The sequence below is a fragment of the Pogonomyrmex barbatus genome, unplaced genomic scaffold (genome assembly GCF_055798465.1).
Source record: "Pogonomyrmex barbatus isolate J1 unplaced genomic scaffold, ASM5579846v1 scaffold3, whole genome shotgun sequence".
NCBI lineage: Eukaryota > Metazoa > Arthropoda > Insecta > Hymenoptera > Formicidae > Pogonomyrmex > Pogonomyrmex barbatus.
In genome coordinates this window covers 8,389,950-8,460,743 of record NW_028297127.1, presented here as the reverse complement: position 1 = coordinate 8,460,743, position 70,794 = coordinate 8,389,950, and the positions used below count along the sequence as shown (strand labels likewise).

At 31.6% G+C, this 70,794-nt stretch overlaps 8 protein-coding genes across 17 annotated transcripts in view; 6 read left to right on the top strand and 2 right to left on the bottom strand.

The window, feature by feature from the left end:
* Positions 1 to 1,686: 1,686 nt before the first annotated feature.
* Positions 1,687 to 6,089, top strand: eco (Establishment of cohesion). The gene is made up of 6 exons (XM_011638711.2): positions 1,687 to 1,906; positions 2,459 to 4,248; positions 4,563 to 4,788; positions 4,877 to 5,050; positions 5,155 to 5,360; positions 5,435 to 6,089. Exons 1-6 carry the CDS (start codon positions 1,901 to 1,903, stop codon positions 5,556 to 5,558), a joined length of 2,526 nt encoding a protein of 841 aa, XP_011637013.2. The 5' UTR covers positions 1,687 to 1,900; the 3' UTR covers positions 5,559 to 6,089.
* A 52-nt stretch (positions 6,090 to 6,141) lies between these two features.
* LOC105427141 (putative ATP-dependent RNA helicase DDX43) lies at positions 6,142 to 11,840 on the bottom strand. 2 transcript variants are annotated; one of them, XM_089079388.1, is made up of 12 exons: positions 11,062 to 11,840; positions 10,872 to 10,955; positions 9,623 to 9,975; positions 9,314 to 9,520; positions 9,001 to 9,219; positions 8,796 to 8,922; positions 8,389 to 8,554; positions 8,059 to 8,301; positions 7,641 to 7,788; positions 7,096 to 7,337; positions 6,866 to 7,028; positions 6,142 to 6,791 (listed from the first exon to the last, which is right to left on the bottom strand). In XM_089079388.1, the coding sequence occupies exons 3-12, from the start codon at positions 9,929 to 9,931 to the stop codon at positions 6,660 to 6,662; spliced, it is 1,956 nt and encodes a 651-aa protein (XP_088935514.1). In that variant the 5' UTR covers positions 9,932 to 9,975; positions 10,872 to 10,955; positions 11,062 to 11,840; the 3' UTR covers positions 6,142 to 6,659. The 2 variants fall into 2 exon arrangements, with proteins under 2 accessions (XP_088935514.1, XP_088935513.1); XM_089079387.1 differs by having other exon boundaries at positions 10,872 to 11,840.
* A 2,038-nt stretch (positions 11,841 to 13,878) lies between these two features.
* LOC105427111 (uncharacterized) lies at positions 13,879 to 18,543 on the top strand. Of its 2 annotated transcripts, none has more exons than XR_967852.3 (5): positions 13,879 to 14,036; positions 14,614 to 14,778; positions 17,330 to 17,515; positions 17,613 to 17,983; positions 18,302 to 18,543. XR_967852.3 is itself a non-coding variant. In XM_011638700.3 (5 exons), exons 1-5 carry the CDS (start codon positions 13,970 to 13,972, stop codon positions 18,403 to 18,405), a joined length of 819 nt encoding a protein of 272 aa, XP_011637002.2. In that variant the 5' UTR covers positions 13,879 to 13,969; the 3' UTR covers positions 18,406 to 18,543. The 2 variants fall into 2 exon arrangements, 1 of the variants encoding a protein (XP_011637002.2); XM_011638700.3 differs by having other exon boundaries at positions 17,613 to 17,909.
* Positions 18,544 to 18,660: 117 nt separating this feature from the next.
* On the top strand, positions 18,661 to 22,788 carry LOC148935981 (U-scoloptoxin(20)-Cw1a-like). Its single transcript, XM_089079394.1, has 3 exons — positions 18,661 to 18,803; positions 19,389 to 19,500; positions 22,392 to 22,788. The coding sequence occupies exons 2-3, from the start codon at positions 19,467 to 19,469 to the stop codon at positions 22,589 to 22,591; spliced, it is 234 nt and encodes a 77-aa protein (XP_088935520.1). The 5' UTR covers positions 18,661 to 18,803; positions 19,389 to 19,466; the 3' UTR covers positions 22,592 to 22,788.
* Positions 22,789 to 22,921: 133 nt separating this feature from the next.
* LOC105427140 (uncharacterized) lies at positions 22,922 to 27,086 on the bottom strand. The gene is made up of 5 exons (XM_011638757.3): positions 26,820 to 27,086; positions 25,015 to 25,444; positions 24,773 to 24,937; positions 24,152 to 24,354; positions 22,922 to 23,441 (listed from the first exon to the last, which is right to left on the bottom strand). Exons 1-5 carry the CDS (start codon positions 26,902 to 26,904, stop codon positions 23,305 to 23,307), a joined length of 1,020 nt encoding a protein of 339 aa, XP_011637059.2. The 5' UTR covers positions 26,905 to 27,086; the 3' UTR covers positions 22,922 to 23,304.
* A 5,440-nt stretch (positions 27,087 to 32,526) lies between these two features.
* Positions 32,527 to 40,097, top strand: wapl (cohesin release factor wings apart-like). The gene is made up of 11 exons (XM_011638699.3): positions 32,527 to 33,423; positions 34,380 to 36,091; positions 36,389 to 36,637; positions 36,855 to 37,103; positions 37,230 to 37,454; positions 37,553 to 37,775; positions 37,979 to 38,194; positions 38,289 to 38,468; positions 38,845 to 38,933; positions 39,075 to 39,176; positions 39,271 to 40,097. The coding sequence occupies exons 1-11, from the start codon at positions 33,243 to 33,245 to the stop codon at positions 39,418 to 39,420; spliced, it is 3,576 nt and encodes a 1,191-aa protein (XP_011637001.2). The 5' UTR covers positions 32,527 to 33,242; the 3' UTR covers positions 39,421 to 40,097.
* A 13,453-nt stretch (positions 40,098 to 53,550) lies between these two features.
* LOC105427108 (uncharacterized) lies at positions 53,551 to 58,048 on the top strand. 2 transcript variants are annotated; one of them, XM_089080085.1, is made up of 4 exons: positions 53,551 to 57,188; positions 57,358 to 57,559; positions 57,657 to 57,823; positions 57,904 to 58,048. In XM_089080085.1, the coding sequence occupies exons 1-2, from the start codon at positions 56,984 to 56,986 to the stop codon at positions 57,390 to 57,392; spliced, it is 240 nt and encodes a 79-aa protein (XP_088936211.1). In that variant the 5' UTR covers positions 53,551 to 56,983; the 3' UTR covers positions 57,393 to 57,559; positions 57,657 to 57,823; positions 57,904 to 58,048. The 2 variants fall into 2 exon arrangements, with proteins under 2 accessions (XP_088936211.1, XP_088936210.1); XM_089080084.1 differs by having other exon boundaries at positions 57,268 to 57,559.
* Positions 58,049 to 58,864: 816 nt separating this feature from the next.
* The window catches only part of LOC105427138 (ral GTPase-activating protein subunit beta), a 12,148-nt gene continuing 218 nt past the window's right edge, over positions 58,865 to 70,794 (top strand). Inside the window, exons 1-24 of one of the 7 annotated variants that reach the window (XM_025218277.2) lie at positions 58,868 to 59,154; positions 59,653 to 60,073; positions 60,150 to 60,176; positions 60,289 to 60,503; positions 60,577 to 60,760; positions 60,827 to 61,087; positions 61,277 to 61,468; positions 61,748 to 61,852; positions 61,929 to 62,069; positions 62,170 to 62,408; positions 62,478 to 62,708; positions 62,866 to 63,019; positions 63,286 to 63,393; positions 65,885 to 65,986; positions 66,300 to 66,440; positions 66,589 to 66,603; positions 66,688 to 66,848; positions 66,938 to 67,111; positions 67,314 to 67,723; positions 68,013 to 68,424; positions 68,539 to 68,854; positions 69,005 to 69,262; positions 69,386 to 69,635; positions 69,780 to 70,794. The exon at positions 69,780 to 70,794 is cut by the window's right edge and continues 218 nt beyond it. In XM_025218277.2, coding sequence (XP_025074062.2) covers positions 59,119 to 59,154; positions 59,653 to 60,073; positions 60,150 to 60,176; positions 60,289 to 60,503; positions 60,577 to 60,760; positions 60,827 to 61,087; positions 61,277 to 61,468; positions 61,748 to 61,852; positions 61,929 to 62,069; positions 62,170 to 62,408; positions 62,478 to 62,708; positions 62,866 to 63,019; positions 63,286 to 63,393; positions 65,885 to 65,986; positions 66,300 to 66,440; positions 66,589 to 66,603; positions 66,688 to 66,848; positions 66,938 to 67,111; positions 67,314 to 67,723; positions 68,013 to 68,424; positions 68,539 to 68,854; positions 69,005 to 69,262; positions 69,386 to 69,635; positions 69,780 to 69,909 — 4,683 coding nt within the window. In that variant the 5' untranslated portion in view covers positions 58,868 to 59,118 and the 3' untranslated portion in view covers positions 69,910 to 70,794. Of the gene's footprint in view, positions 59,155 to 59,652; positions 60,074 to 60,149; positions 60,177 to 60,288; positions 60,504 to 60,576; positions 60,761 to 60,826; positions 61,088 to 61,276; positions 61,469 to 61,747; positions 61,853 to 61,928; positions 62,070 to 62,169; positions 62,409 to 62,477; positions 62,709 to 62,865; positions 63,020 to 63,285; positions 63,394 to 65,884; positions 65,987 to 66,299; positions 66,441 to 66,588; positions 66,849 to 66,937; positions 67,112 to 67,313; positions 67,724 to 68,012; positions 68,425 to 68,538; positions 68,855 to 69,004; positions 69,263 to 69,385; positions 69,636 to 69,779 lie in introns of those variants that run through there. The other 6 variants (XM_089080068.1, XM_089080067.1, XM_089080071.1 and 3 more) reach the window with 6 other exon arrangements.

Here is a 70,794-nt window from a genome sequence, read left to right as displayed (position 1 = left end):
GTTGCATGTAAATTTGTTAAAGTTAGATTGTGAATTTGTAAATCTTTTATATTATTATAAAAAAAATGGAAACAAAATGGAAAAAAATGGAAAAAAATATAAATGGAAAGTATATAGGAATGTATATACTAATGTATATAAAGTATGCGTTTGTGTGTGTGTGTGTGTGTGTGTGTGTGTGTGTGTGTGTGTGTGTGTGTGTGTGTGTGTGTAATGGATTATTATGTATATAATTAATTTTATTTAATTAATTTATTAATTTTATAATATATTTCCTGCCTGATGAAAGTATTATGATTGTGTTTTAGACGCTTTGTTGATAACAAAAGCCAAAGAAATATTGTTCTTGATTTCATTTTACATCTGTTAAACCAATTGCGAATTTTTTCACTTATATTAAACAATGAATATTTAATTAAATATCCATAAGTAAATTTTATTAAATTTTATTAAACATTAATTGTGAATTTAATTAACACTTAATATAAATATTAATTGTTTATATTAAATTCACAATTAATATTTAATTAACTTTAATAAAATTTACTTACACATTATGGATATTTCTTTCATTCTCTTTCTTTCTATGGTCCCACCATGGAATGAATGTATTTCGCATAGGTTTTACAAATAATTAAGTAATTTTAATTATTAATGCTTACGTGATTCTCTTTAGCAAATCTATCAAAAATAAAGAAATGACTGCGCAGAGGTCAGATTTGTTTCTATCACAAACTTTCTGCTGTTTTCGGTACGCGAGAGTTTTGTTCCTTGGTTCCATGAAGCGGAATGAGCGTATGTAATGAGAAAATAAATCAGTGATTTTACCAATTATAAAACTGTTTAGATGAAAGGAAATAAGGAAAATCGTTTGTGATTGGTTATCCGCTTGATTCGCTTACGCGAATTCCGTGTCATGAGACTAGGAAACGAAACTCTCGCATATCGAAAACAGCGGAACGTCCGCGATTAGTCAGATTTTCGATACGTGCGATCCGCGATACGCGCGATATGCTCCATGGAACAACACTAGGGTTCACTTGGTGTTACAAATGCTTCGAAACATTTTTGATTCAATTCATAAAATTAAAATTAAATTCTTTGTATTGATTAGTTAATCAAATGCTTCGAAGCTTTTGTAGCGCTATGGATCATAGCTTTAGGGTGCGTTCCTTTATTTACTCCGGGTACTGTCATATTCTCGTTTATACGTGGAATTAAAACGGTTTAACAACAACCATAGTTAGTGAAATCTTGCGTTCGATTAGTACATTCTTTTAAATCTAAAAATGTGTTCCAAGTGTTCCTTTGTGCGTTCCTTATTTATTCCGAGTACTCATGCTATGACGTAATGGAAGTGTACTGCAGCTATCGTTCTGTTTTAGTTTCGTGCGCTTTCTAACTTCAAGGTTATAAAACGGAACGCAGTTGCAGTACGTTTTCAAACTCCAACTGAAAATGACTGGCATATGTAATATTAAAAAAAAATATAATTTTATTATATATATTAAATATAATATATATAAAATAATTAATAATAATAAAAAAATTAATAATAATATTAATATTAATAATAATAATAATAATAATAAAATAATAATAATAAATAATTTCATAATATTATATAATATCATAATAATTTCATTATATTATATTATTTCATATTATATACTTTATTTTCTTCAGCATCAATCAAGGTTATTTTAGTCTCCATGGAAGCAGCCATTTTTGTGTTCTAACTGCTTTACCTCGCTGGTGCAGTAGCCGCAACAGGAAGTACGTCAAAATCAATGACGTCATAGAATTCAAGGCAGTACTTTTGGAATGCACTACTCTCTATATTGGAACGTTATTCGTAGTACTGACAGTACTCGGAGGGAATAAAGGAACGCACCCTTTGATGCAAGTAATGTGTACAAATCTTTTGATCGCATCCCGCCAATCAGAGATAGCGAAAATCGGCGCATGCGTGTGATCGTAATACGCAAACAACACATTGCGCAGCCGTTGTGATAAAAACATTTAAGCTTCTGATTGTTTCCCGCGCTTCTGCTTACATAATTTGTAAATGTAAACTTATGTGATAGATACGCTGATTTTAAGTATTTCTCGGGGAGTATTAACATTTGCACGTTGAACGTCACTTCATCAATTGTTAGCAGTTTTGACGCATTTGTCTGAGTCACTATAAAATTGTCGGTTCGTTTCAGGTTAGTTTATTACAATCTAGAAACATTTATACAATGTAATTTACACGTTGATTTTCTTTCCAACTATGGCAATTTCGTAAATAGAATATTATATATGTTACAGAATTTTATACAAATTCTCTTTTACGTTTTTCTTTTTTTTTCAAATTGTTAATAATTGTAAGATCTATCAATCTTTGATAGAATGAAATTTTAATTTAGTAGTTTTTAATACTAAAACCTTATATTTATTTGAATATATTTTTCAGATTGCAATTTTAATAATTTACTTAAAAATGTCGATAGATGATGATCAAGGAATGTTACTTTGTACTCCACGACGAGCACAAAAATGTCTTTTTGCAACATCCAATGATAAATCTGACAAAAGAACTATTATTCCAAGTGTAGAGCAAATTGAAGACAACAAAGAATCTTCAGAAGATTCAGATTTGGGACCTATGTCACCTCTAGCTCTCACTGATCAAAGTCCAAGTCTCAGCAATTCGAGTCTTAGCTCTTCAGGCAGAGAATTTATTTCTCCATTTGCAACACCTGAAAAATCGCTCACTTATAGCCCATCTTTATCTTGGGATCGTCTAAGGTTTAACATGCAAGAACATATGTCGCCCTTTACAGCACTTAAGATGGTCACCAAAGCTGCCAGATATTCGCCAAGATGTAAGTTATTCAATGACCGCTCATCAAAATCGCTACCGGCTACTCCAAATAAGAATATGGAACCATTGATGCCACAACATTTGACAAAGATTGTGGAGCAAACAAATGAGATAATACCAGAGACACCTCAACGAAACTTTGCTACAGAAATACAGAACCAAAATATCACAGAAACACCTCGAAAGGGAAGAACTCCCGAGAGACAGATAACGCCATCAATCTCCATAAGTAAAACAGTCCCATTGCCGAAGTTACACAAGCGGAAATTTAGCATTGAAATAAGCAAAGATTTCTCACCGGAACAAAAGGAGAATACATTGAAAAGACATGCGCGTGATCAGTCGGCAGGAAAACCGACAAAATTAGCGAAGCTGTTTAAGGCAGACGATGCCTCTGTTCCTAGAGCGAGAGCATCGTTGTTTCAGGAAAGGAGAAACGAATGTAGCAGCCTGAAGAATTTTTCATTAAGTACGAAAATGTTTTACAGCGGCAACATCAAGTCCGAACGAGCAAGTCCCTTTAGCAACTTTAGAAATAGCGACGTTAAAAGGAGACGAACTTTACCCCCACAAAGCAATATCAAACATTCATCATTAAGAAAACGAAAATATGGTAGAATAAACGCTGGCGTGTGCCACGGAATCAAAAAGCCGAAACCTAAGGTGAATATAGAAACGTTAAAAAAGAAGGAACAACAACAAAATCTTGCATCTTCGACGAATAAGAGCTCGTTTATGGAGGAAGCGCTGTCAATGAAAATGAACACAATTGTAGAGAAACCACCCTCACCAATGATTGACGAGACTAAGCGATTTTTCAAAACTAATAGAACTATCAGATTAAATCACGCTGCTACAGTGACGGTAAATAACAAGATTAAATTAAAGGTCACAGATGGTAAAATTATATTGAAAGAAAATCAAAATCAGAAACGTATTCCCTCTACGAAGAAAGATCATAAGCAAAAGTCAAGTCCCGTGGATGTCCCTTTGGATGCCACTGATTTGACTGTCGATGAACCAGAGGTTGAAACTTTGTTACAGCAAGACAAAGTTGATGATCTTCTGAAAATTCTGGAGGATGATTGGTCGAATGACGATTATGATACTATGGGAACATTGACTGACACAGCGAACGCTGTTTCTCCATTAAAATCAACGACGACGAAGATATTGTCGAAAGATATGATTATGTCTCCAGCTACTGAACTTAGCAACATGACTTCGACGATGAACATCAAAGATGCTCCATTGAAAAGTTTTCAAAATCTTTCACTTGATAACACGAATAACGAAAAGGAAACTGAAAAAGAAAATGCTAAGAAAAAATATTTTCCATTGTTTACAAAAGGATATTCTGTACCTGATAACATTTTCGAGTATGTTTTCGAATTATATATTTCAAATCTTTTTTTATTTATTTATAAAATTTCATTTAATTTATATAAAATTGTATGTTTACTTACACACACACACACACACACACACACACACACACACACAAATATCTTATATTATTCTTGGAAATTATTAATTTTTATATTATTAAGAATTATTTTTATTATTTTTTTATATTAATTTTTTATTTTTACTTCGTATTAATTTTTTTGTCCTTTGGAAAATTTTGCACCAGATATTGTAGATGTATTCTCAATTTATTTTAATAAGATATATATTTTAATTTCAATTTTAGAGAGACAAATAATGCGAATACAACAAAAGCAACAAAAAAAAGTATGCAGTGGCAGTTGTCTGCGAAAGGTGGTGGTGCGGAAGATCAGTATCAGTTAGATGCTGGTCAGAAACATTTCGGCGCTACTCAGTGTCAGGAATGTAACGTTGTCTATCAACTGGGCAATCCTGAGGATGAAAACGCTCACTTGAATTATCACAACAGCATACGAATTTTAAAATTTCAGGTGAGTTTGTATCTGTATCTTTTTGAAATAAATATCGCATTACTATAAAAATATGATATTTAACTCTTTATTATGTACGGTATTTCAGGGATGGAAAAACGAACGTGTTATATCAGAGGATCCTTTCACGTCTAGCAGAATAATCTTAATCGAGCCACATGATCCTAAACAACATTGGAAGAAAGTATTGGAGATTTTAACTGTTGTAGATAGAGACTTGGGATTAACAGATATGAATATTTCAGAATATCAGAACAAAAACGCAAGTATATACTCACATACATACAGAACTTATGTATGTGTATGTATGTATTAAATGTCAAATTCAATTATATAATAATTTGATAACAAAAAGATGTCTTGTAGATCTTTCTGTATATACGTGAAAAAACAATTCTCGGAGTACTGGTGGCAGAACATATTGAAAAAGCATTTCGCATAATTCCCGAGCTAATCGAACTCAACTGTTGCACCGATGAGAGTACACCTACGAAATGCGGCATAAATGTTGTTTGGACTGCGATGAGTCATCGCAAACAGGGTATAGCCACTAAACTTGTTGATACTTTGAGGTAAACATTGTTAATATTATGCACATATTAATTTTTTTTCAAAGATTAAACAACTTCTTGTTCATGCATTTCAGAACTAAATTCTTTTATGGTTACGTGATGTCGATGGATGACATAGCGTTTTCAATACCGACTCCAGGTGGCAAGATCTTTGCCGAGAAGTACACGAAAACGCGAAGCTTCAAGGTTTACAACTGAATTCTCGTTCCATTCAAATTCCAAAATTCATTTTTGTTTCCAAATAGTTTTCGAGTTGTTAATATTTACTTACTACATTTTATTTCTCATTTTTGTTGTATTTTGATTTGCTATATAATTATATTTTTACAAAATCTATTACAGATATCGATAAAAAAAAATTAATTTTTTTTTTATAAATTAACTTTATAAATTAATTTTAACAAATATCTCTTTCGTTTAAATTTGACTGTTGTTTACTATTTTACTGTATAAGCTTAAATTTAATAAGAGAGTTCTTTTATAATAGTAAATTTATCAAAAAGTACGAATATAAGATACATAGTCGATAAAATTTGATACAAATACATGGAATTGTTTTGAGAGATTTACAATTTAGATAAAATAATAATATTGTAAAATTATTAATATTGTTCTCGAAGTGAACACAGTTAGTAATCTCATTCTTAATTAATACATCTTCCCTATTCACTTTTATATTTCTTGTATATGATATATGAATAATATATTTTATAGCTGGCTATTGTGAAATATGTGTTATATATTTGAAATGATCTAATAAATAGGATAAAGGTAAACTTGATTAAATAAAAAAAATATTCATTATATATTCATCATAATCAAATCAAATTCAAATGTCATGAATACTGTACATGTTTTAAACAAATACAAAAAGTATCTAGTATGTAAACTTGGATGGAAAACTTATAAACTATATCTATTTTGTAATTAGTATATTTTGAATAGTGTAACATAAGATAAATTGTAATTGTACTTCGCCATTGATAATTATAACAATGTAAAGTTAAACATCACCAATATATCACTGATGATATACCTTGTCAATATTCTATATTGCATGCAAGCATATTTTAGGATCAATATCTCATGAAGATATTTGAAATCTTAATTTTAAATCCACACATATTAATTAACTTTGGTAACTATATAACAGAAAATGAGAAAAGGAATACTGTATTCCTACGAAATTAATCTCGTTGAGATCATGTAAAAATAGTATTACAACGTGCTAATCAGGTACAAATTGTATCAAACACAATGTAAAACTATTCTAAGCGCCATTAATTAGTCAATTTTAAGTTACCAACGATTATTACCACGTCTATTGCTATTACCATACCTGCTACCTCTAACAAATGATTGTTCTGATTCTTTTTTCTTCTTCCATATTTCATATCTCTCAGCCATTTTATATAGTTCTTCAGGTACTTCCTGAAATAGAAGCACAAGTTGGTTGAACTTATTTATAAAAAAATTATGAAGAATTTTTATATATATTTACTAACTTGATTAGCTTCTTCAAGGATATCAATTAGTGCTTTGGCATTATGCCAATCTTGTCTAGTCATGAAAGTAATACTTTCGCCTGTTCGGCCTGCTCGTCCAGTACGTCCGACTCTGTGAACGTATTCCTCTATATCCCGTGGGAAATCATAATTCAGTACGTGCCTAAAATATACCAGGGAGTAAAAGTCTCATCATATCTTGAATAACATATTTCATATTTGAAACTTACGTAATATCTTCAATATCGATTCCTCGACTAGCCACGTCGGTCGCGAGGAGAATCTGCACAGCTCCTTTCTTCAGATCTTCCAATGCTTGTTCCCTATCCATTTGATCTCTGTCACCATGAATGCTCTGACAATCGATGTTCGACAATGCCAAATCACTGGATATATCATCCACTTTTGATTTTTTACCGAAAAATACTATCGCCTTATCATTTGAACCCATCTCTTGGAAGAACTGATGCATCTACATGTTGTAATATAATATAATAACGCTAATTTTTAAGATATCTTATAGTTCCTATTATCCATTTATTTTATAAATATCCTATAGATTTTATCTTGATATATAAAAAAGACATTTATAAAGAATTAGAAAGGATATTGTTCGAAAATTATTTTTTAAAAGTATATAAGAAAAATTAATGCAAAACTTTATAAAGATTGTTTATCCTATTGTTATTTCATCTAAAGAAAGATAATTTAATTGCTGAAAATATTTATAGAATAAGCTTCTTAAATACTGTTTTCAATTCAAGATACTACTAACCATCTCTATTTTTTCATCTTCATTAATTAAATAGATCCTTTGTGTTACAGAATGGACAGCTGCTAAATCAAGTGATCCGACAAATACTTGAAGCGGATTTTTCATATATGATTGAGCTAAACGTCTTATACCCTGAGGCCATGTAGCGCTGACCAAAAAAGGATAAGTATTATATTAATATTTATTATAAGCAGTATTACACCTGGATTTTTTACAGAGAGATCATCATATTTTGGAAGTATAGGAATAAATAATCTATTATTCTTAAAGAGAGAGAACCAATTTATATAATAAATTTTACATAAAAATTGAAGAAAAAATAAATGCCAAAAAAAAAATTATAACTGTTTTTCTTTCAAAGAATTCTATTTTAATATTTTATAATTTTTAATAGAAACTTCAAATAATAAATATTTACCTTGTCATAACAGTTTGTCTATCTGGTCGCACACCCAAGAGAGTCTTACGAATTTGTGGTTCAAAACCCATGTCCAGCATACGATCTGCTTCGTCAAGTATAAGATACGTTACAGCTGATACATCTAATACACCTGCTTGAACCAAGTCGTTTAATCTTCCAGGAGTTGCAATTACTATCTGCACACCCTTTGTTACAGTATTGATTTGAGCCTTGCGATTTCCACCACCATATACACATACCCTTAAATAATATTGAATTAAGAAATATTAAAGATCACGTTTTATATAATATATATGAAAAAATAAATGCAAGATGCATTATACTTACGCTTTAATGCCGTGATAAGAATACTTTCCTACTTCTTTTTCAATCTGTAGTGCTAATTCTCTTGTCGGTGCCATAACAAGCACATTTGGCCCAGTACGCTCCTCACGTGGAGTTACTTGTCCATCAATATGAATCAAGGCAGGTAGTAGAAAAGCAAGAGTTTTACCTGGAATAATAATAATAATCACAATAATAATGTAGTACTCGTTATAAAATTCAACATAAATTATAGTATTTAAGATCTTTAAAACAAAAATATTAATTTTAAAAATTTATGTGATTATGATTTCAGTATATAATATTAACAAAAATTTTTTAAAGCTAATAGATACAAAATAAATATCTTCTTGAAATCGCACAATTGTTCTTCTATAATTGTATATAAATCACAAAAATAAAAATTGCACCTGTTCCAGTTTGCGCTATTCCAATGAGATCTTGACCATTCAGAAGAATAGGCCATGCTTGACATTGTATAGGACTTGGTTTTTCAAATCCTTGTTTTCGTATTTCTTTAAGGATATCTGGATATTCCTGTAATATAAATATCACGTTTAAACAATTGTGCTAAAATCATAAATAATTTGAATTATTGGTTAATGACTACATTACCTGAAAAGCTTGTTCGAAAGTTTCGATAGGATTTGGTATTTTTATTTCTTCATCGGAGCCTCCTTCATTTTCGAAAACATGCTTAACTTCTATATTATTATTACTTTTTCTAATATAAGCTACTTTTGTCTTCGACATATTAGCAACATCTGAATCTTCCTTATAAAAATTTTTTATAATTGGAGGCAAAGTTGCCCACTTTTGCTTCTGACGTTCCTCCTACCGAAAAAATTATCGTTTTAAAAATTATATTTGTTATTATACTTATATATTATAAAATAATCCATTTTTCATTATTGTATACACAACATACATATTCTTCATTAGCCTTGCCCCAATCGAAATTGCGCCAATCAATTTCTTCCTTTTTCTCCTCAGGTTTCATTCTTTGCGCAATTTCTGCATTTTCTTGCACATTATCAAATAATTCCTCTATTAAACTTTTAGCTCGTTGTCGCGCTTCATCCGTACCGGTTAGCCTTACAGGAGTCTGTCCATTTTCAGCACACTGTTTGTCAATCTAAATGAAAGTAAAAAGAAATCAGTTATGAAATAATATATAATGAATTATATTTAACTCTATAATTTTATTATATTGATTAAGCTTATAATGTTTATTTACATTAATCATAGCATTGCTTTCTTCTTGTAGAGCTTTAATTTTGCTACCTCCTCTTCCAATAAGTCTTCCAATATTGTTGGTATCAATGTACATAACAAGTTCATTTGCATCGTCCAAATTTTCATTATTCTTTCTATATGAATTGTCATGATAGTTTTGTGTATTTGAATCATTATTCCAATTATCTCCAAATGATCTATTAGAACGTCTATAAAATTGACTGTCTCTTTCCTTCCTATTTTCTCTTCTGTGATCATAGCCTCGATCATATCTCCTTACTGACGTTCTATTACTTTCCCATCCACTCATTGTTGAAAATAATGGAGTTTTTTGTATTCAAAGCTAAATATATTCTAAAATGTACAAATAATATTTAGCATATATAATATAGAGAACTTTAAAAAAAATTCTAAGATTGAGAAAAAAAATTGTGATATAGAAGTATTATCATAAAAGAATATTAACTTTCTCTCAATTTTAATAAATCTCTCATTTATTTCTCATTGTGTTTTTTAAAATTGACGTATCAAATAAATTAACTTTTTTATAATTTCTATTAAATAATTTAATAAATATCATAACAAAATTATATCAAATTTATTAGCTCAAATAAATATATTATATATAATTCAAAATTTATAATGTAAATTCAACTTTATAAATGTATAATTATTCAAGATTTATAAGCTGGTAAGAACAGCTTATTCAATTTCTTGCATTATTTAATTTATAATCATAAAAATTATAGCATTTTTGAGTTTGAATCGATTCAAGAGCAATTAAACTGGATATGTACCATAAACTCAAGTTTGATTCAAATTATGTAAAGAAAAAAAATATAAAATATTAAATTATTAATAGACTTACTATACTTAAAATAATTTTTATATTAAATAATTATATTTTCACTGTTTCATGTAATTATATCTTCAATATATCTTTCTAAAATGTTAAGCTAAATATATAATATAGAATATAATTATATGTTTGATCATAAATTCTAGTAGTAACCCAAAGTAGATTATACATATAATTAATTACTCTCAGAGCTCATTGCAATAAAAAATGCCATTACTTTATTTTAATCTCAAGAAAAAAACATAATTTCTTGTTTCATAATTTGACATTGTGGAAACGTAAAGGAAACGGAAGTTCCAATAAGTTTTAAAAACTTATATTATGAATTTATTGATAAATGATGATGACTACGTTTATTAAATCATTTATTTAAATCTTTTGTAAAACTCACTGTTTTATGGTTAGATTCCCGTTAGTGAGATATCGCTGGATATGATGTTATGCCGAGGCAGCAAAATACGCAACTATCCTTCGTCTTGAAAATTGCAAATGTGCAAAAAACAATTCATAAAACAAGAATATAAACAACACAGGGCGATAGGACGCACTTTTTCTACATGTAACCAATTTGCTTGTTTTACCTGAGCGTCGAAAGTACACGAGAAGAATCGGCGCAATAGTATCAGCTTCAACCAATTTCAATGCGCGCAATAATCGCGCGCGCTTTATAATCACGAATGAGTATGAATGAACATACCGATATTCGTTTGTTCTTATTATATATTACATTATGCCGTGCAAGGCAATAAGAAATGTTTGTGCGCACCGCTAATAATTTCTTCCTTCCTTTTTGGTGACACCAAAAAGGTTCGAACTAGTCCGAACGATGGTCAATTAGCCTCCAGAGAGATTATAGAAAAGAATAATCTTTTGGCCACATTTGTTTCTTTTATCCATCCGCCAGGCCAGTTTTCTTATATCGCATGTGTGTATGTGCGTTCATACAACCAGCGCAGCTTACAATGGAGTCCTTTTTGAGTATGGATAAGTGTAGAGACACTACAATCAGAGATTGGTCACGACTCTGATCCACCAAGCAGAGACTCTGATCCGCCATGTTTTGGCTAAATCCTACGAAAAAGAAAGAAATATACACCATCTCACTCTAACCAATAGCGATATTTTTTACTTTGCATGTGCATTGATTTAAGTGTATTGTGCATGTGTATTAAACATGTGGAAAGCATGATAATATATTATTAAATAATAGAGATACTAAAATTGCAAAATATAATCATAAATTAATTAATTGTGATAAATCAATATAAAAAATGGTGGATGTTCATTTTTTTACTTAAATTTTATTTTATATTGTAATAAAGTTTGTTTATAATAATAATAAATATGTATAATAATCCTTTCTAAAAAAGGCATGACATCGATACTTGCATCTCTCGAAATTTCCTCGAAGTTTATTGTTAACAAAAACTTTTCCGCGATTCTCTCGCTGCGCTAACTTTGTGAATAGCTGTCGTATGTATTGATTTCACAGGGGATCGTTTGAAAATTGTATATAAAAAAATTAAAAATATTATAGTGTAACAGTAGTATAAAAGTATTATATTAATTTTTGCTTTTGTGTTAAAAAAGATAAATAGCGAAAAAAAAAAAAATAAATTTAAAATCGTTAAAATTAAAAAAAAAAAAATATATATATATATATATTAATAAATTGGTAATATAATTATGTAAAATAAAGTTTTATAAATATACACATTTTATTACCTTTAAAACGCTTATGTTTTTAAATTATAATATTACAATTTAAGATTAATGTAGTTAATGTATTTGAAAATAAGGGAGAATAGCCAAAAGATGGCGGACCAATCAAAAGATGCTTTTTCGTGGCCAGTCTCTGATTATAGTGTCTTTACATAGAAGTGTAGATGTGCGCGCCATCTCTAGACCTGTTGCATATCTTTTCGGGGAAGCGAGAAAATATATACATATACATTTGATTATTTACACTTTATTGTATTAAAAAAAATTCAATTAGCGTTTTTGAGTGCAATATACTTTTGAGAAAACGTTATTTAGCTTAGAATTTTCAAATATTAAAATAAAAAAAATAAAATTTCAAGTAAACATTTCTTATATTTGTTGGTAATATTAAAACAAATATTAAATAACAACTTTGTAAATTCACAAAATATTTCTTCAAATCAAAGGTATAATATTTTAATTAATTACATTTACTTAATATTAGAAAATTTTTGGATCTAATCCTCTTTTGTATTTAATTAATTGTTTAAATACATTTTTCGTTTATATGCGAATATAAATAATATATTGATTTTTTTTATTTTAATATTAAATTATTGTCAAATTTATTGCCTATTTGTTGACAAATTGTTTAAGAAATTATTTTGTTTTTTTTATTTCTCAATGATTTAGTTTTTGATTTTCCATATAAATTGTAAAATTAATATAATAATTTTGCAATTAAGAACGAAACATAGCTGTAAAATAAAAACGTAATGTAGAGACAAATTTTACGATTCACTTAATTTTATTTTTAACACGTTAATTTTATTTTCTGTATGTTTTGTATCAAATGTTATCATTATTCTATTTTAAAGTCCATTTTATCAAACGATGTATGAATTTATTTTTATTGAATTGTTTATTCTTATATATATTTACATATATTTACATATATTTACATATATTTTTATTCATATATATATATATATATAAATAAAAATTTAACTTTTACCAAGAATCTTTAAACATCTTAAATTTTCTTCTTTGTACTTTAATAGATACAAAAAAAGACAAGACAGTTTTTCATATAGAATTAAGAAGATACTAATTCACCGACAAATTTACGAAACTAATAAACTTCTTGCGAGTTCTTTTTTTGACCACGTAACTATTCTGGCAATAAAAAAGGATCGAGGCAAAGCAAGGGAAAAACGACAGAAGGGAAGAATGACAGAAGTGATGGAACGAAGCTTTTAAGAAATGCAAATTGAAATAATAGAAAATAACGTAAACGAAATGTTAAAAAGCAATTTGTAATTTCATCAATCCTTTTTATTTTTTTGTTTTTTATTTCGCAGAGTCGACTGGTTTGCCTTCTAAAAGGTATCGCGTACAAAATCTCTCAAAGGAAAAACACGTAGAAAAAAAAAGACATTCTCATCTTTTAAAAACATCTTTATTCTTGATATGTACATATGTACATATTGAAATGAAATTACGTGGCGCGTTAAACATATATAAAGTTCGACTAAAATAACTAAATGTAACTTGCTAAAATAAAGAGTCTGTATTCCTTGATTATCAGGGATCTCTTCTTACCGAATTTACCGTTTATTTTTTTGCGAGACAGCAAGAAGCAGCGTATGGAGCGTACGGAGCGTGTGTAGGATGCGAGAGGCAATACATGACACGCTGCGCAGAATCGTATCGGCTATGGCGTGTAACATGAGTTAGGCGAGCCGTATTTAATTGTGCACCAGTGTGAAAAGGGACCTTGAAGAAAGAATGCCGTCGATAGCACGCACGGTCTCGCTCTCGATAATCGTTCTTCAATTATTCGAATGCTATTCGAGTAAGTGCGGTCGCGACGATTCGCGAGATTCACGCGCCTATTCGAACGGAAGGTGTCGGTGATGAAATTTATCTTGAATTTCGTGAGCGTTTAATCGGGATATAATCTGCAACGCGAGGATGAACACGGCGGAGCAGTATTCTCCAAGAAAATACAAGATACGCAAGATATAAGAGCTACTCCTATTTTTTAAAAAAATTTCCGTTGGCTTTCATTCGACGTCTGTGTGTTATCTGCCATTCGTTCTCCCGCGGCTCAGAAGTTTCATCGTTCCTCTCTTCTTGATTCTTAGCAAAAATTTTAAACGCGCTTGACGCCGATTCAGTAGTAATTCAGTAGTAACGCGATACAATCCGAGAAATTGTAGTTGTTTTTAAAACAGTTAATGTAACGAAACTCAAACAAAAATCGCAGCAAGCTGAGAAAATTTTGAAACTTTTAGTTTTTATTTACGAACCATAATTGAATGAGTTATTTCTATAGCTTATTAAAGTAATCTTTGATTATAGGAACGCGCGAACTTAGACACAAGACATATCGTCGATCTGAAATTGTATTGTCGAAAAATGTTTCGCAGGTGCCCATGGTTCCTCAATCAGATCCCTGGATGTGCCGCTCGTCGTGCGTAACGGCACAGGACCGGTGGACCTGATCTGCATTTACGAGATTGACGAGGACGAGAACGGACTCGTAATCAAATGGTTTCACGAAGCGTATCAGATCTATCAGTGGATTCCGCCAAGTAATTTATACTTTTACCGCCCACGCGACCCTATTATAACTTACACGTTGGTCGTGCGGATCTGCGCATTAAATTTACCCATCGGCGGACTTCGTTACATCGGAACTGTCGCGTATTGAAACGTCGCGCGGATATCGTATGATGGGGAGAGAAATGTCGCAGCTCCGTGTTAGCATACTGTGATATTCTAATAAGCAAAAAAAATTAAAATATCAATCGTGGCGTCCCGTTCAGCTCGCTTGCGTCAGATCGGTGCACAGGAAAAAGGAGATACTTTGATTCTTAACTAGATAATTTTATCTATAATTTATAATAACTTTTCGCAACTGCGGATACTCAGAGTCTAAGTTAGCCCTTAAAATTTGTTTATAATTATAAATATTTAAAGATATTACAAGAAATCTCTAAGAATCTATTTTAATATTTTCTGAGAAAAATATAATACGAGGCCAGAGATTTTTAGCTTTAGAGGAAAGTCGCTGATACCGACATATTTTTTTGTTTTAGATTGCATTTCTTATAAACTATAAAAAAGCTAAAAATAAAATTTTGAAAACATAGATATAAATTAATGTCTTTTATCAAACAACAGTTTTTATAATACTGTTTCGAATTTTGGAATAATTAACTTTCCTATAAAATAAACAAAAATAAACATTTGAGAAATTGAGTCCCCAAAATACGTGACAAAATAGTAAACAGTGATGCCAGAATTCAGATGCATGAAATACCTCTGTGATTGTAAATGACATAGGTAACAATATAATAATATAATAATATAATAATATAATAATATAATATAATAATATAATAATATAATAATATAATAATATAATATAATAATATAATAATGTAATAAATTAAAGATATGGAAATATAGTACAAAAAATTAGTTAAATTATGTAGATTGATTAAATATGAAGTAAATTAATTTAATAAACATTTAATAAATAAAGTAGAACATATATTTTTACACATCAAACAAATTTTGCAGAATTAAAATATTGAACATTTTAGAAATAAAAATAATATAAAGTATGTTTAAATTTAAAATTTATAAGAAAAATAAGAAAAAAAAAATATAAATCAAATAGATCTAGAAAAACCACAAATATATAAATGACTCAATTTTGTTAATATAATAATTTATGCTAGTATTGTTTAAATATCTAATTTTTACAAGAAAATAACAAGAATATATTTTGCATTAAAAAAATTTATCTTTAGCTAATTTTGTATAGAAACAACTCACAAATATACGAATTATAATTTTTTATTTTTTTCATTATCTCAATAGTTCATATTTTTATCAGAATTAAAAAAATGCAATATTTAATTTCCAAGAAATAAGGAAATATCTCTTTAAGGGATTATATGCAGTTGTATAAGTCGAAAAAATCGATTTTTGAAAATATTTATTTTCGTAAACTATATCATCTAAAGAATATTTTCTGAAAGTTTAAAGTGATTTGAATTAAAATTATATGAGTTTAAAAGGTACGCTGCACAAAGTACTTAACACGCCGTAACTGCCGAGGCAAGGTTCTTTCTATATAAAACTGGAATTAATATTAATGGATAAATTGATATTTTGAAGACAGCTTCAGTAGTAGAAGGCTTACTTTATGGGCCTGGAATAGATGATTCTGAGTAAGTTGAAAAATAATATCAGGAGACACGGTAGTGTCTCGGTCAAGTTAACCGAGAACACTACCGTGTGACTTTACGCGAGTCGGCGAGATAATAATTTCGGCAAGTATCCGAAATTATCGGATTTCAATAACAGCTAAACCGATCAAATTCTAAATAGGCTTGATCGATAGCAATACAAGAGTTCGACTTGCACAATAAAAGTATTTTTTCACTTATGTGAGAACTTGAAGCTGAAACTTTAATTGCGTTTTTCTCGAAATCAAATTTTTTTCAAACATACGAATCGATGAGCAAAATATCTCGAGAACCGCTGTACCAATCGGGCTAAAATTTTGCAGATTTCTTTTATACATCAAATACTTGTCCTTGAACAATTGATTTTTTTTCTAATGAAATTTTTGTTTTTAATTGACAAAAAACAAAACATTTAGTCATATAAAAATCATACTTTTTTATTTAACGGTTACCATTTTATTCAAAATGAAATTTAAAAAAAAATCGATCATTCAAGGACAAGATTAGAGCATATACTAACGAAATCTTTTTGAATTTCTGAATGATCCAGATGAGCCAGTTTCGAGAAATTGTGCTCATCGCAAAGCACTTTCAAAAAAACATCTTTCGTAAGAGTGCCTATTCGTGTGTTTTTCAATATTATACCTTGAAAAAATTTGTATAAGTTGTAAAATATATATACTTTTAAATACTATATTATTTGCGAAAAAAATCTTTGAGTGTTTCTAAAAAAAAAAAAATTCCCCAAAAATTTCATTTTTTTGGGCTATGCATAATAACTTTTAATAAATCTTTTTAATAAATCCAGTTTGTTTTCCAAGTGTTATTACATATATTTCAATCTAAATTCGATATATTATAATGAGAATATTTTTGCCGCAAGTACCACCGCAAGATATCGGAATCATCGAAGGACTCGCGGAATATCCAGCTGAAATCCTGAAGAACCCGTATTCGCATTCGGTGATACGATTGAAGACTGTTACGATGGACATGACAGGAGAATACACGTGCGCAATCAGTACATTTCAGGACGAAGCGAGCAATTCGTCAAAAATGATTGTTTATAGTAAGTTTATATGAGAGGATTTGATTCGAAATTTTTTTAGTTTGAGTTCGGCAGTTGATTGTTATCATTGAATTCACGATTATGTTTTCTCTTTAAGTACCGGAGAACGACATGATGGTGCGTATTTACCCCTTCAACAGGACTCACATGAATTTAACGTGTGTGGTCACGGGCGCACGACCACGGCCGTTCTTAAAGTTCTATGTCGAAGGGATCGAGAGCAACAGCCGCGGGAGCAACAATCGGAAATCCTCAACGGACTGGTACAAGGGTGATCTCCGAACGTCACTAGACGTTGTCGTCGAGGACACATTAGACCCCGCTGTTGTCGAGTGTGAAATGTCAATCCCCGAAACAGAGTACAAGCGCCGAGAAAGAATCGTCTACTACCCCAGTTCGAATCGTTCCGATTAACAAGAGCATGCTTACCGTTACTCAACTTTCCATCGCATCCAGTTATTTTCTAAAGTAAAGAATGAGAAATAAAATAAAAATTTGTTTTATTGTAAAAGTTTCAATGATAAAACAATAATCTTCTGACAGGATTGTCAAACTGTAAATATTAACAAAATGAAAAATTAGAATAATAAAAATATTAATAAAATTAGAAAAATAAGAAGTGTTTATAAAAAGTGTAAGCTTAGAAAAATTTATAACAACTTGCTGAGAATCAGACGAAATGTTTTAAATACGTTTAAATTCTGTCAGAGTTTTAACAAAATGCTATTTTTGTTCCTCGGATAGATGAGAGGTTTATTAAATATATATTTCTTTCATATGTTTCAGCGCAATTATTGCCCTATCGCACAAATGTTTCACAAGGGAGGCACTACGCGATGTTGCTTGTCGATGTCCTTTACATTATCGTTCTTAGATTAATATTCACGTAGAATTAAAGTAGACTGGTTTAATTGCAAATTATTCTCCAGGGAAATAATATTTAATGTATTTTAATTTTGAAGTTCGCGCATTAATTCTCTTCTAGTGCTAAAAAAACAAATAAAATAAAAGCACTTCATCTTAAATCATTTATCTGACCTACTTTTTCATTTTCCCAAAAATATACACAGATGTGTGTTTGCTTGAATTCGATGGATTCGATCACTCATCAATGTTAATAATTAATATTCGTGATGTAACGTTCTGCAGACGTCGCTATATCGAAACGACAAAGCGTTTGCGTGCGTCGGGGGTGGGAGAGATAATCTTGGATAGTGGGGATGAGATATCTAGAAGTAGCGGTACTTGTCAAGATTATCATTCGCTTCTCGACACTCACCTGTAAAGGGTAAGTAATCACCTGCAGTGAATCTCTCTCTACGTCTTTATTATTTGTTTGTAATATTTGATCCGATTACTCTTGGTTGATCAATTACCAATGTTAAATCCAGATATTTCAAAATCATTTTTCATATTTTTTTACTTGTAGTGCTACTTCCATTTCGATCTTTCAAAACATTCATATATGTAGATCGAAAATTTTTAACGATTTTTATAATTTTTAAGACTGCATAACTGATTGCATTTTATGTATATATTTTTATTTTTATACACGATATAAATTTATATTATTATATGAAGATAAAATATAAACGGGCCGCGTTTTAATAGTATCGCTAATGAAAATATATTTATTAAAAGTTTTAATCTTTTAGTTTTATCTTAAATTGCAATTAAATGTTGCAGTTAAAACATCGTGAAATATTAATCATGAGAAAGAAAGCGATTTATGTAATATAGTGACATTATTCAAGATGCATACTACTTACATTTTATCAAGATTTTCTGATATCTAATGGCAAAATAAACAATTTTTTCATGGATTTCGTTTTAAGATTTTGTCACTAACATATTTTCATCGTTTGAAATACAGCGTTTACGTCCTGAGGTCATCATCGAGCTTATCGTCGACAAAAGCTGTCATTATAACATTAATTGCAAACACTTAAAAATGAATCACCCTTGGATGCTACTTTTTCTCGCAGGTAATAGAATTTTTTCTTATTATGTAAACGTATTTTGATTATCATCTTGACTTACATTATTTATATGTTCTTTCACAGAGACATATACTTCATATATTTCTTATTTCAATATTATTTTATTTGAATTTTATTGGAATTGGTATTCCAAAATTTTTAAAAACTTATCACGATAATTGTATCTCGTTTTACATGGTTTATTGCTTTTTTTTTATATATAGGAGATTCTAATTCTTGGTTAGATAATACCGGTATATTTATGTGACATTTTCGTGCTTATTTTCAATATCGAAGATGCCGATAACGGAATTAATAATATTGATGTCAATATTTGGGTAAATATATTTTTCTTATTATATACATATTTAAATATTTGAAATCTCATATGTATCTCATATATATCTGAAAAATCATATAGAAGAAAAATAGAAAAGTCCTAGAAAAAATTCACATAAAAAAAATTTTTTTCTTTAATTTATAGGAGATAAGAGAGATGAGAAGGAGAATGATTCATATTTTCTGCAATAATAATAATAATTATATATATATATATATATATATATATATATACAGGGTGTCCGGCATCGGTATCGGTCATATCTCCTCTCGTATGCAAGTAGAGCTGGTAAAACTGAATAGAAAAGTCCTCTACCATTTTGTAATTTTTGCAATAATTATCGAGTTATTAATTCTTAAAAATCACCGTCTTAGTCCGGCCCACCGGCAAATGCAAGCGCGTGATAAGATACTCCCGCCCGGTGATCATCGTTGATAGGCGCGTGAAGAATTGTTTACTTCAAGCGGCAATAGTTATAGCTAATATATCGAAGAAAATAATTCTTCGCGCACCTAGCAATGATGATCGCCGGGCGGGAATATCTTATCGCGCGCTTGCATTTGCCGGTGGGCTGGGCTAATATGGTGATTTTTAATAATTAATAACTCGATAATTATCGCGAAAATTGTAAAATGATAGAAGACTTTTCTACTCAGTTTTACCAGCTCTACCTGCACACGAGAGATGATATGACCGATACCGGACACCCTACACACACACACACACACACACACACACACACACACACACACACACACACACACACACACACACACACACACACACACACACACACACACACACACACACACACACACACACACACACACACGTTGCGTCTTACAAATTTTATGTATATTAATCATTTTTAATATATAATATCGCATAATGTTGTGAACAATACTAGTTGCAATAAAGTGCTTTAATTACAAATGGCTGACATTTCAAAGAGAAGCTAAGTGAATAATTACGGTGTCTCTTTTGTGTTTATGAGATAGTCGGATCAACAGTCTTAGCGATAAGACAAAAGTGGTATCGCTGGATTTCACGTTGATCTCATAGGAACAGTGGGTTATTACAGTTTATGCTAAAAATAGCTAATCGTTCAATGCCTCCATAATTTGCGACATTTCGGACATAATGGAGTTATTTTATTAATCTGCTTAATGGCAAAAATTATATCTTATCGATTATTTAAACATTAGAATAAGATATTAAGATACACAAAAACATCACAAAATAAAATTACGGTAAATTAACGTTGTATAATTAACATAAAAAAAAAGTCGAGGCATAAGTATTGTTGCGTTCACCTCGCGTTCCGTGCGACTCCGACAATCGCATTCGCACTCGGGCACTCACGCGCGAAATGATTAGACAGTATAATACAAAAGAATACACAACTTTAATAGACTTTCCGGAATTATACAATAATAGTCTCCATCACTTTTACAATCTCTCCCAATATCAACAACATTGTCAAGGATTGCTCCCCGTTCGATCGACAACACAGGAATACGAAGACGTGGTAGCGCAACAATATATTTCTATTAATATTCTAGAATTATATTAAAAAGAAGTATGACAATTCTAAAATTACAGTAAAATTATAATAAAACTTTTGTTGTGTTAAAAATAAATTATAAATAATATATAAATCATAATTATCCAGCTTATTCACTCTAGTATATTTCATTATATTTCATTATTTCTTATAGTTTATAATTAAACTATTATATTCATAAAAATATGAATATATAAATATATAAAAAAATATTCAATTTTCTTTATTAAATTTTTATTTGTCTAATAGATATATTTTTGCAAATGTACTAAACTTACAAAAAATGATGTGATAGTAAGATAAATAATGAGATTTTTTAATATGTCAACATCAATATTTCTTCTATCTTTATGACGGAATCATTAAATTAAAAAATTGTTTACTAAAGTTACCGACTAATGACAGTCCGGATTGAAAATTCCGAAAGTTGAAGAAAATTACGTAAAGATATGCATTGGTTCACGTAATACGATCGGAATAAGTTGTAATTACTTGATTGACATTCATTACCGAACATCAACGACTTTGCCATCACTTTGCCATCCATAAATGCATCGCGTTGTGGCATACTTACACTTATATTAAACTTCTTTTCGCATTTTACAACTTTCTCTCGTCCATCCGATGCGCAATAAAAATTGTATTCTAATTATTGATCGTTTATCGTTATATTTTTTTAATATTGAGAAAATTTATTGGAAATATTTAAAGTATTTGAAATCATTATTATTCTCGGTAATCAGATTTTTGAAAAATGCGCGCAACGTCAAATTATTTTATGAAGAAAGAAAAAACATAATCATTATATTTAATGCATTTAACGATGTATTACAAAAGTCATACTGAATATTACAAACGATTTTTATTTTAATTAGAAAATAAATATATACTAAATATTATAGTTAATAATAATTAGAAAAACATTAGCGCAATTATCAAACAGATAGATTTACTCATTACGATTCTTGCTCTTTAATAATTTCATTTTTGTAGTATGCGCGCTATGGAGCTTCGGCGAGACCGTTCCTTGTGATCAGTGTGGACGGGAATGTGCCGATATATGCGGCACCCGGCAGTTCCGCGCCTGCTGCTTTAACAATATGCGGAAGAGACATTCCGACTTCTTCGGTCTAAAGTTTTGGATGAGACCGCGAAGATACGCGCTCCATCTTTACCCGGCCTACGACGCTTAATCATCGCGCCTACGCAATTATGGAATATCCCACGATATAAACTAGTTACTGCTCAATGTTATTCTCCATGCACACCGTTCAACTAAAATCGCATAATGCCCCTTCGTTTCTCCTGCAGCTTCTTTCCCTTTTCTCCCTTTCGATAACTCGCTTGTCAATGCCCTTAATTGAAATTAAAGGTATTACCTAGCAGCAGATATTCGGATATAATTCTTTGTACAATACAAAAATCTTTTTTTTTATCCGATTTTGTATGTACATCATTACTTAAGGGTCTTTACTTTTTGATTAGGTAATCTTATTAAGAGAATTAAATGATATACGCACGTATAAAACCAATAACATTTTTATTAACAAAATATAAAACAAATATTTCCTTAAATTTTTATATTTTTTTCTTAGACTACATCAACGTATATTACATATATAAAAATCTTAATCTATATTATAATCAAATATATCATGATCTCGCACAGCCTAATAAGACTATAAAAATTATACTATATGTGTTAAAAATCATTTCAAGTTTTATAATTTATTTAAATTATATTTAAGTTAAATCATATCATTTAAGTTTTTGACGTTCATAATTGTGTAATTAAATTACACTTGAAATGACTTTATATAAGATATACTAATACTGAATCTGCTATTTTATGGTCTTTGGTTTTGTACATAAATTACCACATTGTAATTATATAATTAAGTTTTTTTTATTTCTCAATTTGTTTTCTTTTTTTCATTTTTGGTTCTTTCCTCCTTTCATTAGAATTCTTGCGTTGGCGTTTTATTTGTAAGAAGGGATTGTCTTTTGGTAAATTATTATTAAAAGTTTTTCGGTCTACTACTTCTACAACAAAAAATTTTATGATTTTAATATATAGAAAATTTCTTTTTTATATTCTTTTCATTTTTCTGTTGGTTACTATTAGTTCTATTTATGTTATTAAGAGAGTTTAGGTCTAAGTATATAACTATCTTTAATTATTTATGCAAAAAGTATTATATTAGTGTTTGAAAAAAGTAAAGACTTAAGATGTTAAATCAAGAGATTGTTTTTACATAAAAAATACAATCCACATTATGAAATGACATTGAAAAGAAAATTTATTAAAACTTTATTATTTATGTGTAAAAAATTCTAAAGAAAAGAGAAAAAACATTTCTGAATATAATATATATAGAATCATTAACAATCTTGAGATCATCAAAATATGAAGATTATAACTTTATAATTTTTTGCAAAAAATATTAATTAATTATTATTTATATATGAAAAACTATTTAGATTTTCAGTTTTTCATAAATTCTATATATACTTCAATAAACTATTATAATAATGTTGAGTTACTTTATTAGACATATGTTTTATCTATATGTTGTAAATAAAAATATTTCTTTCTGATGAAAGATGTAATCTTTTCTCTTTTAGCATAATAAAATACTTAAACCTAAACTTGATAAAAATTAATTCATATGAATTTTGATTAGTATGTATAGTACAGATATACATAATACAGAAGAAAAATATTTTACAATATTATTTTAATCGATACATACCTCCAATATCATTTGTATCAGTATTTGATGTAGACATATTGTCTAATATATTATCAACTGAGGCACTCTCAACAGCTTGTGTCAATCTTGAATTATCAGTCTTTTTGTGATGTGTAATAAAATTCATTTTACTAATATCATTACATGCTTCAGTTGGAAGTCCAAATATCTTTTGCCAATCTTGTAACTTACTTTGCGAATCGCTAAAATATTATAAAATATTTTTGCAATTTATTTTATTCATATTTTTAAATTTTCTCTTACAAGTTTTTAAATTTATTTTTTTCTAAATGAAATAAATCCTGAATCATTTTTTGTTTTTAACAAAATAGATATTAGATAATTATTAGATAATTCAGCCAACCAGTTCCATTTGATAGACATATTATCTGTAAGCTGTATTCCATTTTGTCTGTTTTTCCTCCTACACTATGAGATATGAGACTCATAAATATATTTAAAAAATGATAATAATTTAATAAATTTCATTTGATATTTTCTTTGTTAAAAAAAGAAATGATTCAGGATTTTTCCAATTCTATACTGGCTTCTTGATAAATCTAGTATATGTAAACTTGAATATTCTCTATACTACAGTAATTAAGATATCAAATAACATACTCTAAGTCATCTATCCAGCTTAAAGACAACCATAATTTTAAATCACATGGCAAACTTTGATGTTTTGGAAACCAGACTGCACCGATGTATTTAAACTGTTCCGCACATTGATACAACTCATTATACCATTTGCAACACTTCCTGAGTATAGCTCTAGAGCAGAGCCTGCAAAGAAATTTACATTATTTGATTGAAAAAAAAATAATATAAGTTTATATTTATACAATTTATTTATGCAATACCAAATTCTGCTTATGTTGGCATAAGCGACTAGAGTAATGCTCCAAGCATGGCCAGATTTCATTCTGCTTTTCAAGAGATGACCACTGCATTTGGCGCTCTGTTCTATTCGGTCCATGAGCTTTGCGAAACCTTGTGTTCTCACAAGCGTATATTCCAGTCTTTGTCGGGTCGGTAAAATATACAACCCATCCTCTATTCTGAGATCAGACCGCAAAGTTTGATACTCTTTTATCAGGAAGATGTTGTAACAGTTAACTAGCGCCTTATTTAATTTGACCATGTACATGAAACCTTTATCGTTCCGAAATTTTCTTTTCATTCGATAAATTAGACGACTTAGGACTGCAGCATCCAACTTTAAAAAAGTTATTGAACTCAGATCATGGATTGCTGCACCGAGTACTGTCTTATATCGTGTTACATCTACACCTAAAAACAGGAGCAAATATATTATTTTTAAATATATTTACATAACCATAATCACTCTTTTTGTAAGCTGTTAAAATTGCAAACAAATCAATTAGTTTTTTTTAATTAATTCCAAGCAACAAAATATGTCAATGCTCAAATATATTTTGATTGTTTATATATATTTTTTTTATACCTCTTCTATTTCTTAATTTTTTAGATTTTTTTTTATAATGCACAAACGTAATAATCGGATGATATCAAGAGAAGATGAGAATCTGAAGAACAACTCTATTAATTATAAAAATAGAATAATTATTTAAAAAATAGAATTTCAAAAAAAAGAGGATAATTATTTAGAATAGCCTTGTTATCTCCAATTTTGATAAAATTAGACTCAATCGACGCGGTTTCGCTCAAAATAAAAAAAATCTGATAGAAAACCGCGGCGGTCTGCCTTGCAAATCGAGATATTAAGTGTTAAAGTTGATCACTTTTTTGATTAGGAAATCTGTCATAGCGATTCGATACAGCGCTATGTGTACTTTAGCTACATGTGCATGCGCTATGGGCCTTTTATAAAATATATTTTATACGTAATATAAAATCTAAATATTATATATTTATATATAAAAAATAATTTTGTTTAGTTAACTTAAAAATAATCGGTAAATGTTAAGTTTAAGGGCCTTTCGTTCGATTTCGATAAAATTAGGCTCATTCAACGCATTTTTGTACGAAATGAAAGAATCTGGCAAAAAAAAGTTTCGCTTTGCCCCGCGAACCGAGATATTAGTCGTTAAAATTTGCGTTGTTCAGAATTAGGAAACCTGTCATATCGACTGAATATATCGACATGCGCATGCATTTCAGTCGCTCCGTGCAATATTAGAGCGATTTTTTAAATTTTTGTGAAATTGTATAATTATAAATTTTGTTTTAAAACAAGTTCTATAATTGTTCGATTCCACATGAGTTTACGACTTTCCATATAGAATGAATTTCCACAAGGGTTTTGCGAAATCCACTCTCCCTCCCCGCCATGCTATGGGGCAGAACGAGGTTTATTATTGTTCGATTCCGATATAGATTTACTTTCCATAGAATAAATTTCCACAAGGACTTTGCGAAATCCTTTCTATCAGCTAACTAAAAAACTGGTCAACTTTAACGCTCAATATCTCGATTCGCGAGGCAGACCGCCACGTTTTTCTGCTAGATTCTTTTAATTTGAGCGAAACCGCATCGATTGAGCCTAATTTTATCAAAATCGGAAGTGACAAGGCTATTCTAAATAATTACTCCCTTTTGATCGAAGAGAGAAATAGGTGCTTTAAATTCCTTTCTATGATCCGTAGTCTCTTAAATATACACATGCAATGGATTAAAATTTTACCCAGTTTCTTTGCATCTAGCGGGCTGATTTGCCAAGTTATGTACGGTGGTCGTTCCAGGATAGGTAAATTCCACGCCGCGTTCATTTTCCACAAGATCTTATAATTAAATTATGTTATATAAAGAAGATTTCTTCTGCCGCACTCAGATCATCGAAGGATCACGTGGCGCAAGCACAGAAAAATGCTTTTGCTTTGCAGCTCTTAACCTCCAACGTTATTGCAACGGTCACGGATTACGAAAATTCTGATACATGGGGTCTATTCTTTTTAGCTGAACTGGCTGCACTCCAGTGTAAGAAAGAAAAATAAACTGTGAACTAGTACAATTAAGTGTCAGTCCACAATAAGTATTTAATCTTTAAGTCGTAAGAAATTGACCAATCATAGTCGATTATTCTTTTCATATTCGATTATAATTGGTCAATTTCTTCTTAAAGCTTAAATCACCTATTGTGGACCGACACTAAGTGTCGGTCCACAATAGGTGATTTAAGTTTTAAGAAGTAAGAAATTGACCAATTATAATCGAATATGAAAAGAATAATCGACTATAATTGGTCAATTTCTTACGACTTAAAGATTAAATACTTATTGTGGACCGACACTAATTCAGGCAAAAAGAATAGACCTATATGCACAGTTAAACTCCTTAGTCCATTGAGCTATATAGGCTGGGTTCCGTAAAGCGCATATGCGCGCATTTTGTTATAGTATACGTGACATGAACTATAGATAAATGCGCGCATATGCGCGAATCCAGCCATAGTACTGGGTATCTATTATGGAATTTTAACGAGTCCGATCGAAATTGTGAGATTGGCGAGTTTCCGATTGCGATTTCGTTCATACGTTTTTATGGATGCCGAGCGGAATCGGCTTTCCGTTTATTTCTCTAGATGCGGAATGAACGTAAGCAGAACGAAAGGAACGAGCGAAATGAACTGTTACGACCAATTACAGTGCAAAAAAAGCTAGCTAGACTTAAAATATCCGTTTACATGTGTATCTTTTACTAGTTAGTCGATATATGTCCGTAAATTGATTTTCGGGCAGACCAAATGGATCGAACATATCACTTAATCTTCGTCTCATTATTTTATTTGCGTGAATTTCAGCGAAACGCTGCCTTTCTCTCTCACGGCATATTACTGCTAACTATAATATAAAAAAAGAAAGGATGCAATAATATATATAATATTAAAAATATTTAATTTAATGTTAAAAGTATATCATATAATATTAAAGATATACATAATATAATATTAAAAATATTTTTAATACTTACCGTTATCACGATTCTCTAATTATAAACACATTTAGTTAAGTTGGCTTACGCATCTTATCACTGGATTGGATTTCGCTATTTCATTCCGATCGGAATCGACATTTCAGGTGACACCCGTTTGACCACATCTCGATTGACTACTAGCCACTCATGAGGCCAGTGTCTAGAATTTTTCCACTGTTCAAGCACCGTGAGTGGCTAGTGGTCAATCGGGACGTGGTCAAACGGTCACTCGACATTTCGATAGCTCGAGAGAGCTGTGAAAACTTTTCGATCGATTCGGAAACGATCTGACTGTCCATAATAACTTATCTAAGAATATCTGGGGAAAAATGAAATAATTCCGATCGGAATCGATTTCGAACATTTCCATAAGTGTCGGTCCACAATAAGTATTTAATCTTTAAGCCGTAAGAAATTGACTAATCATAGTCGAGTATTCTTTTCATATTCGATTATAATTGGTCAATTTCTTACTTCTTAAAGCTTAAATCACCTATTGTGGACCGATACTAATAGGTGTCCTATAGGCCAATTCTCTAACTTCTTAACGACAATTTCATTAGCTAGGGATCTCGTTATGCAGATTTAACGACACTATAACGAAAAATGGTATTCTGTAATTTAATGTAACGATAAATGTCGTAAAGTATCGATAAAGTACGAATCTTGTCGTTAAGATATCGCGGGGTATCGGATCTCTCGATAAGCCATAACGACAACATAACTAGACATCAATCAATAGCAACGTTCCGAAACAGCTCCAAATAATAATATGGAAGTGTGCAAGTATAGTATAATTTTATAATTTAAATATATAAACATCATAAACTTATTTTAAACATATCAAATGTTAAGAAGAGCATGCAAAAAGTAATATTACAATAAAATAATTTAATTAAAAGCAATGTATTATCAATATTATAATATCTAAAGATATTAAATAAATAAATAGATATAGGTTATATTTACTTATGAGTTATATGCAATGTAAATCAGATGTGTTTTATAAAAAATTTTAGATAAAAAGTTATGATTTTTTCTTATTTTTAAGGTAAAATGGTTGAAGGATATTTGGCATGGAATATGTTACTTTAAAAAAATTTTTTAAATTATGTAAAAAAAAGAAATTTAAATAATTATATTTAAATAATTATATTATTTAATAATTAAATTACATTAAATTACATTAAATATAATTATTAATTATTATTAACAATTTATTATTGTTATTATTATTAATTATATTTAATAATTTAAAAAAATTATGTATTAATTTTCTATGTAACCTGTTGTAATATATAACATTAACAACAGTGTTTTTAACATTCAAAATAAATAATTAATCATTGGCCAATTGAACTGCTAGTAATTAATATCAATTTTACATGTAATTTATCAATATTTTTTCATATATTACTTAAATTATTTATATATTATGACATTGCACAGACTTTATTTATCTCTTCTACAGACTCTGACATTGCACAGACTTTATTTATCTCTTTTACTATTTCCCACTTTACTATAAGTTTATAATCTTATTATCGATAATTTATTTTTAAACTAGTTTATTCCTAAACTCATCAGAAAAAGATGTTAAAAAAGAGATTTCATTGGTTCGATATTACAACGAAAAAGTTATATGAAATCAAATATACTCATTACGATAACGACATCGAAATCACATTTTGTATCGATATTGTTTTGTTAGCTTGTGTTATAGAATAGCTTTTTCGTTATAGTATCGCCAGCGCAAGCAACGATTGTCGCTACGTAGCGACATTGTTGTTACGAAGTTAGGCCGGCTGCACACAGGACGCGGTAGCCAATTACCGTCTTGTTTTTTAATATGTAACGAAGTTATATATCAGAAAATAAGACAGTGATTGGCTATCGCATTGTGAAAGCTACCGCTTTCTGCGTCCTGTGTGCAGCCGGCCATAGAGATATACTGGAGTGAGGGAGAGTCCCATTAACACACAGTGCTATAGCACACATCTACTCACATCAGATGCTTAGAAATTTTTCAATAGACCACCAATCAGAAAATTTTATATTTAATTGGCCAATTAGCGTTGTGTGCTATCGAATCCCTCTTCTGGGAGTAAGGTCCAATCGGACACATTGCCGATTGGTCGATTAATAAATAAATAAAAAAATTTTTGATAGGTGGCTCACTAGAAAATTCCTAGGCATCGGCTGATGTGAATGGTGTATCCGATTGAAAATGTGCGCATCTGGGACGCTCCCCAAAATATTACGAGAAAATATTACTTAAATAAAATATGATAGAATACAGATTTGTATCTGCACCGTACAAATGAGGTGTAAATGAGTTGACTTGTAGCTCCTGCTGACTCTTAAATATTTAATTATAATTATCTGAATAACTCACAAAACTTTTTAATGACATTTCATAACTCTTTATACAAACAATTCCATACAAGAACATTGTCCAATTTATCTTCGATTAATTTCTTGGGCTAAGTATATGGTATAAAAATGATTAATTACAATTAACTGAATGACTCACAAATCTTTTCAATTGCATTTCAAAACTCTTCGAAATACAATTTAAAATAATAATTCTTCGAACCGGCATTCTTCTCGGGTCAAGTACATATGAATTCTCACTTCTACTTTATTTCCGATGGAAACAGCATATTAAATTTAATCCGTACTATAGAGTAGAATCAAATTAAAGATTTCAAAAATTGATTTTTACAGTCTTTCAGGTTCTATTAAATAAATAATAAGAATAAAAAAGATCTATAAAATGAATAGATTAGATAAGAAATTAATACTATTGTTAGTAATATAATTATCATCAGATGTGAAAAAACATAGATATAAAATGTTAATATGTCATATGATACATAATTATCATCGTAAAAGCATATCTTAAATGATTCTACAGAGAATAGCAAAACAAATATGAAGATAATTTGAGATGGAAAAATAATCAGAACGGCCGAAGGAATTTTATACGAATATCTGGATAATGATGAAAACATATTAATTTCATAATATATTTTTAATAAAATATTTATCTAGATATTCGCATAGAATCCTTTCGGCCGTTCTGATTATTTTTCTATTTTCATCTCGAATTATTTTCATATTTGTCTTGCTGTTCTCTGTAAGAATCATTATTTAAGATATACTTTTACAATTACGATTACGATTAATTTATGTATCATACAACATGTTAACATTTTATGTCTGTTCTTTTCGCATCTAACGATAATTATATTACTAACAATAATATTAATTTCTTACCTAATCTATTCATTGTTATGGACCTTATTTATTCTTATTATTTATTTAATAGGACTTGAAAGATTAATTGAAAGATAAAGATCAATTTTTTGATAGAGGTTAGAAAATATAAAGATAGAAGATCTTCCGCCATGTTTGTAGACATCGAGTCTCAAATCGAATTTATGATCTGACTCGACTCGACTTGGTGTCGGGTCAACAAATTGAAAATGCTATAAGACTAAAACCTAGTCTACAATGACATAAGACTATAAGGCTATAAGTGTCGGTCCACAATAAATATTTAATCTTTAAGCCGTAAGAAATTGACCAATCATAGTCGATTATTCTTTTCATATTCGATTATAATTGGTCAATTTCTTACGTCTTAAAGCGTAAATCACCTATTGTGGACCGACACTAAGGCGTGGTAAGGTATAAGAATTACTTAAATGAATTAAGATTGGTTTCTGGAGATCGTAATCTGTTAACTTATGCCGTAACTGTAAAGAATTGACGAAACATAGTCGATTATTTTTTTATAATTCGATCATGATTGTCAATTTTTTACGCTTACGATGAAAAGTTAACAGATTACGGACTCCATAAACCAACCCTTATTTTCATTTCTTATGCTTAATAACCTTATATCATAGTATACAGCACAGTTATACTGTAACGTAAGGTTGTTAAGTATAAGAAATAAAAATAATTTATTTAAGTAGGTTCTTACAACCACGCCTTACAGCCTTATAGCCTTATGTTATATCATTGTAGATTAGGCTTAAGTCTCACGCTGATACATCACGCGCTGGCCAATTAGCCAGCGTCAACATTTTCTTAGTGTCGGTCCACAATAAGTATTTAATCTTTAAGTCGTAAGAAATTGATTAATCATAGTCGATTATTCTTTTCATATTCGATTATAATTGGTCAATTTCTTACTTCTTAAAGCTTAAATCACCTGTTGTGGACCGATACTTAGAGATCCATACTTACACCGTAGCGCTCGCCCACGTCTGTCCGCATCATCATAGAACTTTTGCGAGATAATCGAGACGCGTTTCCGCATATACAGCTCTATCTATTGGCGAAGGCGACAAATACTGCGTAATTCTACACACTATATATGTAACACTGTCTCTCCTTCCTATCTCCTATGTATAATACATGTACATACATATATGCATCTCTGTAGTACGTGTATCTAAATCCCAAAACGAAAAACATCGGCAGATGGCTCGAGATCTATGTGATGATTAATAATCCTCACGAGTTTGAAAAATTGATGGTAACCGAGCGACGGCGGAAAAGCAACGAGGAAACGGGATTGTCAGCAGTAAGTGCCGAGGGAGAAATTAGAGGAGCTTAGCGCTCGAGTAGGATTGTTCCGATCGCTAATCAAATTTGTCATCTCGGCGTCGCACATAAGAGCGAACGAACGAACGAACGAACGAACGAGCGAGCAGTCCATCCATCCATCCATCCATCCATCTATCCATCTGTCCGTCTGTCCGTCTGTGCGTGCGTGCGTCCGTGCGTCTGTCCGTTCGTGCGCGTCGGAGTTCGGAGTTCGGAGTGTGATCTGTCGGAATATGGCGTTTGTTTCGTACGTTATCGCATCGCCGCGGGACACCGCGGCTCGCCGCAGCTGAACGTCCGTTCGCCGCTGCGCTCGACGGTCCCGCTCCGAAGTAGCCTCGCCGTACGCAAACCTCGTCGATGCCCCGTGGCTCGGCCCGGTCGCGGCACCCCCGTCGAGAGCGCGCGCGGCGCTCGGCCACTCACAATCGCGCACGGGCACGAGGATAAGATTGCGTCATTATCGCCTGGATCCCCCTGAGATGCCGAAGAGGCATCACGAGACGAGCGCACAATGACGTCCCGCAGTTACACCAAGTCCTACAGCCGCAAGGTCAGCAGTGTAACGCCCGGTAGCATCCAGTTCGACCTCTTCCGGGAGAACAGCAATCGGCCGTCGGCTGCCAAGTCCGCGGGCACTGTCGGCAAATGGGGTATAACATCCTTCACGTCTATCAGGAGCACGAATATCAACGGTATGCACTTATCGCTAGTGTTTACGTTAGACGTAGTTATGCTCACGCCGCTGCCTTTTACGAACACTTTTCTTTTCCTTTCTCTTTTTTACGGGAGCCCGCGCATTGATCTTGCCGTTATCGCGGAAAGAATTGTTTGCACCACAGTCTTATAAACAGTATGACCTTTGGTTTTTTTTTTACCGTGATTTTATACCGTGCCGATTATCAAATTTTATACCTTAGAATAACGGTACATCTCGAAGAAATAATGTATTTACAATTGAGAAAGAGAGAAGAAAATTTGCAAATTTGTAATTGTGTATAAAGTTCTTATATTTTGGAACAATGGTATTGCACTATCATCATATATAGCTGTGATAATAATAATGAATGTAACAGATTCAGCAGGAGTTGTATAAGATTGTTCTACTTACAGTTCTAAAAAGTTTTTATCACTTATGTATCATCAATTTTTATCACCTATGTATCACTTTTCTAATGTAAAAATTAATATAAATTGACAGAATTTATTTTTAGAAGCTGGCATAATCAATTGATTCTATGCCAATGATATAATTTCTGTTAAACGATGATGGCTCTATTTGACAAAGTTTAATTTGTGTAATAAATTAATTTAGTAGAATGAAATTAGAAATGCAAACTGAAATTATTTTATATTTCATGTTACATTGACTATATCCAAATGTATTTTGCACATGAATATGTAAATGAATGAATATTTATATATAAATTATCTGATACCTTTATTGTTAAAAATTATTAAATATTTTTTTATAGAAGCAATGACTAATATTGAGAATATTGATAATATATTTAAAATACTGTAAAAATGCTATTATATATTTAAAAGGGTCATTTTTAATCTTTATTGAGAAAATCTTTTATATAATATAAAGAAACATATATAACATCTCTCTATTAAATTCAATATTGCAAAATTGTTCCATTTTCAGGAAGAAGAGATGATATACATAATACATTCGGCGCGAAGAAAATGAAACTCGATTATGGCAATCAGAATCGCGTAAATCCTGGAAAGGATCCCTTCTCTTTCGAGACTGATCCGGACAACAAGACGGATGCATCTCCGGCAGTCGTTAAGCCGAAGAAGTTTTTCAAGAGTCGGAATGTACCATCTGTTGTAGAAGAATCTCGCCAGAATGTGGCAATTTACAGACAAGTACCTGATTCACAATATGGACGAACTCGTGTCCCGAAGCAACCCCCGCAACAGCAGCAACAACAACAGCAGCAGCAGGCTGTATCAAAAGCGTCACATGCTTCAGTTAAGAAAGTAGTAGAAAGTTTAGATAGTACACCTGATACTCCCAGTCGGGAGGAGAGCAAACCGCCAATCGTGCTAAGAATATGCAAAGGTACAGCACGATTGGTTTGTGGGGACGTGCATCAGGAACCTCAGGAACCAGAGACGGATACCTACAGAATTTCCACTCTTCTTGCTAGTCCCTCAAAAGTAGACATCGAACGTAAGGTCAATACAGAGACGTCGCTCAAATCCGATCATAGATCCCTACGCGTGCATCAACCTGTTGTTTCCACTGTGTCGATTCCATTGGAGAATTCGGACATGAGAAGGACCACTCGCAGTCGCGCCAAGAATCTGCACTTGGATCCAACGGCAACGACTTCCGTCGTGGCGCCGTCGGCAACCCCAGTCACTCCCAATTCGCAAGGTTCCGGCCTCTCTCTAACGTTGAGAAAATCAATGACAGACTCCAATAACACCCTTATCTCTCATTACGATATTGTTAAGACTGATTGCAGCTCAATGTATTCCTCTAAACCGACGATCGAACCATTGATCGGGCGTGATCAACCACTGCCAACCACCACTCAAGAGCTGATCGATATATTATCGAGTGATTCCGACACAAGACCACCACCGCCACCAACATCACCAATAGCACCATTACCCCAAACACCATCACCGGCACAGGCCGTCAACGCGGATGACAATGACAATATGGAAAATGTGGAAGAGGCGACGCCAGAGAGCATTGCGAATCAAGTAGAACAATATTGTTCCATAGATATCTCGACCAATGAAGCTGTAGTTGAACTTGTTGCGGTCGCACAACAGTCCGAACCGGAACCGGAGGTAGAGCCTGATCCTGAATCAGAGCCGGAACTACCAATAATCCGTGGAACCACTGACTCCACTTCTACCGTCGAGATCGCGGCCAAGACTCTGGTGGATCAGGATTGGTTTTCGGGCAGTGACGACAGTGAAGGTGCTGGGAATGTCGAGAGTGAAATACCATTGCACGTGACGAGTACGGTCTCGGAATCGCAGACTTCCGATCCACCGTCGACGAGTGTTTCGTCGACCAAGCCAGCCGCTAAGAAAGGTAGTATCTTCAAAAGTCGTTCAACGGGTGCGACGAATGGAAATAAGAGACGGGCATTGTACAAGCATAAGTGGTGTGATAGCGACAAAGAATCCACTGCTACGGATACGCCTAACACCGGCAACAGCACGCCAACCACTGCCTCTGGTTCCAGCAGTACTGGACCGGTGGCGTACGAGGAGGAGTTCAATCCCTCGCAGTTGACAAGAGTCGTGACTTATCCCACGGTTGATGCGGACTTCGAGGATGAAACTGATGCGATCACGAGTATTCGCTGTGGTAAAAAAGTTAAAGGGGTAAGTATATTATGAAATAATATACGAAATAAATTATGAAATATGAAATAATACGATATAATCATTTTTATATATTTATGAAATATTTTTTTCTTGGGAAATTTATCATAAAGCTTTATCATAAAGTCATAGATAAAAGATCTTTTTCCTCTTACAAATTGATAAATAGAGATAATTAGTTTTTCCAAAATATTATATAACATTAAATTAAAAATGTAAAAAAGTCATATATAATTATCTTATGTAATTAACTTTTTATTCAATACGTATTTATTTAACATTTATTTTATCTTGCAGTTCTATACGGTAGTAAAAAATGTAAAGAAAGCTCATCAAATACAAGAAAGTGGAGAATTTCAAGAGTTTAATGACGATGTGGAATATATCTTGGACACTCTGAGAGAAAATAATCCGAATGCTACTCGTTGCCTTTCAGCCATACGATTAGCAAGTAAATGTATGGCTCCTGCATTTCGTATGCACGTGCGTGCTCATGGAACTGTTGCCAAGTTTTTTAAAGCTCTTCATGATGCAACTAAAGATCAGGTATAAATGCTCGCACATAACAAAATTCTATTTATCTTTATGTATTCATTCATCAGTTATATATCACGTTAAATGCTTTGCCAATATTATATAAGTTACCAAAACGGGTTATTTCGTATTCCACATTTGCGATTTTCTTGTGTTAAATATTTTTCTTATGAATTTGACTTTCTCACGTGCATATAATAATTGTATATTGATGTCATTATTATTGCAGAGTCTTGGTTTATGCACAGCTACAGTAATGTTTGTATTAAGTCAAGACCGTCTAGCTATGGATCTTGATCGCGATTGTTTGGAATTAATGTTAAGTCTATTAGAATCTGATGCGAGCCATAAAGATGCTCTTGATGATTGTGGTCTCAGTCATGCTGAATTGCTGAAAAATAAAGAAAAAGTGCGTCAGTTATGTGCTGATATACAAGCTCAAGGACATGCCAAGCATTTGAATCTAGATAATATTACTGTAAGTTTTTTTTTTCTGTAGACATGCTCTGCATTCATATTTATTTTCATATATCCGTACATTTTTACATATTTATGTTTTTTTATTTCTATTTTCAAATAATTCATAACATGCTGCTTTTCATAGGTTGGTCAACTCGCGATGGAAACACTTTTGAGTCTTACATCGAAGCGTGCTGGAGAATGGTTCAAAGAAGAGTTACGAGAATTAGGTGGCTTGGAACATATTGTAAAGACGATTCGAGAATGTCACCGTCATATTAACGGCCAGAATGTTTTAATATCTGGCTGGACAGATCCTTTATTAGACAAATTACGTAAAGTTGACAGATGTTTACGCGTCTTAGAAAATGTAAGTGTTACTCTCTTCTTTTCCTTCTCTTTTTTCTGCTTGCGCGCACCGTGTCATGAAGATGAAGAATAGCTAAATGTGCCAATGTTTTTTTTTAGGTAACTCATATGAATGAAGAAAATCAAGTGTATTTATTAAAATATGAGGAAGGGGTATTAGTAAGCACGTTAGCTAGTTTATATCACCTGTGTGGGCGAGAAATTCCCGTTTATCCAACAACAGATCCGAGTGATAAAAGTTCCATTGGTGCTGTTGTTAGAGAATGTCTTTTTGCAATTATTAAAGTTCTTATCAATCTAACCCATCGATTTAACGGACAATGTAAGATATTTTAAAAAATTCAATATTACCAATTCAATATTATCAATGTTAATGAAGGAAAATTAAATATAGCCGTTAGTAGTCTATATTTATTTCATCTATTCATTTATTATTATTTTTTATTGCTAATAAAATATCTCTATATCTCTCTATAATATTATATAAAATTATTCATTTTAAAGTAATATATTTCTTTTACACAGCTTTTGGTAGTAAATCAGTCGGCGCACAAGTTGGCGTTTTGGATTGTAGTTTGTTTCTTTTATTACGTGTGCCTGAATCACTCCCAGAAGAAAAACGATTTGACATGATGATGTTGGCATTAATCTTGTTGATAAATTTAGTAGAGCAGTGTGACGATAATAAGCAACTTCTTATCGAATCGAAAACACCTCCATCGTCGGAGAATATTTTCGATAGTAAATATTTTTACAATTCACACACTTTTTTAATACAGCGTAAGTAAATTGAGAAAATAAGTAATCTTTTCTTTTTCTATCTGCGTAATTTTAGTGGAAGAAAATGGCGTAGCATCGTTAATCGATTTATTTTACAAGCAAGAGGAACTTGCGCGCGCTGAAGAACAAAAAACAGACGCAATTCTAGACGGAAAGAAAGATTCTGAGCAAACAGAAACAGTATCAACCACTACTAAATCTCAGGAAGAATTTATTGAAGAGACCGTCACAAAATGTTCGTATTATGTTTGCAATATTATGTTTGAGATTTTATACATTAATAATAAATTATTATATATTAATAATGATTTGTGTAATTGTAATCATGTCTCATAAAGTCAAATTTTAATGATATATTTTTTAATGAAATTATTGATCTTTTCTTAATTTATTACTGGATTATTTTTAAATATTATAATTCTTATAAAAAAAGTTACTTATATAAAGTATACTTATATACTGAAAATTAAAACTTTAACGTTTCTTATTGAAAAGATAAAACAACAAAAGAGAGAACTTTATGTTTATTTTAAGATATAATCTGCATCTTATTCGGGCTTAGATACATTTATTACTTATGATTATAATAACATGAGATTATTATTCCGTAGTGTTACAAAAAGCTGGACGACATATGGAACATACATTGATTGGAGCATATGTAGTGCTGTTACTTGGATACTTAATAATGGATAACAAAGTGAATATTAAATGTGATCATATAAATATAATTATATAATTTAAAAATATGATTATCTCGGTTACCTGTTTTATCTAATAATACATATAAAATTTGAGTATTTTAAACTTCTTTTCTTAATAATTTCTTTTTATTATCTAGGAGTACGAGTCACTAGTACGAAGTAGACTACCAGACAAGAACTTCGCCACTATGATATCTGTACTTCAAAAATTCTTCAATTTCATGAATCTAACGGCATCGGTGAGTATTTATATGGAAAAATCGCGTATTATATCTCTCTTATTTCAGAAATTATATTATGATAGTGGTCTTTTATCACGTGTATTTATTTCAGAACGAAGTAAGTAGTTGCGGAATCGCTGCTACCGAGAAAGTAATCAAGTTCCTAAAAATGTCAGATGCCAGAATCGAGGAAGAGAAGAATGAGTTACCATTACCAGCATTAGAGGACACAAACACGATGCTTGACTTAACTTCATCTTGATCAATATGTTATGCACGCACCTGACAGCATTTCTTTCATCTGGCATACATGAAGAGCCAAAGTTGTATTTGTCCGACAGAAAAAAAATTCTTTTTATTCAATATGGATGGACTTGTTTCATATTCATGTATTTTGATACATATTTATTCACTTACGTAATTTATTGCTGTAGGTTTCATTATTATTACCGATTCGTCTTATTTCCTTATTTACGAAAGTTAGCGTTATGTCCTAGTTTTATAAATCTAAAATAGGATAGCTTTGAATTATAGGGACACATCTTGTAATTATAATTGCAGGGCACTTATCACAATTATATCGTTACTGTCTACACGGTATCGCTGATGATTCAAAGTAACAATCATCTTTTTTTTTTCAAGTTGAGAGATTGTCAAGAAGAGTTAATAATATGATAAACTTCTTGTCAGCCTACTCAATTTACTTTCTGTATATGAAATCTTAATATTGTACAATCAATTTTTTAAATTATACCCTTATTTTAAAGTTTAATTGATCGATGGCATAGTTACATTAAATGTAACTCGCTGAAATTCAACGTAACATTTTCGTTTTCTTGATTCTTTTTTTTTTTAATGTGTGTAAGATTATTTTAATGTTAAAATGATATGATATAAGCCTTGTAAATGTAAATTTATAAATTATAATTGTATCTTATATCTGCAGTTTCGAATTATTGGATCCCATTATAGTGCTAATTACAAACATTATGAACATCATTACAAACATCAGTGCATTGCACCGCGATGCGAAATATTCTCACGCGTTCTATACAGTATATAAAAATTTAACTCGAGGAGATACGCACGTAATATGTTGTTATATTTGTAGTAAAATCGCCGAAGGCGCAATACGAAGAATCTATATGTAGAATAAAATACTTTTTTTAAACATACGTTGCATATATTATAATTACATTTGCCCCGTTTACATAGGGTCAATTGCGTGTAATCAAGCAATAAACGTGACCTTATCAATTTCCAATACTTTGTTTTCTCAGCATATTTATTACAAACTTTTCTCTTTCAATGAAAATCGTATTTGAATACGTGAGAAAAAAATAGTATAAATACTACAAAATCTTGTAATTAATTACAATGAATGATACTTTCTCTATTCTTCTGTCTTTCCTCCTTATGCTTTGCTTTTCTCCTTTGATGTTTTTATCTTCTTGCTCCTATTATTTATTTCATCTTGTTCATTCTTTCCCATTTCTTTTCCATATCTTTTTCCTTTTCGTTTCTTTCTATTATCCCTCTTAATTCATTTCCTCTTTTCTTTCTTTCTTTCATCCTCTGTTACTCTTTTTTTTTTATTCCCTCTTTCATACATTTTCCCGCTGTTTTTCGAAAATCTCCGGAAACATCACCGCGCATGCGAAAATTGCAGTACCTGTTTTCCTCTTTTTTTTCTCCACGTTACCCAATGTGGAGAGAAAAAAAAGACTAGATAAACAGTAAGCCTGGATCCTCATGCAGCATTGGCGCTTTGACACAGGTGCTGATTGGTGAAAAATGAGTAGTGGGGATAAAATGGCGAATGAATCTTTATTATTTCTCCCCATCATCCGTTTTTCACTAATCAGCGTTCGGTATCAAAGCGCTGGCATCTGCATGAAAATCCAGACTAAAGCCAGCGGCACACGATGCTTTTTTTCCTGCTGATTTGCTAGCTGGATTTGCGTGCTCATTGTTGAGCTCTTGTCTCTGATTGATATATTCTTTTGGATCTAAAAAAATATACCAATCGAAGACAAGAGTTCAACAAACACGCAAATCCAGCTAGCAAATTAGCAAGAAAAAAAAGCATCGTGTGCCGCTGGCTTAAGGCATTGAGCTATGCGTTCCTTTATTCACTCCGAGTGAACTTACTATTAAGGAGTCGATCATGAACTTTTCCTCTAAGGCGGAAACGTGAAAAGTGAAAAGTTTCACGTGAACTTACGAACATGTACGATTTTGCGGGATCATGTAACTTTCTCAAACGTGAAAATGTAAAATTTTTCATATGAACTTTTTCGCCATGTACCTTGATGGCGGAAAGGCAGAAATCTAGGAATTAATAAATATTTCGAAATTAGAGAAAATTAGGACTGCGTTAGGATTAAGTGTACGTAGTACATATACAATTGATTATTAAAAGATGTATATAATACTGTATCAAATAAAATAATTTTCATTATAAAACCTATAAAACCTATGAAACTATGTTTTATGATTTTACTTTCCACGCATCCAAGCTACATACATAATCGCTGTACGTAAAAAGTTTCACATGAAATGTCAAGGTGTGAAAAATGAAAAGTGAAAAATGAAAAGTGAAAAATTTCACATAAAGTTACATGATTAATCCCAAGGTGTGAAAAATGAAAAATAAAAAGTGAAAATGAAAAATGAAAAATTTCACGTAAAGTTATATGATTGATCTCCAGTACTATAAATAACGTTCCGATATAGAGAGCAGTGTACTATGAAAGTGCCTTGAATTTCTATGACGTCATTGATTTTGACGTACTTTCTGTTGCGGTTACTGCAACCAGCGAGGTAAAGCAGTCAAAGCAAAGATGGCTGCTTCCATAGAGACTGAAATAATCTTGATTGATGCTGAAGAAAATAAAGTGTATAATATGAAATAATATAATATAATGAAATTATTATGATATATAATATTATGAAATTATTTATTATTATTAATGATTTTATTATTATTATTAATATTAATATTATTAATTTTTTTATTTATTATTTATTTTTTTGTTATTATTAATTATTTATGTATATAGTATATTTAATATATATAATAAAATTATTTTTTTTTTAATATTATATATGCCAGTCATTTTCAGTTGGAGTTTGAAAACGTACTGCAACTGCGTTCCGCTTTATAATCTTGAAGCAGTTACAAAGCGCACGAAACTAAAACGGAACGATAGCCGCAGTACACTTACATTACGTCATAACATGAGCACTCGGAATGAATAAAGGAACGCACCCATAGTATACAAGAGTGAACCATCGCTATTCCTATACTAAATCATATATGACTAAACTATAGAAAATCGCGGCCTAGCGGAAAAAAGAACGATCATACTAAAATTGGAATTTTTATCTCTTTTCTACAGTGTATTAGTTTTGCTAAATAATCAATCAAGGAATCTCTTGATAAAGAGAGCGATTCCAACTCGCACGTTGTCTTTTTTTAGTAAGTAAAACATCCCCATTCCTTAAAGGCTTACTCCAGGAGAGAGAGTGTCCCAGATGCGCATATTTTCAATCGGACACACTACTCACATCAGTCGATGCCTAGGAATTTTTTTAGTGAGCCACCTATCAAAATTGTTTTATTATTTTTTAATCGACCAATCGGCAATGTGTCCAATTGAATCTTACCTATATTTTGCCACGAATCTTTTTTTTGATCCATATTTTATGAAATCGTGAAATCTGTTATAAATAATATAATAACTAAGATTATCTGTACTATACTGCACTATAATGCAGTATCGATTATTCTTCTATTCTTCGACTATGATCAATTTTTTATGGCTTAAGGCTTAAATCACCTATTGTAGACCGGGACTGACGGAACTTTGGAAGTTGTCGCGATACTGCATTATAGTGCAAATAATCTTAAGCCAGCGACACACAATGCTTGCTTTGCATGCTTAATGAATTCTTAGATCTAAAAATTCTTTTAGATCTAAAAAAATATATCATTCGAAGAAAAGCTCAGCAAACACACGAATCCAACAAGCAAATCAGCAGGGAAAAAACATTGTGTGCCGCTGGCTTTATTTATTATATTATTTATAACAGCGATTTCAAATTGAAACATGAATAAAAAAAACTTGTTGCAAAATATTACCTCGAGAAAATATTACTAGAAAATAAAATAGAATACAGATTTGTACCACATCTGTATCGCATAAATATGGTGTAAATGAGTTGGCTTGTTGTTCCTGCTGATTCTTAAATATTTAATTATAATTATCTGAATAACTCACAAAACTTTTTAATGACATTTCATAACTCTTTATACAAAATACAAATAATTCCATACAAGAACATTGTCTAATTTATCTTTGATTAATTTCTCGGGCTAAATATATGGTTTAAAAATGATTAATTAATTACAATTAACCAAATGACTCACAAACCTTTTTAATTGCACTTCAAAACTCTTCATACAAAATACAAATAATTTAAAATAATAATTCTTTAAACCGACATACTTCTCGGATCAAGTACATATGCATGAAGTGAGAAAGACTGTCATTTCAGTAGAACCAACATAACTTCTTGGTCTAGTTTCCACCGATGTCTTAATTCACTCTTAGGCCGGTATTTATAGTCAGTTCTTATATTTAAGATCGTTTTAAGATAATATTTCAATCAATAGGATAGCTATATGAGCTTATTTAAGACGATCTTAAATATAAGAACCTTTGACTATATAAATATGGATTGCTAGTATCTCACTTCACTCGTAACGTCAACATTAATTTGGACAGTGGCGCTACGATGTCCCACAAACTAAAATGCGTGACGTCATTGAAGCATGAGAGATTGGTCAGTGCGTATTAGTTCATATTGTAAGAACGCGTAAAACTAAATTTACCGCGAACTCTCGGGAGAGTAAAAAACAAGAGGGATAATCTTCTGACTTTAGTCGTAGCAATCGATTGTTAATTATTAGGATGCGCGAGGTGATAAGGGAAAGCGGCACATTCAATCACACACACACACACTTCTTCTTTTTTTACTTCCTCTTTATTTCACAATTTACGCACGACATCCACACTTTTTCGGCATCCCAATCTTACTTGCTGCAACTCGTCATTGTTCGCTTCTGCTATTTCTTTCGCTAACCAATCGTAATATATCACGTGGTCTTTCAACCAATAAGTGTTAATATCAAAATAGGCCGCACTGCGCGCTAGTGCGCGAGAAAAACCAAAAATTTAAACTTGCTGGCGCCCCTGAAAGTCTTACAGCTCGGCCATTCTGCAGTAGCTATTCGTCCCGAACATCAATATTATCACTGCAACTATTAAGATCATCAAATAAAAATCATCGTTATATTAAAAACGCTCAAATTAAAAGTGATCGAAATAACATCTTCTTTAAGAGACTTAACTAGCTAAGTGTCGGTCCACAACAGGTGATTTAAGCTTTAAGAAGTAAGAAATTGACCAATTATAATCGAATATGAAAAGAATAATCGACTATGATTGTTCAACTTCAATTTCTTACGACGTAAAGATTAAATACTTATTGTGGACCGACACTAATGCAGAATGTTCTGACAACAAACACATAGCAACCATATAGCAATATAAAGTATAATAAACAAAACATAAACTTAAAAATAATAACAATATATAATATAATAGAGATATAATATAATAATATAATAGAGAAAATGCAACGAACTTAAAAGCTAATAAAAGAGGTACATATAACTCGACTAAAGAATAACAAAATAATATTTATCACTAGTCATTAGTGTCGGTCCACAATAAGTATTTAATCTTTAAGCCGTAAGAAATTGACTAATCATAGTCGAGTATTCTTTTCATATTCGATTACAATTGGTCAATTTCTTACTTCTTAAAGCTTAAATCACCTATTGTGGACCGACACTTAGATTAATTAGAGTCGACAGGTCTGATCCACAATTTAAGTCTGTCCGGTGATAAAATGGAATTATACGGTCTAGATACAAGTAAAAGCCAGGGATATCCTGGATTATATACCGATTAAACCGTTCAAAATCTTCGCGACTAAATAGGGACCCTTATATGATTTAAGTTTTTTATCCTCACCGGGTTTAATTATGTTATAATTACTCGGATCATAACATAGTCTCCTATTTTATATCGCGTTACGGCGTTTTGTTACGTTTATTGCAGTAAATTTTATTATATGACTTAAGCTTATCTTTAGCGGTTATAGCAATTTCGCGGTTAGCAGTACGCTCATCCTCGAGATTAAGTGTAGACTTGACAAGACCATTCAAGAAGTCAATCAGCCTTCAATCAGGGAGTCAATCATGTAATTTTTCCCCTAGGGCGGAAATGTGAAAAGTGAAAAGTTTCACGTAAACTTACGATCATGTACGATTTTGCGGAATCATGTAACTCTCTCAAACGTGAAAATGTGAAATTTTTCACGTGAACTTTTTCGCCATGTACCTTGGTGGCGGAATGACGGAAATCTAGGAAATTAATAAATATGCTTCGGAAGATTAGGGCTGCGTTAGGATTAAGTGTACGTAATACATATACAATTGGTTATTAAAAGATGTATATAATACTGTACCAATAAAATAATTTTCATTAGCTATAAAACCTATGAAACTATGTTTCATGATTTCACTTTCCACGCATCCAAGCTATATACATAATCGCTGTACGTGAAAAGTTTCACGTGAAATGTCAAGGTGTGAAAAATGAAAAGTAAAAAGTGAAAAATTTCACGTAAAGTTACATGATTGACTCCCAGGATTGTTTCTCCCTCATACTCAAACAACCTTAGAGAGTGAGCTTTTAATAGCAGAATGAGTTATTTATTACGTATTGTATGACGTATAATTTATCCGACCAATATATGGGATCATCGGTTACTTTTTTTAATGAAGATTTTAAAAATCGATTGATTCTTTCTACAATGCCATTAGTCTATGAGGCTGCTATCAATCGGTGTTTAATGTTTCTACTTTTAGTAAATTCCGCAAACTCTAAGGAAGTGAAAGCTGTACGGTCTGATACAAGTTCTTGTGGATTACCAAATGCATTAAAAAATGAGAGATGTTTGATTACTTCTTGTCCAGTGAATTTACATGGGAATAACCATGTAAATCGCGTGAACGCGTCGATTAGAACCAGAATGTATTTGAATTTATCTACTAATTCGATTATCGGACCATAATGGTCAATATATCATTTCAAGTGAAAACTTTAGTGTTTCCACCAACTGCAGCTCCCCCTCTCTGGCGTTGATCGAAGCATTAGCAAGCAGACATGTGAGACAATTTTCAATATAATTTGTTATTGTTTGCATAGCTGGGAACCAATAATTATTATTAATTCCCTGGACCGTCTTCTTAATTCCACAGTGTGTTAATTCGTGATATTGACGGATTATGTTAATCACCATGCTCTCCGGTACATAGAATCTAAGCGCATTATCACATTTACAGTAAACTAAGCCTTCAATTAACTCAAAATGTTCGTGATCAAATTTCTTTAAATGGTTGGCAATGTATCGATACAAGGTGAGGCTAATTGCCGCAGTTGTAATTCCTTCTCGAGAGGCATACCATTGACTACCGCAACTATTCGGCTCAACGCATCGACGATCAATTCCCTCTTTCGATATACAATCTTAAATGTATAATTCTGCAAGCGCAGTGTCCATTAAACACCAACGCAATCAGTAACAACAGTGAACATAATTCCATATAGATAAATATGGAAGCGCTCAATAACTTTAACCAAGCATCTCTAGCTCGAGTGATACCGGCTTTCGGCCTCGTTCGTAGCCTGATAAGGCCTGTAATAGGCCACCGGAGCCCATTTACCAACATCTTGTTTCTGCAAAAGTATTGCTACTAATGCTACAGAACTCGCATCGGTGTGCAGTTCAGTTTCCAAAATTGGGTTATATAAGCGTACAATAGGATATGATGTCAATATTGACTTTAACAGATTAAAAACCCGAATTCATTCATTATTAAAATCAAACGGAATTCCTTTAATAAACGAAATTCCTTCGTAATATACTATACAAAGATTTGGCCTTTCTAGAATAAATCTCCGAAAAAACTTACAAAACCCAAGAACTTCTGAAGTTCCTAAATATTCTTGGGAACAGGAAAATTCTTCACAACTTTGACGTGTCGTTCACTGACCGCCATGCTATTGACTGAGATAACGTATCCCAAATATTCAATTTGATTCCTAAGGAATTGGCACTTTCGATAGTTTAACTGGAAATCGTATTTCTTGAATATTAAGGAGGAGAATAGGGTTGAATTTGTTCTGGAGAAGGGGTTGAAAGATCAAATAATTCCGGAAAATCTATTTCAACATTTGGGAACAGGGGTTCTTCGTCATCGGGGATCTTAATAAACGGTCAGATTGTCGAATTTTAGAAGGTGGTACTTCAGTTTAATTTACTACGGAAGGAAGAAAAAAATGAAATAAGAGAAATTTTGCATATAATAAGAGTAGAAAAGGAAACTAGGAAAGACAGAGACAGAGAAATGCGTAGATAAAGAATCCGGGAGTCTTCGAGGGCCTTCAGAAGGTCCCAAGTAGTTTGTACCGGAGAGAGAGAGGGGGGGAGAGGAAGAGACAGGGGGAGGGAGGGAGGGAGAGGGAGAGACAGGGGGAGGGAGAGGAGAGAGGGGGAGGGGAGGAGTGGAGGGAGAGAAAGGGGGAGGAAAGAGAGAGAGAGAGATACATATACATAATTATTATACACTATTTACCACATATACTTTCAATATTCTCTTAAACGATTCAATTTTTACGTACTTCTTTATCTCGGACAAAAAATTGTATATTTTTATTCCTTCGTAAAACAGACTCTTTTGCGCACTTCTAGTTTTACGAAATGTTAATACAATGTTTCCGGCCTGTCTCGTTTGTCTATCACATTCACTTCCCACTATTTCTAATCTATTACTTAACGCCATCGGTGCCATGTTATTTAAAATTTTAAAAATAAATACCCCCACATTATAATATAATCGTTGCCTTACGGACATAAACTGTAGTGCCTGCAGCATGTCCTCAACTTTGATATATCTATTGCATTACAAAATAACTCTCATGGCACGGTTTTGAGCTACTTGAAGTTTGCTCAATTGCGTTTCTCCCATTCCAACTAATAGCGTAGCACAGTACTCAAAGTGAGGTGCTATGATCGATTTATGTACATCTAGTATACGCTGATATGAAGTTACTTATTCTATTTAAGAAACTAATCTTTTTTCCTATTTTCTTTAGCATATAATCACAATAATCTTTAAATTTAAGCTTATCATCGATAATTACGCCAAGATATTTTATTTTTTCGACGCGTTCCAACTTAATTCCGTCCGAGCATCTCAATATAATATTACCTTTTTGCTCCTTTCTTACACTTCTGATTATCATGTATTTTGTTTTATTTGCATTCATTTTCAACTTATTTACACTCATCCATTCTTCTACTATGCTAAGTCCCATGTTCATTTTCCTCTCTAATTCCGCACTACTTTCCCCACTTACATATACTAAAATATCATCTGCAAATATTTTTATATTGCATTCTTCTGGACAAAATTCTACTAAATCGTTTATATAAATTATAAACAGCAAAGGCCCTACCGATCCTTGCGGAACTCCATATTCCGTTTTGATACATTTTGACCATTGATTATTAAATCTAACTTGTTGTGTTCTATTGCTTAGATATGATTTAAACCACTCTAATATCATCCCTCTCATTCCATATTGATCTAATTTTCCCAGTAATCTTTTTCTATCTATTGTTTCAAATGCCCGTTTTAAGTCCAAGAATATCACTCCTATCATTTTTCCCTCACTAATTATCAACTTCCAATCATCAATGACACTTTGTATCGCTGTTTCGCATGAATGATATTTTCTAAATCCCAACTGATGTTCTGTTATAATATCATTACTATGCAAGTACTTTTCAATTTGTTCCTTTACAACTAATTCTAAAACCTTCTCATAAATTGGTAATATATTAATTATATTTTATATTCACAGACTTTCTTTGGTTTTTCTATCTTAGGAATCGGTATTATCGTAGATGTTTTCCATCCCTCCGGACATATACCATTTGTTAATGACTCATTTATTACTCTTAATAATTCATCTTTTATCACTTGAAAACTTATTTTTAATATATCGCTAGATATCCCCTCATCTGTTCCTTTCTTCTGTGGCAATGCCATAACAATTTTTTCTAATTTCTGTACATTTATGCATTCAAAATTTTCAATTATGCCCCTGCTTTCTATAACAAAGATAGTTTTTGTACTTTTACTGTCATTTTTCTTATAGATTCTATTATTTCTTTAATACTCTATATATAAAATATATTTATTCGCTAAAGTACATTCTCCTACATTCTCTAATATTTCAAAATCTATATTATTAATTTCTCTTGAACCCATAGTCTCTCCTCTTATGACTTCTTTTAAGGTTTTCCACATTAGAACAGGATAATTTTTATTATCATTTTTTCATAGTATTCTTTTTTTTTTATTTCTAATTAATTTAATACCGTATTTCTTTCAATTTTGAACTGCAGCCAATCTTGTTCGTTGCACGTATATATCGCCCTCACATATGCTTCTTATCTCTTTTATTTGTAGCTAATCTTATATCATCCGAATATCATTTTTTTCCCTTCCCATAACTTTGGAATTTTAAACTTTTTCTTTGGTGCTATGATATCTAATGCCGCTACCATATTCTGAACAAACTTCTCTGCTCTTTCATTTACCTCTAAATTACCTCTTTGTTGCAATCTTTTTCCTATTTCGTATAAAAATTCATTTATTTGAAATTTGCTGAAATCTCTACTAATAAATTCTCTACATTTTACCTTATTATTATTTATATTATACCTTATTATTATTTATATTAATTTCAACGCTTATCCATGAATGATCTGATACTTTTGGCTTATCGTATACTTTACAGTTTATCTTGGTATTTGCGAAAACTAAATCTATCAAAGTTTGTTTTTTGTGATCCTCGTCGGCTTATCTACATATTGCTTCATGCCCAAGCATAACATTTCATTTATTAGTTTTTTCGCGTAAAACATATCCGTCATTAAATCTATATTAAAGTTATCTAGCATAATACATTGATCTTTCGTTACTAGAAGATTCACTATCCTTTAGAAATTTTATAAAATCGCCATCTGAAGCACTCGATGAATGGTACACAACTATAATCACGCCTTTGTATATATTATCTATCATCTCAACTGCAACGCACCAGCAATTAGATTCTATCTTCTTCTTCGCTATTACCTGATATTCGATATCCTTTCTTATATAAATCACAACGCCTCCTGTGTTTCTGTTTTCCCCTTCGCAACTTCTAACTAAATCATATCCCGGCACATTTAATTCACTATCTTCGATTTCTGAGACGAGTCTGGTCTGGGATAACGCCATGATTGCCAGATTCATCCCCTTCATGTAATCTTGAATTTCGTCTTTGTGCGCCATAAGACTTTGCGTATTCGTGTATACAATTGACTTCTTCCGTGATTGCTATTTAGTAGACTCCCAGCCAGTTCTCTTTTTCTCCTCCTCCAGCGCTCTGATGAAAGTCGGACATTTTCTACTTAAAGCATCGTGTTCGTCATTTATCTTTAAATTGTATGTTTTACTCTTGTGCATACAGAGAGAGAGAGAGAGAGAGAGAGAGAGAGAGAGAGAGAGAGAGAGAGAGAGAGAGAGAGAGAGAGAGAAGGAAAAGTAAAGTAGCCGGGAGCCTTCGAGGGCCCTCAGGAGGTCCCAAGTAGTTCGCACCGGTGAAAGAGAGAAAGAAAAGGAAAGGTAAAGTCACTGGGATCCTTCGAGGGTCTTCAGGAGGTCCCAAGTAGTCCGGAGTAGAAAAGAGAGAGAAGGATAGATAAAAACTAAGAGGGAAGAGAATACAGAAAAGAGAGATGTAGCTTTAAATGAGGTGAAATGAAAATTTGAAAATTATAATAAGATTACTTCATGATCAGCAAAGATTTACTGATAATCGATTAAAATCGAGGAAGAATGAACCTGGATATTCTTCTGCAGAGTCGACTTGCTCACTGCTTTTAATTTATTAGTTGAATAATGAATGTTAGATAGATAATATTGGATTAAGTTTTTACTGGATTAAGTTATTTAGAAAATAATGCTGAATGAAAATGAGTGTTTAATGTACTGAATGAAAAAATGAATGCTGTGTGCTCTGGAAGAGCCTCGTTTTTATAGACTGGCCAAGATCTAATTTTTTGTACAGGAAGGATATTGGTTCTAGGAATCTAGGATAGCTAGGCGGGGTAAGACAGGATCCAAGCTAGACAAGATGTTTACATTAGATATCGTGTCTCGCTCGTGCCCGTTGTATGCTTAATATACTTGCAACAGATCCAACCTAAGGATTTATAATATTTAATAATATTCTTTTTTTTATTAAATAAAAACTCGTTCTAATAGTCTTGAATAGTTGCAGCGGTTACAATTTTCTTTCTCTTACTTTCTGTCTGCTTATCTTATTAATAAAAAGTCAAAATCATTATTCTTATATAGGAAAAAATATTATTAATAACGCTTTTGGGAAAAAAAAAAGAATCGTAGAGTCTACTGGATGTAATAAATTGTTAACAAAAAATAAAGCGTTATCTTTGTAACTTCTTAATCGTACTAATTTTGCGTGTAAAAAATTTCGATTTGTAAAACCTACATTATTAATACATTACTCACAAAGTTGTGTATTTTTTTAAATACTCATTATTATGTAACTAGCGATACTACATAGCGAGGTTTAATAAAAAAATACACGGAATTTTCGTTTTTCTTAAAAATCTTTATTCATCAATATTAATTTTGTCCCCTTTAAAGTACTCCCCATCAGATATAATACATTTGTGCCAGCGCTTTTTCCAATCTTCGAAGCACTTCTGGAACGCGGTATGGCGTTTAGCTTCCTTCAACGATTCTATCTTTATTTCTTCAATGTTAGCAAAACATCGTCCTTTCATGATTCTTTTCAACTTCGGGATTAGGAAGAAGTCACAGGGGACCATGTCCAGCGAATACGGAGGCATCATAACGGTGTTGTTTTTTGTCACAAATTCATAAACAAGCAGTGAAGTGTGAGCAGGTGCATTATCGTAGTGCAATTGCCATGAATTGTTTCGCCACAAATCCAGGCGTTTTCTTCGGATTGCTTCACGCAAACGGCGTAAAATCTTTCCAGGTAGTACTCCTTATTGTACGACCTGGTGGCAAGAGCTCATGATACACTACACCGTTGAAATCGAAGAACACAGTGGGCACTTTCACATTCGATCGAACTTGATGAACTTTTTTCGGTCTTGGCTCTTCAAGAAGCTTCCATTGAGACGATTGGGCCTTAGTTTCGACATCATACCCATACATCCATGTTTCATCACCAGTTATGATCCGTTTGAGCAGTTCTGGATTGTCGTGAACTTCATTTAGCAACTCCTGAGCAACGTTCATTCAGCACTGCTTTTGGTTGAAATTCAATAATTTCGGAACAAATTTTGCTACATGTTTCATGTTCAAAACATCCGAAAAAATTGCTTGGCATAAGCCAAATGATATGTCAACATCATTAGAAACCTTTCTGATTCGGCAATTGTCAATAATTATTTTCTTCACTTTTTCGATGTTGTCATCGGTTGTTGATGTGCTGGGGCGTCCAGGGCGCTCGTCATCTTCAACATCTTCACAGCCCTCTTGGAAACGTTTGTACTACTTATAAACGCTTGTTTTATTCATAGAAGATTCAACATTTTCAATGCGGTGCTGCACTTTATTCCATTCTTAAAGCAAAATTTAATGGAACAAATTCTTTGTTCCATTTTTTCCACAAGTTAAAAATCGCCGAGCATACCAAAACGCGTGTAACTTTTTCGACAACCAACAATAATAAAGTAAGCATCTAATATGACTACCAATGTCAAAATATGTCAGGGACAAGTATACCAACACAACAAAAAAAATTGTGACAATTGGACGTATACAACCCGCGAAATTAAACAATTTATTTTTTTATCAAACCTCGTAAAATGCTATTTTCTATATAATTTAATTTTTCTATTTTTTGAGATATGTATGACATATTAACATTTGAGTAGAAAATTCCGAGAATAATTTACAATCCTGAAAATGATTATAATGCTTTGAAGATTTATGTTTGGCAATTACATCCAAAAAACCTTGTAGAATATATAATTTTTCCTTGCCTTTTTCTTTTTATAATAAAAATAAAAGAAGACAAAAACATACTCAACAATCGCTAGATGCTATGATCGATGTCATATGATCGATGTCATATTAATACATCATTAGAGAAAAAATAGCGGACCAATCAAAATGTTTCAAAATCGAGATATTGAAAAGATATGTGATGGCCAGATTCTTACTAAAGGGTTTCTATTCGGAGTTTGTCTGTCTCCTGTCACTCCGGCCGATCCTTAATAGAAATATTTCTTATTTTATCTCTAAAATAAAATATAGAATACCATACACAATAGAAGATTTCAGAAAACTTTTAGATGGTTGACATGTTTTTGAAAGGTATCTGAAAACTTTTTGAAACTTTTTGTGCCGTATAACAAAAATTTCAGAGATATATTTCATTATATTGAAATATTTCATTATAACATTTCAATATTTCATTATATTGAAATATGATTATTAAGAACAACTTTCTAATAGAGAATTCAATTCTTCATTGGAAAGCTATTTTCTTATTATTAGACATCGTGTGTCATACTCGTATATCGCTGTGCATATTTGTTCATACAGCATGATTAGAAACTTTCAAAAAGCTTTTAGCTGTATGAATTTAAATATTTTTGAAAGCTTTCTGAAACTTTCTATGCTATATAGGTATATTATTTTAGGATTATTTGGTATGAAATATACAGGATGATTGGAAATATTTCTGGATCTTTGAAAAGACATAATCCTGATTAGATTCTGAGACGACATTTTTTTTACAAAACTTTGCTCAAAGACTAATTTTTGAATTATAATAAGAAATAGTTTTCTTATCACAGGACGGATATAGGAGCTAAGTAGTGGCCGCATAACTCACCGTCAGGTAACAATTGACAATCGTCTCATATTTAAGCAACTATATGTCTGAGGAAAAGTTATACCGTTTATCTTGTATTCGTCCTGTGATAACAAGATTATTTCTTTTATAATTAAAAAACTAGATTTTAGGCAAAATTTTATAAGACGAAAAAATATTTTAGAATATAATCAAAATCATGTCTTTTCAAAGACCCAGAGTTGTTTCTAATTAACCTGTATATTTCACAGAAATTTAACAGAAATAATATACCCACAAAGCACAAAAAGTTTCAAAAAATATTCAGAAAACTTTCAAAAAGCGGACATAACGTAAATGTGAAATATGTTTGAAATATTTTTTTGAAAGGTTTCAATTTTCATTAAAAAATTTCTGCAGATCTTCGACATTGTGTGAGAAAATTATAACTGAAATATTTCCGACACATTTCAAAGATTTATTATTGAGATATTTCATAAATATTTCTGAAATTATATCAAAGGACATATTATGTATCTGAAACATGTATGAAACATATCTAAAATATTTTTTTGAAGTTTTATATTTTATTAACAATTTTCTGAAAGCTTTCCGAAATTTTCCGATGCTGTGTGGGATGCATACATATGCGCTCCGTAGAAATATTTTTGTTCGGCATTATAAAATTCATTTTATTAACTTTTTCTGATTATTTTATAACATTAATTAAATTTTATTTAGTATTTTAATTATGATGTAATATAAAAAAATAATTGATATATTTAATATTTTGTTAATAACTGTTAATAATTTTCTCATAAAACCTCCAATATGTGTTTATTAATCTTTCTCAAAATTGTATAAAACATCTATAATTGATCCATATAACCTCCATGAAACATCTACATGGAGGTCTAATAGAAGTTTAATGGAAGTTAAAAACGCGGAACTATTGATTTTTAATAGATGTCTAATGGAGGTTTCGTGGTTCCAATGGAAGTTATAAACCTCCATGGTGGATCTCTAATGGATGTCCATTGGAGGTTTTGCTTCGTGTGGGTAGTATCTCATCCGTGTTTCCAGTTATTAGATTTTTAAAAGACACTGCAGTTTCTACTTTAATAGTAGATTCGGAAGACAGTAGCGCTAAATTGATTAATAATATTCAGCAACAACAATCACAACACATATAAAAGAAAACGAAGAAACAAGTTCAGCAAACTCGGCATAATAGTCATAATACAATAAAATTTATAAACGAAATATCAAATTTTCATGAACAAATGCAACAACATAAAAGACTTATTAGAACATAAATATTTACTTACGAAGTGCTACACAAATAGATCTACAAGAACAATTGATTGATCAATAGCAACAAATTGAAAATTTCAAAATATAGAATATAAAGATATAAATGAGCAAAAAGAACAATTGTTACAAATACAACGAAAATCAAGCTGAACTACAAAATTATGAAACACGATTGCAACAATTAGAAAAACAAATTGAAAATCTTATGGAAACTCCAAAGAATACCACAAAAAGAAGACCAGATTTACAAAATCTAAGTCGTAAAATTAATCTTACTCCTATAACCAGAAGATTGTATAATACAAATGTTAAATTGAGACGTGACAAGAGAAATTTAAAACATCTTATAAAATGTTGTAAAGAACAGAACAAAATAAGAGCAATATCTTTAACAGGTATTAAACAGAAAAAGAATGCAATAATTTCGACAACTATTGTGCGAGAAAGATTCATTAATATGATATTAATATGATATTAAGAAATAACGATGTTCCTCCTCAGGTATTTGTTAGTAATTTCTGTTAAAAGAATATATCAGTATTTATATAAAAATATATATTTCTAGATACGTTTATCCATAAAAAGAACTAAAATATGAATATATTTTACATATATTATAATTTTTCTGAAAATAGATTTATATGGATAAATACATACGCATATGCATATACAGTGGCGTGCAAAAATCTCCGGTCAATGATATTTTGTACTCTATATTTATAATAAAAAAGCCTAATAAAATTTTAATAAATATTTATATAAAGATAAATAATATTTTTTCACATTATTTTGTTACTTATATCTTATACTTGATTAAAATTTTATTAGACGTTTTTTAAATAAATTAGAGTATAAATATCATTGGAGATTTTTGCATGCTGTTACATATATACATTTTTATATTATATATATATATATATAAAATATATATAAAATATTTATATGTATATTACATGTATGCGTATATTTTTTTATATATTTTTTGAGACACATTAAATTTTTTTAGTTATGTGTAGGCGCGGCGATATACCCTTGAAGATAAACTATTTTATCTCGGCATATTCAAAAGATTTTGTTCGTCTTATAACTTTCTCTCCAAATATTTATTATGTCCATCTATTACAATTTTAAATTCGCAACTAGCAAATATTCCGTTAGAAATTGGATGCATACGCTTAATAGTAAAATATAAAGCGGATAGCGCAAGACATTAAAAATCATAGAGAAAAATATGTTGCTCTTATTTGGGACGAAATGTCTTAGCAACCTTCTTTATCATACGATAAAATAAAAGACAAAATTATTGGGGATTTTGAGGATTGGGGAACGAAAAGAACACGAAAAATTGCAGATCATGCAATAACTTTTTATCTAAAAAATTTACAATCAAGAAATAGAATGCCCGTAGGATATGGATTTTGTCATAACAACACGAAAACATTTCAACTAACAAGATGTATCAAGGAATGGCTGTTAAATATAATTGCGTCAGATCTCATACCTATTGCCACAATATGTGATCAAAGTAGTCCAAATGTTGCTGCAATACATAATTTAGTTAACGAAAGTAACCAGATTTGCATAATGAAGAACATACGAACAGGTAAATTTATGAAACATTTAAATAATAAAAATAAACTTTTTTATTTCTTTATTTGAAAATAATAAAAAATACATTTTAGAAAACTTTGTAATAAAAAATATAGACATAATACCTATTTTTTATTATGTCCATTTATTAAAAGGAGTAAGAAATAATCTTTTGATTAAAGATTTGGACAAATATAACAAGGAAAAATATGCTTGAGATCATATTGTAACAAAATTGATAAAGAATCTCTAATGAAGAAATGTCAAATGCCAAAACTAACAAATATATTATTCCGAAACTTATACCCAAAATGTGCGGTATGCAACTCAAATTTTGAGTAAAACAGTCGCAAATTTTAGATGTTATTTTAAACTTAAGTGGAGGTAAGACTATACAAAATTTGTAATGTATTTATGAGATAATGACAAATTTTATTATATAAACATTTTTGATTATTTAATAAAAAATTGAATATTACAGGAATTGTGCAAATACAACAAAGACAAATAGAACTGCTAAGAAATGCTACAATAACTTCTGATGTTATATCATTTTTTAATGATTTATTTGATTTTTTTAATGGTAAAAGAGGACAAGGATTAAGCAACATAATTTCTTCTACTAGTGGTAAAGAATTTTGAAAAGAAGTATGTAATTTCCCCTTATCGCTAATCTTACTGTCCCCTTGCCCTAACTGGCAGTATATGCTCCGTCCATATATTCTTAGATCCATGACTGGTACAAATTAATACACGGGAGTTTGACGCCCCTGGGTTATATCATGAAAGTTTTTCCAAGAGAATTCTAAACGTCGAGTTTTATATAGTTGGAAAATGTAAAGAAATAAATGTGAATCATATATTAACTTGTAACGATTTGTTTTTTAAAATTGTAAAAAGATACATCATTTTTAGGTTAAGAACTTTTTATAAAAAAGATAAAAACAATAATGTCAGTACACATAAAATATATGATGGTGAATCTATGGCAAAGCATTTTGCATTTAAATAATATTTTTTGTAATAAAATTTTTAGATTTTTGAAGGAACAAACTTTAAGAATGTCTATAAGAAATTCTTATTTTTTTTTTTATTAACTTTTCATTTTCAAGAGTTTCATTATTATTTTATATTAATTTTATATTTTTGTTTATTTCCTTATTTAAATTTTATTTTATATTGCAATAAAAAGTTTGTTTATAATAATAATAAATATATAAATAATAAATGTAAATAAGTAATGTTAATATTTTAATTACTGCGAGAATATAAAATGATATTAACTATTATTTTAATAAAGAGAATTATTTTTCTTTTATGTTTTGTTTCATTTATTTTACTTTATTTGTATTATTTTACTTAATTATAAATAAATATATCATAATTAAAATTAAAATAAATAATAAATAATTATAATAAATTTAAAATTGTTAAAATTAAAAAAATGTATTAATAAATTGGTAATATAATTATGTAAAATAAAGTTTTATAAATATACACATTTTACTACTTTTAAAACACTTATTTTTTTAAATTATAATTTTACAATTTAAGATTAATGTAGTTAATGATTTGAAAATAAGTGAGAATAGCTAAAAGATGACGGACCAATCAAAAGTGATTTTTTCATGGCCAGTCTCTGATTGTAGCGTCTCTATCTGGCCGACCCTTAACTATAAGGAACAAACTTCTATATACATCGTGTTCGTGTATCCATTTATGTGTGGCACATAACTGTCGAACCATTGTCAAAATCAGCTGTCAAATATTAGAAGGATCAACGACGCAACAATTCGATGACGCGTTAGCTGTGAAATGAAGCGTATGAAGTGAAAAATTTCTATTTTTTATCTTAAATCACGAGCGTTGCGACGCTCGACTGCAGTATTCGACTTCGTGCAAACTGCTTATTAAATATAGGGTGTACAGGCGTATAGTAATCTATGAATTTAGGCGTATTCAACAGAGTTAATCTTAAGGTGCTTATATCTGACAAATCATATCCTCCGTTCGATTAATTATGTCTACTTTTAATTATAAGAATATAAAATAGGTAATTTAAATATTATATCATTGGGCAGAATTTTAAATAAATTTTACATCTATTAAGTAAACATCTATTAAATTTATTAGATAAACTTAAAAGTTAAGAAGATTAATAGGTGTTTAAAATCCTACCTGACCATATGATACTTGAATTATTTATTTCTTATTAAATATATTAATCTAAATATATTTGTTTATGATAATACATGTTTTCATCTCAAATTATTTATGATTGACTTTTATGCTCAGTCTTACGTTCATTTGTTTTAACGTAGATAAATTTTAATCTTATTTTCATTTATTCTTTATCCTTTTCTAATTCTTAAAATCTATGTTGGTAAAAATGGATATTAGTCTTCTTGTATATAATGTTTTTCATTTTTGTTGCAAAAAAATGAGAGAGATAGCTCAATGGTTCTATATGTTTTTAGGATTCCCAAGGAGGAATGTATTCAGAATGGGCCTCACTGAGCACTCTGATCCAGCAAGGTTCAGAGGAAAGCCAGAGTGTACTTGAAAAATTTCCACCTGGTGCAGGAAAAGAAGTTGCACTGTCATTGGTCCGTCAACTTGCTGCAAATCTTGGTATTACTCAGGCAGGAGAACCTAGTCCACTCTCCACTGACAGAGAAGTTCAATGGTGCATGGAAGTGATATGCTTTGGCTTGTCGTTGCCGCTGGCCGAGCATGACACGGTCAGAGATTGTGTAAATATATATTGCGAGTGGTTGTCTGCTCTATATTCAACACCAAAGATTTCTGTACCCAGACCAATTGTGGACGATCCAAACTTCTATGCCAGAAAGATTATAAGTCATTTTCACAATCTGTTTGTTCCAAGAAAAGGAGAAGGTAAAATAAAATATAATTTTATTTATCTATCAAATTTGTTCTATCTTTTTGATCAGATTTATTTTTTTTCTTAAAGTCTGGCCTTTTCTCTATCAGGATCTAGGTAATCCATGACATGTATCAAATGTACCTTTGTTTTAACATTAATGTTAATTTGCAAATTGTCAATATTATTTTGTCAATCTTATTGTGATATTTTTTGACAATATTTCTAGGTACAGACACAATAAATCGGCAAGCTGTCTTGTGTCATCGGGTACTTAGAACTTTGCAGCAAATTGCAAGAGGTCCAGCAACACTGGAAAGAGAAACTTGGAAAAGTCTGTTATTATTCCTCATTGGAATTAATGATGCACTATTAGCACCTCCGGCAACTAGAGAAGATGCGGGAGAACAATTGTGCGAGAGAGTGCTCGGTGTATTGCTAGAAGTATAAATACAACAATAATGAATCAATTAATGATAAGATCATTTGTAAATTTGTAGAACGATATTTTTTCCAGGTCTGGCTAGTTTCTTGTGAACGTAGTTTTCCTTCACCTCCACTATGGCGAACGTTACGAGAATCCTGCCTGCGATGGCGTCACAGGCTGGCTTTAGTGGAGCAGTGGAATCGCGTGTGTCTCGCTCTTACAGCAAGGCTGCTACACATCATGTACGGGCCAATGTTTCCCGAATTGAAAATAAGTATGTGGATCATATGCATTAATAATTTACATAATAATTGTGATATTACGATAAATATGTTAATAGGCGAGGAGGATACGCAGCTGGTATCACCCACTATGTCAGACGAAGCAGTAGCACAGGCATGGTACAGACTGTTGCGTACTATTGGCGATCCTGTGGATTTGTGTAGACCCGCCGTTGTTTCACAGACACAAGCGTTTTTGCAGTACGCTATTGCCAGTCCTAACGTCATAGATCCATGTCAGCATCCATGTTTGCAAAGTTTACCGCAAATATTTTTGAAAGCTATAAAAGGCATAGCTGGTCAGGTCGACGCTTTCCTCGGTAAGTTGATTAAATCTGATCGAAGATTAAGTCCGTGATTTATGCAGAAGACTACAAAGTTATAAGTTATCACAGTAGCAAAGTGGCATCAAATGTATAGTTTCCTGAAACTTTCCTTATCTACTCGCACACCTATCGGCTTCTTCACTTGTATCTGGTGGCGGTCGCACATTGTCACGAATGTTTTAGGAGTTTCACAGGCATGCTGCTGGGAGGAATGTTGTATGTCCAACGTCATATCAGGGAATAGCGGTACCAGTGGCGGGGGTGTTGGATGGGATAGGTCGAACAGTAGAGATCAACCTCAACCTTCCCCCACACCCCCAACTCAACGCAGACTTGCCAAAAGTTTCAGTGTCACTCCTTCTGCAGTCACTAAGGGTATCTCAATGCAATACTTTCTTTCTCTGATACTTTCATACTGTGGCTGACCAGTCAATTGTGTCTTTATCAAGATCTAAAATCACAGTACAGAATTTCTGTATAGCACTCGTTTTGTATCATAACGTTTCCTCCTTATATTGTATTTTATATTTTATTCCACATTATTGAAGTTTGTTTTAATTATAAGATATTGTTATTAGAGTCTTCAATGAAAGTGAACTGTATTTCATTTATTCTTCCGTTGCAAAATATTTTATAAAAAGAAATATTTTACAGGAATTCCGAAAGCATCGTTAATTGGATTAACGACAAGCCGTGTATCTAGTACACCGCCATTGCTAATATCAAATTCCGGGCCATCGTCCGCTTCTAGTACCGCATGTAATATCATTTTTGTGAGTGCACAATTATATAGCAAAAAATATTTCCGTGTAATCACAATTGATGTGATTTACAGCTATGACTTCACTTGGCCAGGATATCAGACCTCCTTTAGCTCCAGGACGACCCAAATGTAATAGTATATTGCACCTCTTTGGAGAATGGTTATTCGAGGCTGCGTTTATTGGTACCGAAGGTTGGTCGCAAAATTTACCGCGTAAGTATTGCTATTGTATATATATATATATATATATATATATATATAAAAGAAAATACAATTTTATATAGGACTATATGAAATTTTAATTATGGTGTAGAACCATCAGGTGCCTCAAAACGTCCGTCTTCAGTACTCGTGGATGGACCGAGTTCGTTGCAAGAGACTATGAGTGATGTACCGCCAACACTGTGCATTGATCGTTACGAGTCCGGCAGAGCGGAGGCTTTAGGCGCTCTATGCAGAATTTTCTGCGCCAAGAAAACAGGCGAGGAGATTTTACCTGTATACCTGGCCAGATTTTACCAAGCGATGTATCATGGTCTTAAAGTCGACGAGGTATTGGTTCTAGTTTTTCCGTGGATAGATTTAAGGAAAAACAAATGTAACAGATTGATTTGTTTTCAGTCTCGTGAATGTGGCGAAACATTAGCGAGTATTCTATTGAATTCGGCTGATTTGTTTCGCCTCGATTTGAATGGTATTCAGGTCTTAGTGCCAGCTGTGTTATCCGCCCTGGAAGTGGTCTTACCGGAAAAAGATTTGAAACTAAAATCTAATATAGTATCCAAACCGGATTTGAGAAGAGCTTCAATACATTTGCTCATATCGATGTTAGCGCTGCCTTTACACTTTCAGGTAAACATTTAGGTGAAAATGGAATCTTTTCTAAACAACGTTTAAGTAAAAGTAAAATTAAGTAACGCTCAATAAATTATTGCATTTTAATTTAACATGATTACAAGGAACATAATCATGTAATTGAAGAAATTTGTGTGTCAATATATCATTGTAGAATCTCGCTATTAAGGAGCTCCCAATATTCTCAGGCACAAATTTCTCCGAGAAAAGTCCTATAACATTTATACAGTTAAAATCGAGACTTATGAATTTACTCATAAATGCTTTGCAAGTGGAAACCGATCCTCAAAATACGCATATGCTGTTGGGTAAGTTAACAAAATCAAACGATTGATGTCGATAGGGATTACTGTTGATTCGATTCTCGCTTTTGTAATGTATATTTTTGATTGATTATCGATATATTATTCATCTAATAATAGTCAATAAAAAATTCTTATTTCTCGATCAAAGTTAATTTTCTGAAATTAAGATTAACATTGTCTTAAAAAATAAACATATTGAGCTTATTAATAAATAGAATTTGATTTTGAATAGATATAAATAAAATTGTCATATAAATAATTTTTTCTAGGAGCTTTGTTATTGAGTGTACAAGATTCCGCGGCAGCAGAAGAAGTAGAGCAAGTTACGCAACCTGATACGATAGCTAGTGATTCAAGCACTAATTTATTATCTTCAGGTTTGTTCTTTATATTAAATAATGCTAGTTTGCGTTCGGCTAAATGCATTATCTTGAGTTACTTAGTAACTCTTATCTGTGTGAATTTTATAAGTAATTTTATGATCATAGGCACTATTTTTTAAAATATATAGCAAAGCAATGTAAAAGAAAAACATTTTATTGCTATTTTATTACGAAAATAAGATTTAACACATCTTTATTTATAAAAAATATTAAAAGCTAGGACTTGGTTAGAGTGGATGTGTGCGTGCGAAAGATAATGTGTGGACAAAGCGGTGAATATTTTGTGGATATAGAGGAATAGTAAGGCTTAGTAGGCTAGTAAGGAAGAGAGATTAAGGCGAATAAAAGTTGAGTGAGTGAAAGTAGAGAGGAATAAAAAAGTATAAGCGAGAAATAAGAAAGTTTAGGACAAGTACAAGAAAGAGTTATGGCGGAAAAAGAGGCGGGTAAAATAGGAAGCGTAAGTAGGATAGGAAATTAAAGGAAGGAAAAAATAGTTAAAAATAGTGTTAGGGGAAAAGGAAAAAAGAGGAAGTAAAAGAGTGAAATTTAGAGTAAGATATGAGAGAAAAGACAAGGATTAGATCGAGATGTGGAAAAAAGAATTACGCGAACAGTTAGAGAGAGAGATTACAAAATAGAAGAGAATAGAAAGATGTTCAGGGAATATCTAGAGGAGATAAGGACAAAGAAAATTAGGAACATAGAGGATAAGTTAGAGGCGTTAGAGATCGAAAGGGCAGTGGAAGAATAAGAAGGATCTGAGGTGTGAAAGGGAGATTAGCGAACGAAGCGAGGTAAGATAGAAAGAGAGGCAGAGAATAATAAGTAGGATAGGAGACAGGAAGGAAATGAACTGTAAGTAATCAAGAAAAAGAGAGAAGATATTGTAAGGATTAAGATATTGTACACTGTAAGATTATTATTGGAGGGTAAGATTGATTGATTGATTGATTGTAAGATTGTAAGAGCATAGGATTATAAAATAGGAGAATAGAAGTTTAGATCCAGAAGACCTAGAAGATGGAGATGAGAGAAGAGCATAAAGCAAGAAGAAGGAGAGGAGAAGAGAGGAACAGGCCAAAAACAGAGGAGAGGAAACCTTTTCAATGAGGCAAGATAGAACAGGAAAGGTAATCAAAAGATAAGAAAAAAAAGGAAAGAAAAAAGTTTAAGCAGCAGACAAGAAGTAGGAGAAGGAAAAGGAAGACAGAAGGGAAGTGGGAAAACGAAGGAATAAACGGAGAGAATAATATAAGGTAATGGTAGGAAAGAAGATAAAATATGAAAAGACACAGTGGGTTGGCGAAATAGGAAAGATGCAAGGAAAAAGAAAAAAAGGAAAATCTGAAGGAGAAGGAGATGGAAGAGGAAAGGAAGGAAGGAAGACACTGGTTGGTAAAATAGGAAAGACATAGAGAAAAGAAATGTAGGAGGAGAAGAAGATTTATAGGAAAAGAAGAAAGAAAAAGTTAAGGGAAGAGAGATATAAAAGAAAGGAAAAACAGAGGAAGAATTAAATAGGAGAAACAAAAGGAGAAAGAGAAAGTAAAAGAGGAATAGGAGACGAAGATGTAAAGGAGAGAGAAGAATTCTGGTACAAGGAAATTAACTAGAAGTTAAGGAGAGGAAGTAGAACAAGAAAAGGAAATAAAGGAAAGAGAAGGAACGCTGCATGGAGGACTGTGAGGAAAGAGAGCAGAGGCAGGAAGAAGTTTAGAGTGGAGTACAAGAGCAGAGAAACAAGGAGAGAACAAAGGCAACGGAAGGAAGCGAGGATGGAGAAGACAGAGAAAATAGAGGGCATGATAGAGGTTACAGAGTAATAGATATAAAGCAGAATAGAGAGGAGCAGAATATGTGAGAATAGGGCGATTGAGTTAGTAATATAATTAGCTGTGGTAGGATAGCCTGGGAAAAGTTGTAGGTGTTAATTATTAAAATAAGTTTCATTTTTGAGAGGTATGTACATAGTAGTACTGCGAAGGATGAATAGATGAATGGGTTAGATAGACTGATTGTAAACTAAGTTCTCTTTAGCTTGTATGCTAGAAATGTAATAAATTTCTATTCTATATTAAAAGCTAATGAAGATCAGTTTTTAAATGTAGAATACTAATTCTAAAATAATAATTTATAATAAATAATTTTGTTTAAAAAAATTTATCACAATATAATAAAATTGTTTTATGATGTATAACGCCTATGATCATAGTTTCTCTCTGATTCCGAGTAAGATAGCAATATCCCGGTATATTGCTACTTTATTTAATACACAATGACTTTATTAATATCTATCAATAGCTTATGAATAGGAGTAAATATCAGTATAACGCAAATATTCGAATTACAATGCTTAATGCTCACCTCTCATTGTATCAGCTTTACACGTGCTTGTATATGAAATGTTAATTTTTTCTTGTTATTTCGAGTTGTGTTCTGTTGTGCATTCGCCATTGTATCGTCTTATCATCGCTTAATATAGTCACCAGCGATTCGGCCAGTCAAATAAGTATATCCAGTGATCAGCGATCAATTGGCGATGCCTCTGACATTGCAACCCTTCAAGAGGAATGCATTGCATTTGGTAAATACAAATATTGTTCATCTTGCTACATACGCTCAGAAAGATCGCGTTCGAGAATATTTTAGAGTGCAAATTTCATTTCTGCTTGTCGTTTATGTTTTTTATCCTCATGTTCAAAGTTCTTAAAAAGAGATGTTTTTACTCTTTCTCTGCTCCCTTTTCTCTTTCTCTTTCTTTGTATATACATATATATAATATTTAAGAGATTTATTATATATAAATATATTATCCATAACTCATATTTGTACAAAACAGATCTGTAATGTTATTTTTTATAAATGTAAGAACTAAACAAGGGGGATTTTTTTTGCAGATTCTGCCCATGCTCTTTTTGTACGAGCGACGTATTTGGTGTGTCATCGTCTCATTTCGTCATGGAAAACTGATTTAAATATTTCTCTAGCAGCACTCGAGATGTTGTCAGGATTAGCACGTACACGTATTCGTGAAACAGGTAGCAAGATTAATGCAGATTTAATCGCGTTTCTGCGAGATTTTAATTTGTGTGTGTGTGTGTGTGTGTGTGTGTGTGTGTGTTTTATATTACATGTAAGAAATATAGATACTTATCTTCATCTTATTTCAAATAATTCTGCATGCAGCAAGGAAACTCACAGGTTCGAGTTATCATTGTCGAATATCAGATTCAACATTGAACGTTCTCAAAAAAAAAGCGCATCGAAACGTTGTGTTTGTTGCAGATGCTCTGGAATGCAAGAGAGCGGTAAAATGGCTGTGCGACTATATTTCGTATCAATGTTGGCGCCCACCTCCGGCGCACTCTAAGGATCTTCACTCCTCTATAGTCGCGGCGTTCAATTGTTTAACAACTTGGCTAACTGCTCATCCGCAATTATTACAGGTTGACGATTTCTTTTATGATGATTTATAAAATTATCTCACTTGAAATTCTATATGCACCAAAACTCTATATACATTTTTTTATTGAAGGACAAAGATTGCTTGACCACAGTATTAGAAGTTGTTGAACTCGGAGTGTCTGGTACTAAGAGCGTCGGGAAACCGGGAGAACCTATCAAAATGAAAGATGAGAAAGAATTAAAACCCGCATCTATGCGTGTAAGAGATGCCGCCGATGCGCTTCTTACTATTCTATTGGAACAGGTATGAGCTAATAAGAAGACACACAAGCGGCGATCTAAGTTTAAAAAAGAAGAAATTAAAAATTAAAACTTATGTTTTTTTGCTAAATGACACATATACGTACAAGATTTTTTAAATATTTTAACAGTTTTTTTTTGTCACAGTCCAACATTAAAAAAATATTTTTTCTTAATTTTGTTAAATTTATAATTGTACTTCTTAGGTTGGTTATTTTCCAAGCGCCTGTGGGGCACAATCGCTCTCGTCATTGTTGGATGAAGTATCTCTGCTTCGACACTGCAACAGTTGGACTGGCGGACGCGTGGCACGACAAGCAGCTGTTGAAAGATTTCGTTACTTCGTATCAGAAAATGCGATTGTGTTAGCGTTGTTAGAAGAACCATTAGGAAATGATCAGGATCCTCAGCCGACTGTGACGGTTTTGATTCGCGGACCTTTCGGTAGGCATGCATGGACGATGCAGCTTCGTCATTTACCTCGTCATCGATCCAGCATCAGAAGTATAAACAGCAATCCCGGACGACCCCTGCCATTAGCTGAAGCTGCGCCACGAACAGATTATAAGCCGAGATTTTTCCCAGATAATGTAGATCGCATACCTCACTGTAAAGTGTAAGTAAATATCTAGCAGATCTTAATCAAATTTCGAGTTTCTTTATTTAATTATATTTAATTTAAAGTTCTATCTGAATGCTATTTAAATAATTAAAATCAAATAGTATAAATTAGGATATATTTTTATAATACAAAAATTTAATTGTACGCAAAATTTTAATTATACATGATATTTGAAACGTTTTTGGCTTTTTGAATCAATTACATAATTAAATTGAATCTAAAATTTGGAATCCAATCTGAGTGGCATTTAATGTGATATTTAATTCTATAATTTTCATAATAGGGATGAATCGATACCTAGTCTCGAGGCAGTTATGAGTGACAATGATGCGGTACGAGATGAACATCAAATCCTCGCGCAACTCTTGGAACGTCAGATAACGCTCGAGTCAAAATACGACAACGGTAATATCAAAATTACGGAAGATAAAACCGACGAATGCGTACCGCCCCAGATTTGTCACGAATTTCAAACGGCCCGTTTATTCCTGAGTCATTTTGGTTTCTTAAATATGGAACCTAAAGAGAACGAAGAATCCAGAAATAGCGGATTAATCGCTTTAGATCCGACCATCTCTGGATTCTGTACAGACTTAGAAACCCTGGACAATATCAGTCCACGAACGTGTGACACCGTTCATATTTTTTACGTAAAAGCCGGTCAAAAGTCTGCCGTAGAAATATTATCAAACGTGGTAAGATATTGATTTTTCATTGTAATTTAAAATATATACTATCATCATGAATCATTAAAAATGTGTGAATTTTGTTTAAGGAAATATTATAACACCATACATTTATATTTACAGCTTCACGAAGAGAACATATCACCGAACTTCTTGGAATTTTTAAATTCTCTTGGTTGGCCCGTTTCTGTATCTGCTCATGCGGGCTGGACGGGTCATGTATCCACCTCATGGAGAGTAACAGCGCAAATGAATGTGCCACAGCCAGCTCACAGCAATCATGGCGGAACGCTTTACAATGGTGATACTCATGTGCTGTATTGGGCGGACGTAAGTTCAGAGATTGCATTTGTTGTGCCTACACAATCGTATCTAATGGCCAGTTCCGATTCACTAGAGGAATCCAGTTACAACAACGATATTAGCACCGGTGGTCAAGGTAAACTTTGACAACAAAAACATTAAAATGTAGATTTTATACAATTCTCTTTTTATTTAATCTTTTTTTAATATATTATAATTATAAGAAATATTGTTTTCTTTTCAAAAGCATATTTACATATTTTATTGCTTACATATTCTATTGCAGCATGGTTTGAGCGGAGCATCAGTGAAAGCACGGATACTCGCAGCAGTGGGACATCACAGAATACAACGCAGGCTTCTAGAGCCATGTCGCTCGATCTAGAGAAACAACCGTCGAGCTTGCCAGGTCCGACAAATTCCTCGAGTGCGGATCCCATTAAGCCTAGGAGAACAACGAAGCAGGCTTTACCGGCTCAAACTAATACAAAGATTATGGTTGTATGGTTGGAAAGTTTGGAGGATCATATCCAATTTCCAATTGGTTCGTTCGCTCTTGTTTCAATGAGCAAAACGCAATAAAATATATGTTATTGTCAGGCGATTATTATCATCTTGCATATATATTTTCTCATCTTAAACTAAATGTTCTCATTGAATTATCTAGGCGATCTGCTTCCTTCCACTTATACTGGATTGGAACAATCGAGGATGCTACAGGCTACTGATGTGCATGTTATCTTTCTTCAAGCTCTTGCTAATGGATTGATGCGGATCCGATTACAGGGACCGGTTTCTAGAATTAATTTAGCAACGCCTTTAATCGATGGTATGGTAGTGTCAAGAAGAGTTTTGGGGACTTTAGTCAGACAAACTGCTCTTAATATGGGACGCAGAAAAAGGCTAGATAACGACAGGTGATAAAATTAATAATGAGAAAGAATGTATATTACACTTCTATATTCTGATTAAATATTTTGCATGTTTTTATTGAAATTTTATATTCACTGATTCTTTTGTATTCTGGATACAATGTGTAAATGTATATATTTATGTTTTAGTTACCATCCACCGCATGTACGAAGACGTTTAAAAATTCAAGAGATGGTGCAAAAATATAAAAGAAATTTGACAGATCCAGAATTGCTAACGCTTTTATTCAGTAGCACTCAAACGTATCAAGTTAAATAGAAATTTTCAAGAATCTCATATGAGTTCAAATTCTGGATAACAATAGTCTAACTTCTTTGCTGCTGTATTAAAGAACAATTAATTTTTTAAATTGACTGAATCTTATAATTGCACTTCATGTCATACTAAATGAAGAAAAAGATATTTTCTATGAAAATAATTGAGGGAAAATAACATTTTCTTTAAAAATGTAAATAAAACGTTTTTGCAAATTTTATTTAAACATTTTTAGTAAATTGATCATCTTTAATCTAAAGACATATATCGCGATAGTTCTTTGCTTAAAATAGATCATTTTTTTAATTTTATTTATATTACTTACTTAACACTTTTTGTTGATAAAATTATGAATAAATATAAAACATTGAGATTCAGAAAATATAAATCTAAATAACTTTCAAATTATACAGAATTATAAAAAGTTAAAAAAGGCTACATAAAAAATTGAAATACGTCTGAATAATAAAAGATAAAATTATAAAACAATAACTAAAAGAATGTTGGTAATATTATGCTTTACAAATTCAAAATAAAATGTTTGAAAAATTAAGGAAAAAAAATAATAATTTGGAGAAAAATTTATTTATATTTTCATTGTAATCGTCCTTAGCAATTTATAGATTTCTATTTTTCAAACTATTTTGTATACAAAATATATAAAAATTAGAATTCGTTACATATTTTAAAGAATTTCAATATAATATTTTCTAAAATAATTTTTACAATAATTTCTCGGTGATTCTATGCATAATTTTTGAAATTAATTATCTTAAAAATAATACATCATTGCATTTAATTGTCAAACTTTAATATATATACTACTTATAAAATTTTATAGGTAAAATTTTATATATTATTACAAAATTAGTATTGTAGATAACGTTG

Bases quoted from the DNA above. Each gene is read 5' to 3' on its own strand.
- eco (XM_011638711.2), top strand. The intron at 4,249-4,562 runs GTATGTTTTCGA...TTTCAATTTTAG, and splicing joins GTACCTGATAACATTTTCGA to AGAGACAAATAATGCGAATA. The intron at 5,361-5,434 runs GTAAACATTGTT...CATGCATTTCAG, and splicing joins AAACTTGTTGATACTTTGAG to AACTAAATTCTTTTATGGTT.
- LOC105427108 (XM_089080084.1), top strand. From the start codon at position 56,984: ATGCCCGTAGGATATGGATTTTGTCATAACAACACGAAAACATTTCAA. The intron at 57,189-57,267 runs GTAAATTTATGA...AATACATTTTAG, and splicing joins AATGAAGAACATACGAACAG to AAAACTTTGTAATAAAAAAT.
- LOC105427141 (XM_089079387.1), bottom strand. From the start codon at position 9,931: ATGAGTGGATGGGAAAGTAATAGAACGTCAGTAAGGAGATATGATCGA. The intron at 9,521-9,622 runs GTAAATAAACAT...ACTTTCATTTAG, and splicing joins AAAGCAATGCTATGATTAAT to ATTGACAAACAGTGTGCTGA. The intron at 9,220-9,313 runs GTATGTTGTGTA...TTTTTTCGGTAG, and splicing joins GCAAGGCTAATGAAGAATAT to GAGGAACGTCAGAAGCAAAA.
- LOC105427111 (XM_011638700.3), top strand. From the start codon at position 13,970: ATGCCGTCGATAGCACGCACGGTCTCGCTCTCGATAATCGTTCTTCAA. The intron at 14,037-14,613 runs GTAAGTGCGGTC...AATGTTTCGCAG, and splicing joins ATTATTCGAATGCTATTCGA to GTGCCCATGGTTCCTCAATC. The intron at 14,779-17,329 runs GTAATTTATACT...TTTTGCCGCAAG, and splicing joins CTATCAGTGGATTCCGCCAA to TACCACCGCAAGATATCGGA.
- wapl (XM_011638699.3), top strand. From the start codon at position 33,243: ATGACGTCCCGCAGTTACACCAAGTCCTACAGCCGCAAGGTCAGCAGT. The intron at 36,092-36,388 runs GTAAGTATATTA...TTTATCTTGCAG, and splicing joins GTGGTAAAAAAGTTAAAGGG to TTCTATACGGTAGTAAAAAA. The intron at 38,934-39,074 runs GTGAATATTAAA...TTTATTATCTAG, and splicing joins ACTTAATAATGGATAACAAA to GAGTACGAGTCACTAGTACG.
- LOC148935981 (XM_089079394.1), top strand. From the start codon at position 19,467: ATGAATCACCCTTGGATGCTACTTTTTCTCGCAG. The intron at 19,501-22,391 runs GTAATAGAATTT...TCATTTTTGTAG, and splicing joins GATGCTACTTTTTCTCGCAG to TATGCGCGCTATGGAGCTTC.
- LOC105427140 (XM_011638757.3), bottom strand. From the start codon at position 26,904: ATGAACGCGGCGTGGAATTTACCTATCCTGGAACGACCACCGTACATA. The intron at 25,445-26,819 runs GTAAAATTTTAA...TCCTGTTTTTAG, and splicing joins GCTAGATGCAAAGAAACTGG to GTGTAGATGTAACACGATAT. The intron at 24,938-25,014 runs GTATTGCATAAA...ATTTCTTTGCAG, and splicing joins GCCAACATAAGCAGAATTTG to GCTCTGCTCTAGAGCTATAC.